Source organism: Phoxinus phoxinus, assembly GCF_949152265.1.
Source record: "Phoxinus phoxinus genome assembly, chromosome: 1".
Lineage (NCBI taxonomy): Eukaryota > Metazoa > Chordata > Actinopteri > Cypriniformes > Leuciscidae > Phoxinus > Phoxinus phoxinus.
Window position 1 is genome coordinate 37,439,863 of NC_136876.1, and position 72,089 is coordinate 37,511,951.

Sequence of the window (72,089 nt, forward strand, 5' to 3'; positions counted from 1 at the left end):
AAAATATAAATAATTATATTTTTAAATGTGTACATTTTAATAAACTCAAACTTATATAACTTTTTTTCTGTTTCACTTTCAGGCTATTTTTTCACTTCAACAAAAATCAGGCAAATGTCTTCTTTAAAACAAGACCAAAACAAGTTGACTATTTAAAACACTCGACTTACGTTATAAAGTAGTTTGAAGCAAAAACATGGTTTTAATCTCACAAAGTGTCATGTATTGATGGTGTGCTAAGCTAACATGCTACCTAGCCTGGATGCTTAAAATATGACAATAATCAGTTTGCATTTTAGAGTCTAATCAAAATAATTATAATCTTCTAAAACGTTTAATTAAATACAGAGTTTTAGACTTATCATCTTCAAATTCTATAGGCTACATAAAATGGATTTCTTTAGCTAGTGCATTGATGCAATGCCAACTTAAATATATTTCATAAAAATCAATTTCTAATAACTTTACAAAACTTTGAAGCTATTTATAACAAAAAATGTTTCATTATGACACTAACTCTAAATTAAAAATAAACTGCCATTTACTTTCAAATGAGACCACTTCTGCTTTTAGTGCAAAGGGTTAATGAACTGTATCTGTTTTCGTTTGGGTATGCCATATCTGGGGATTTTTCAAAAGTGGGGGTGCAGCCTATGGTTAAAAGTTGTCCATTTATGTTCGCGATTGTGCTGTAGTCACTCACAAAAAATATATATATTTTTATATATATACGGTTGTAAATTTACAAAATATATTCACGGAACATGATCTTTACTTAATAGCCTAATGATTTTTAGCATAAAAGAAAAATCGGTCAAAATGATCGAGCAATAGCCAAAAATAAACCCGTCCGACTCGTGACTGGTTTTGAACCAGGGTTATAGATTGGCGTATGCAATAAAACAAAACCTTTTTTAGGCCAATGACCCCTTGGAAAATGTTTTTAGAGAAAATTTGTTGTTTTTGTATAATGTTACATTTCTTTGAAAGCCTCAAATTATGAACCAAAGAAGGAATTCATCTTCCAAACAATATGCAGTCTCTACAGATGTCCTTGTTATTTGGTTAGGGGAAACCTCATATTCAAGTTATTTTCAAGTATTCAAGTTAATTTAGTTTCATTTCTGCTTCTGTCATGCAGTCATCCATTAATTAACTTGTACTCAAAAAACATTTGGGGTGGGGTTAGTTCTTTTTTATTATCAGTATGCATGCTTGAGGTCTTCAGTCACAGACTATACTGAGTTGCATTGATAAAGTTGGGTCTTATTTACAGTGTTTACGGATCAATTAATTTTCAATATGCTTCAACATTATTTTGGACTTGTTTATCTCTTGGCAGTTTCGCAACTTTTGAGTTTCACAGGTTAGTTGTCTTATTTCTGTCTTTTATTCTTCTGATGCATCTAATGAGACTATGTTGTAAATGATCATGACTTTGTCTCGGTCTTAAGACCATTATAGGGAGTGTTAAATTCATTTCTGTTCAGTTAAAATGTTTGAGTTTGGACTAGCCCAGCCAAATGTTGCCTTTCTACTGTACTGTATTAGTAAAGCTTTTTAGTTGCATATGACAATAGATGGGCTTTTACAAACCCATTAAATTTTTCGCTAGTTATAAAGATGTCATGCTCACAACTCTATCAAATACAAAACTTTAGAGGCCATGGACCAGTGGTCAGTTCCAACTCTTAGAAAGTTATTTCTGTGTCTGCTTGTAATCCAATACTTAAGTGCTGCTATTTTGTGCTGAATCTTCATCAGTTATAAATCGCATCCTTCTCATTGTGTTTAACAGGTTCACATGCTGCTGATGAATGTCCTCTTCAGCTCAACCCACAGAGAGTTGTTGTGAAGTACGGCGGTTCTGTCTCAGCCGACTGCAACACTTCTATCCAGCATAAAGGAATGGGATGGGAAGCGATTGAGGGAGCAGTGCCCTTGAGCAAAGACAGTCTGATCACATGGAGAGTGTCAGAACTGACAGAATGGGACATAAAGCCATACTGCTTCATAAACTATATGGAACAGTGTATAGTGACTCTCCCAGTGACTATTTACAGTGAGTTTCCCTGTTATTGATATTTTTATATTTTCATTCTCAGAAATATCTACTGTACATTCATGACATTCAATCTTCCTCCACAGAGACTCCAGACAGTGTGTCCATCAGCACTGTGAATCACACTGGACCAATGTTGAAGGGAAACCAGTATGAGCTCCAGTGTGATGTTCTCAATGTGGCTCCTGCTCAGAATCTCACTGTCAACTGGTACAAAGGACAGACTCTGGTGAATCAATCCATCTTCACTGACACCATCAATACTCCAGTCAATAAAACATCTAAACTCCTGATCCGTCCAGACAGAGCTGATGATGGAGCTCAGTACAAGTGTGAAGCAAAGCTGGAACTGGGAGAAGAAGGACCTCAACCTCCTCCAACAGCCCCATCAGAAACACTCAACATTACTGTATATTGTAAGATCCGTCAGTTTCTATGATTAATCTTTTAAGAACATCTGTTGTCCAAATCAAGCAGATTTTAGCACTTACCATGTGACACGTTGTCAGGTTGTGCGATGATATTGATAAGATGCAATGTAACTTTTTCTAGTAAATTTTCTAAATGTTATCAATTTAGCTGAAAACTATACAAAAATTAATATGAATGTAGATTAACATAAGAAATGTATGATGCCATATATGCAATGCAAAACCTCATTAATTGTTTTTCTTTCACTCCTTCATGCAGTTGGACCGATCATCAGTGAGACCAAACTACCCTCCATAGTGCCTGTGTTTCATGGAGAGGTGATTGTTTGTGAAGCCGAGGGAAACCCAAAACCAACAATCAGCTGGAATTTCAGCAATATTGTTGTAGTTAGTGAAACTCTTACTATAACAGTATTAACACCTGAGGATCTGCTCTGCATTGCGAGCAATTCAGTTGGCAGCACCATCAGACGTGTAAAAGTGTCCATACAAGGTAACCATACATTTTTGTAACATGTTCCATTGTAAGTGACTCAGTTTAAAGGTGCACTATGCAGGATTAAAAAAAAAAAAAAGTATTTTTAAAGACTCTAAAAATAATGCCTCTTTGCCATTACTAATGGTCCACTAGAAGTCAGGTGTGTTCAAGTCACTTTCATCAGAGTAAGATAAAGTTAAAATACAGCAAGGTTTGTATACTCTACTTCCAGAAAATGAAGAACAAAGGCTTTAGGTGTGTTTTGTTTCATAATTATTTTATGAAGCCACTGTAAACTTTATCAGTACATACTATTGTATTGTTATATTACAATGCTATTATATGTGCAGGCATTTAGCTTATTATGCTATAAATTAAAAAGTCGGGAAATGTCACTGCTAAACACCTATGGTATTCTGACACGTTTCTCACTTATGCCCCCAACTCGTAAAATAGGGGTTTAACGCTCTGCACTTTCTTTTCTCTCGAGGCATCGACAACACAGCTGACACAGGTAAACACACAACACAGCTGACACAGCTAAATACACATACTAGAAGAGTTTTTGCTTGAAGACATTCTGGTCCCGCTTCGGATGCCACGATACCATCAACGGTATCTCTGGTCATAACCAGTCCTTCACTGACCAATCAGCGTTCATTAGCAGAATCAACTCAACCTGTAAGAAATCGAAAGGACATAAGTACTCGTTCATTCAACTTTCGACCTATAACCCATGTTGAACTTGCAAAACCTACAATCAAATATGAGATTTCTCAACGGCAATCGGGTGAAAGAGACAAATTTAGCCGTCTAGCCCCATAGACTCCCATTCATTTTGCACTCATGACGATCGCCCCCAGTGGAACTCTGGTGGAACTACAACCAAAACTCGGTACAATAGGACTTAATAGGGAGTGGGCAGGCTCTCCGTAGACGGGCTCTGGTTGGAACTAAACTTTGCAGGAAAGAGGATCTTGAGGGCCACAGTTGCCCATCCCTGCTTTGACTATAAATGACTGCCATAGGAAATTAATGGAAAATGTGAAAATACAGAACATTTGTTGGGTACAATCTACTAATCCCACATGATTAAACCATGGTTAAAATAATTAAACTGTCTTAAGTAGAAAACCTGTCTTAGGTAGTTTCTGATACTGTCAAATGTACGCAAATACAAACTGTAATAAAAAAGTAAGTAATATTGTCTGAAAATACTCTCGAAATATGCTGCATAGCCTAGGCATACAGGCATTTAGTACCATGGTATCTGCCTTCACATTGGATATTAAATACATTTGCTCTATTTTTAACTTAGTATTGTATTCACTGAAAATGAAAGAAAATATGATGATATTCTCCATTAGCTCTTAGAACAACCTTTTAATTATGTGATATATTACTGTTCAGTCATTTAACCACTAAATTAATGTTGTGCTAATGATATTGAGTTTTATATTAGCCTACTTATTCATTACCTGAACTTATTTTTCCTTTTTCCTTTCTAGACAAACCTCTACAATCTACAATCTACAATCTGATTGTAGCAGCGGCGGCTTTTGCACTGCTTATAATCATCGCATTACTTATCTACGTGTGGAAAAAGAAATCAACTGGACGTTATCCCAGTCAGTAAAGCAGTATGTGTCTCTTCAGCAATGGATGCAAATGCTAAGATTGAACAAAGATGATATATTGAACATAATTCAGATCACAATGAATAAACACGTTCGTTAAAAAAAAGGAAAAAAAAGAAGCTGGTATAATATGTAAAAGCTCATAGCATGCAAAGTTGCCTATGTGACAAGAAAAAGATCTGTGTGGTAAATAACTTAATACCGTTTTTAGAAATGTTTATGCATAAATACAGATACTGAAAAACATCACCCCAGATTCATGCTTTAAAAACTGCTCAGGCGATGGACAATCTTCAAAGCCAGAAATTTGCTTTCCATGTTAGACGAATTTGACTGCACTTTTCATTTATGTACTTCTTTAAACCTATTATTTTGTGATTTAGTCTTGACAGATAATAATATGCCTGTTTTGTTCTTTTAATAACAATAGGAGAAAAATGCTTTACAAAAGATTTATTTCCTTTTCGAGCCTTTTAATGAGACTTAAAATATAACATGAACTGTAAACTTCTCTTAATTCAGAAAGTTTTTGATTAATTCATTGTTTTAATGCATTTCTGAATTGCTTAACAAGTCAGGCCTGCCAAACTGACCGTCGTATGCAGCTTATAAAACAGCAAAATGCTTATTTTTATTAATAAAAATAGAAAATGCTTTCAGGACTATCACATTGTGGGTTTTGTTTCTTGTTCTATGGGTGCTTCTCAGTATCCCTCCTCGGCCCTGTCCCAAATGGGGACTTTCGGTCTCGTGGACTTAAATTGCGCATGCTCGCCGAGTCTACGAGTCCGTCCCATTCATCATTTTAACGTTCTGAAGTGTGGTCAGCAGCGCCCCCTTTGGGCCCTTGAAGCGGTCTTCCGCGAAGCCCGCATAGATGCAGGCTTCACGCACTTTAACTAGCCAGGAATCCTTGCAATTTTGCGAAAGGCCAATCAGACAACGAATGGGAGGAGCTTTCGCTCACATTAACATGGATGAGAAGAAAATATTTAAGTGTAAATATCATTATGACATTATGACCTAGGTGTACATTTTACCAGTTGTTACCTACAGTTTATACAAACAGTATGGTCATCAACCAGTGGTTGATGTCTCAAACGTAAATATATATTTATATTTAATATAAACATAAATAGCGCGCTGAATAATAGGCTACGATTGCATTATGATTCATTAAATAAATATAACCGAATGTCAGGGCTTTACTGAGTCATAAGTAAATGTAGAAATATAATATTTAAACAACAACCGGACCGTCTTCCTATTTCCGGTGTGGCAATCGAGTCTGTCCCAAAAATACCTCTCAATACGCTCTCGTGGACTCGTGCCAAGGGCCCTATAAGTCTGACCAGGGTTGTGCCAGTTCATACTTAAAAAGAACTATAGCTCAAAGTTCAGTTCACATATCTAAAAATGAACTAGTTCACGTTCATTTGTTAAATTCTTTTTAAGATAGGCCACTATCTTACTCAATAGAACCTCTTTACCATCCATTACCAATTGATTGATGAAAAATTGATTAAAATTAAGATACAATTTATACAAAACAAAATTCACTTTAAAGAAAGGCTTTCTATAGCCTACTTCAACTTCAACGGTCAAAATCATGTCTGACCCGCTCCAGATATAATACCAACTTAATAAATCCAACATGTCTCATATTGCGCATCCTATCTTACTCGGTCGTGCTGTTCACTTTTCATAAATCAACATAAATGGAAAAAAAAAATAACATTATATTATTTTAACAAATATGAAATGCGCTTTTGGTCCCACTTTATATTAAGTGGCTTTAAGTACTATGTACTTACATTGAAATTAATAATTTGATACAATGGACTTATTGTGTACATACATGTTTTTACATTGTACTTATATTTTTTAAATACCTGCATGTAATTACAGGTGTAATTAATGTAGGCTATGTAATTACATTTGTAATTACACTGTTGACCCTTCCCTTATACCTTAACCCACCCTTAAACTTGACCATACCACCACACCAGTCCCTAACCTTACCCGTATGACACTGCAATAGCAGCAACAGTGTTTTACAATAAAACATGAACACAAAAAATACATTGTACTTATTTTTCGATGTAAGTAGCCTACATAGTACATACAGTGGGTATAGAAAATAATCACCCCCCTTTAAAATAATCACATTTTGTTGCTTTGCAGCCTTAAATGAAAACGGACAAAAACAATTTTTGTGTTATTGAGCTGTATTTACAACTTATAACATCCACGAGAAAGATATAATACCAACTTGTCCGATTTTTTTTTTTACAAATTTAAAAACAGAATCACTGAGTTGGAAAAAGAATCACCCCCCTCCTAAAAATTACTTGTAAACCCAACCAGGTGTAGTTAATCACCTTCTCAATAGCACACAAAGCCAATTGACTTTCAACTGTAATCAGTTGTGGTCATTTTGATTAGCTCAGCATGAAAAAAAGCTTTTCCTGAAGCATTTCAGTCCTTGGTAATGCAACTGAAGAAGACAATAAACTATGGGTGGCAAGGCATTGTCAAAAGATCTCCGGGATAAAGTTGTGGACAGGCACAAGTCAGGAGATGGATACACAAAAATTTCAAAGGCTTTATCAGTGCCTAGAAGCACAGTGAAGTCTATTATTAAGAAGTGGAAGGTATTTGGTACAACACAGACCCTCCCTGGGTCAGGACGTCGCTCCAAACTGGATGAAAGAGCCAGGAGGAAACTGGTCAGAGAGGCTACCAAGAGGCCTACAGCAACTCTGAAGCAGTTGCAGGAATTCATGACAAAGAGTGGTCATTGTGTGCATGTGACAACAATATCACACATTCTCCACAAATGTGGCTTGTATGGGAGGGTTGCAAGAAAAAAGCCACTCCTCAAGAAAGGCCACATGCAGGCACGACTGAACTTTGCCAAAACGCACCTTGAAGATTCTAAGGCCACGTGGAAAAAAGGTCTTATGGTCAGATGAGACTAAAATTGAATTATTTGGCCTCAACGCCAAACGATATGTCTGGCGAAAATCCAATACAGCTCACCATCCAAATAATACAATTCCTACAGTAAAGCATGGAGGTGGTAATATCATGTTATGGGGTTGTTTCTCTGCAGCAGGGACTGGAGCACTTGTCCGGATAGAAGGAAAAATGGATGGGGCAAAATACTGTCAAATTCTTGAGGAAAATCTGCAGCTCTCTGCCAGAAAGTTGTCAATGGGAAGAAGATTTACCTTCCAACATGACAATGACCCAAAGCACACAGCAAAACGGACCACACAGTGGTTGAAGGAGAAAAAGGTGAATGTCCTTGCATGGCCTAGTCAGAGCCCAGACTTAAACCCCATTGAAAATCTGTGGAATGACTTGAAGACAGCAGTCCACAAACGGTCACCATCAAATTTAACTGAACTTGAGCAGTACTGCAAAGAAGAGTGGTCAAATATTGCAACGTCTAGATGTGCAAAGTTAGTAGAGACATATCCCAACAGACTAAAGGCTGTAATTAAAGCAAAAGGTGGTTCAACAAAATATTGAAAGAAGGGGGTGATCCTTTTTCCAACTCAGTGATTATGTTTTTTTATTTTTTTTATTTTTTATGACATGTTGGTGTTATATCTTTTACTTGGATGTTATAAGTTGCACTGAGTAAATACAGCTGAATGAAACAAAAACTGTGTCTGTCTTCATTTAAGGCTGCAAAGCAACAAAATGTGATTATTTTAAAGGGGGGTGATTATTTTCTATACCCACTGTAGTACATAGCCACTTAATATAAAGTGGGACCCATTAATTTAATTCTGAATTTTGCACACACAAGTTGAAAGGCATTTGTTCAAATCAAGTTCACGGATAATTGTGCGGGCATTTATTAGCCTAATCATTATGATACTAAAATATAGGCTATGCTATGTACAAAAAATCAGATGAGCCCATAAATCAGATGAGCCCACGGTTAAGCATTTTCCTCCCATAGAAAACCATTAGGCTATAAGAACGCTTAATGTGGCTTAATGCAGATTAGAATGTCCCCTTATTATGTCGAAATAACGAGATATCGATACTAGGCTACTGTGTCCACCGTGGTCTCCTTTTTGATCAGCGGAAACGATTATTGCTTGTTTGGGATCTGACTGTCCAGATTTGAAAAAGTTAAGCAAACTTTCGTGTCTTTTTGACATTTTTCCCCTGAGTGAAACGATCGAGGCTAACAGCAATCTCAACTCATCCAACAAGTGCGCAAGTCATGCGTCACAAACATTGAACACTACACAAACAGTAATTTTTTTTTTTTCATTTAGGCCATATCACCCTGTAGCCCAAGACTGGTTTCCCACTGAAGCTAAGCGGGGCTGAGTCTGGTTAGTACTTGGATGGGAGACCTCCTGAGAAAACCAGGTTGCTGCTGGAAGAGGTGTTAGTGTGGCCAGCAGGGGGCGCTCACCCGGTGGTCTGTGTGGGTCCTAACGCCCCAGTGTAGTGATGGGGACACTATACTGACAAAAGAGCGCCGTCCTTCGGATGAGACATTAAACCAAGGTCCTGACTCTCTGTGGTCACTAAAAATCCCAGGATGTCTTTCGAAAGAGTAGGGGTGTAACCCCGGCATCCTGGCCAAATTTGCCCAGTGGCCTCTGTCCATCATGGTCTCCTAATCATCCTCCTATATATACTAATTGGCTTCATCACTCTGTCTCCTCTCCACCAGTAAGCTGGTGTGTGGTGGGCGTTCTGGCGCAATATGGCTGCCGTCGCATCATCCAGGTGGATGCTGCACATTGGTGGTGGTTGAGGAGATTCCCCCCTTCTATGTAAAGCGCTTTGGGTGTCCAGAAAAAGCGCTATATAAATGTAATTAATTATTATTATTATTATTATAGGCAATTAATTTTAGTGACACAGGAGTTGCCGGATCCAATAAAAAAGGTTCCGGATCCAATGTCAGAGGTGACGGAACATGTTCCGGCGTGTTCCTAAGCCCTGGTAAAACCTGACTTTTCAAATGAGCGTGAACGTGAACTGTGCGTGCTGCTCATTCCTGCCAGAGTGAGCGCCGCTCTCGTTCACGTTCATTGTATGAAAAGTGATTCGTTTAGTTCAGCGTTCAGCGAAAATATGAACGCGTTCAGTTAACGCGTTCATGCACAACACTGGTCTGCACTACATGACGTCACCAAAGTGTGGACTCTGAAGAAGTCCACAAGTCCGGAGTGTGCCATTTGGGACAGGGCCATAGTTTCCCCGTGAAAAGAGGGATGCATAAACGGATCCTTGCAGCCTGATCATACCCCATAAACCATCGCGCACCGGTGACGATAGCATTTTTATTTTATTTTAAAATGACGCTGAGAGTTTGATGGTGGACGCAAATTCACATTTAAATGTAAGTATTATGTTTTCATTTACTCAAATAGCTAGTGAAACCTGAGTTAAAAGCCACAAGTTTTTCTTTCTTATAAACTTAGGCTAATCTTAACACCTTCGTCACATAGCGTGGCTTCATTTGTAAGGTGGTCTACAAAATTGCATCAAGGTAAGATATAAATGAACATTTGAATCTTCTGCTAAGCCGAAAGTACATGAACCTGAAATATCCTCACCATGTCCTCCAGTAAAATATAAAACATAAAAATGTCAATAACCAATTCTGGCTCATAGCTGTTTACTCAATTATATCAAATGAATTATCAGGATGGCTGCTCTCACACCGTTGCTTGGCACCAGGAGCGGTAATCGGGAACACCTGGTTGCGCAATTATGAAATCATAGGAAGGCGCAAGGCTGCATAATTTGAAGTACGCAGCCTTCGAATGATTCAGTCTCCACATTGGGACACAGGGATAGATTACCGGTATCATAGGTTTAGATTTAGATGTCAGATTTCAATAGAGAGGAATAATATGTATTGCCTATACCCAAATGTGCCCATGTAATCATTATTAGCGCTATGATGTAGGCCTACTGTGTTTTCAATACACACTGGCAGCCTGAACGCACTTGCGAACTTCCCTAAGCACTTCCCCTCGGGAGAATCCCTGCCGCCATTTTTAAGTGCGTTCCGCTCAAAGGGGAAATCCATCCGCCGGAAACGGAAGCTTCCCCGGGAGCCGCCATTGTAGCAGAACATCACCTTCTGTTAGCATTCCATTGACTCCCATTCATTTTGGCGTCACTTTGACAGTGAATAACTTTACATCTGAGGCGTTTAAAGATTCCATTTGTCCATTATTTATTTCTAAAGAAACACGACAATGTATAAAAGGCTCCATTACTTTGTATCTTACATTATGGCCGCGTAGAAGCCGTTTTTGTAAAAATAGGCTAACGATTGCGTTATAATCACAAGACTCTTTGTCGCGCAAATGAGAAATTACCATGTAGACAGGCGGAGAAGCTCGCAAGCAATCGGGGGGACGTGGAGACATAAAGTCCGATAAAGTCTAGGGAGTAGCCTATAGAGAGTCATAAAGTTGCTCCTGCTACAGTAGCTCATGGACAGCTAATACTCACGCTCTCCGTCTCTGCGAGAATCGGAAGGGAATGATTCAGATTTCAAATACGTTGCCCACGTCTCATCTACGTCATCAAGCTCAGTTTGAGCCTGCGCAGTACGCCTGGCGATCAGGAAGTGAGTGCTTCAAATGGGCTTCACTTTTCTGCGTTGGAATCTATGGGGTCGCTGTGTCCACACTGTCTGCGTGCATGGCAGCCAATTCAAATAAGTCAAAAAATACGTATACGGGGAATCAAGGAAATCGAACTGGGAATGGATCAGAGACTCTAAGAATGGAAGATACAGGGGAAGAGGAAGATGATATGGAGGTATTATGGATAAAGGTTAGAACAGAAAAGAAGGTTAACAAAAAGAGGAAAAAGGGTAAGGAGGAAAGATCAGAAAGCAGTTCAATAGCTAGTGAGGAAGATGGGGATGAACTAAGTAATATCATGAGTGAATTTAGGATAATATTGAAGTTTAAAAGAGATGTAGGAGTTTCAGGAGTTAATCCATTGACGTTGACATATGAACTGAAAAAGCTGGTAGGAGAGATAGCTTTCGCAAAAGTGCTACAAGATGGAGCTTTAATGATAGCATGGAATGAAGAGCCATACAAATAAAGACAATTGGGAAACAGATGGTAATGAATTGTAGGAACGTAGGACAGGAGTCACGGGTGTATGGAGTAATAAATGGAATTCCGTTAGGAGTTACTATGGAGGAATTAAAAAATAATCTAGAGGGGACAAACGTGATGCACTCCGCTTACAAATGAACAGAGACGGTAGAAGAATGGATAGCTTGTCAGTACGTCTAACATTGGAGGGAAAAGAAGTGCCAGATCGGATTAAGATGGGGTATATTAGTTACCCGATTAGGAAGTATATAGCACCTCCTTTGAGGTGTTATAATTGTCAGAGGTATGGGCATACTGCGTCAGTGTGTAAGTCTAAAATGGTGTGCGCGTTGTGGAGGGAAGCACGAATTTGGGAAGTGCGGAGAAGGAGTAGGATTGAAGTGTTGCAACTGTGAAGGTAGTCACAATGCGGCATATGGAGGTTGTGAGGTGAGGAAAAAGGCTGTGGAAGTACAACAGAAAAAGTTTTTTTTTTTTAAATATCGAACCTATGCTGAAGCTGTGAAAGTAGTAAATGATAGAAATAGGCAAAGTGGGACTGAGAGAATGGAAAAAAATGAAGGTACAGGAAGATTTGATGAAGGTAGAGTACCAGAAGATGCAATGATAGTAAGTAAGAGAAATGTTGTGCTCTTCATGTGTGACGTAGAGTCGGAGACGGTCGAATCCATTTGCAGATATTTATTAAAGGTGATGACAAACAGAGCATAATCAGACAGGAACTCAAAAGATGACAAAGGTAATCCAGAATCGAAGTCAAAAAGGCAAAGTTCAGAGGCAGGTATAGATCAGTCCAGATAAAGGGTAGCTGAGGGTGCACAGGTGAGACTGATGAAAGCATAATTAGGTGATTAGGGAATAACGAGCATGAAGGATAATGGGAAATTAAGTCCTAGTATGCAGGAGAGAGGGATCTAGTGAAACCAGGAGGAGGCGTTGTCGTCCGTTCCGTGACATCATGGTAAAGCTAATTAATTGTACAGCACAAACAGAAAGGAGAACAGAAAAGTTACAAATAATAGTAAAGGCTGCAGAAAGATTTCTGGATATAAAGGGATTGAAATGCGAAGATATGCGAAGTCCCTTGCGATAAATGAGCTTGAGGGGTTCCTCCGTCCATCCAGTTTGGGCAGCCAGGGTACGGAAAGAGAGCGTGTAGTCCGCTGCGGTCGAATTTACCTGGCATAACGTGAGCAGCAGTTCACCTGGATCCTTTCCTCCCACTGAGTGCTCGAACACCTCTCTAAATTGAGTCAGAAATTCGTTATAAGATGGGAAAGAGAGCTGACTGCCATACCAGAGTGCAGTGGCCCATTCCAGAGCTCGACCCATGAGTAGGGAACATATGAAGGACACGCGGCTTCCATCAGTGGAGTAGGACTGTGGCTGCTGGTCAAAATACAAACTGCACTGCAACAGGAATCCCTTACAAGCAGAGGGTGAGCCATCACATTTCTCTGGGAACGATAATTTGGGTTGAAAGGAGTTGTTACTCACGACAGGTGGTGCAGTTGGATTAGAAGGTTGATCCAGTCGCGTCTGGCTGCGATAGGGATTGAACAGTTCTTGCGAGCTTCTCTGTGAGATCGGTTAATTTTACCAGCGCTTGCTGATGAGCAGTGAGAACATTAGCTTGATTAGATACCTTGGAGGTCAGTCAACTGAGATCTGCTGGATCCTAATGTGGTGAAGTATTCTGTGACGTAGAGGCGGAGACGGTCGAATCCATTTGCAGATATTTATTAAAGGTGATGACAAACAGAGAATAATCAGACAGGAACTCAAAAGATGACAAAGGTAATCCAGAATCGAAGTCAAAAAGGCAAAGTTCAGAGGCAGGCAGCAAAGGTTCACAAAACGAGTTCAGAGTCCAAGTTCAAACACACTAGATCAAATCCAAGCACAGAGAAAACAACGGTTACACACTGAGACAGAGGTTGGGTAAAACAATACTTCACAAATGACACAGAACAGTCCAGATAAAGGGTAGCTGAGGGTGCACAGGTGAGACTGATGAAAGCATAATTAGGTGATTAGGGAATAACGAGCATGAAGGATAATGGGAAATGAAGTCCTAGTATGCAGGAGAGAGGGATCTAGTGAAACCAGGAGGAGGCGTTGTCGTGCGTTCCGTGACATCATGGTAAAGCAAATTAATTGTACAGCACAAACAGAAAGGAGAACAGAAAAGTTACAAATAATAGTAAAGGCAGCAGAAAGATTTCTGGATATAAAGGGATTGAAATGCGAAGATATAATGAAACACCTTAATACAGAATCTCAGTCAAGTCAGGAGATAGGGGTTGGCTAGTATTATTATGTTAAAGGATAATTCCGGTATTTAACACCTTGAGTCTATATTGTAGTTTGTTTTGTATGAACAAGAGTGGTGGACAAAAATTTTTTGACAATGGTTCCTCTCTCGAGCTTTTGACTATAAAAGAATTGGCCATGGACCCATTTAACATTGGAGTCAATGGTCATGTCCGAAAATGTCATTAAAGTCCCTGTAAAGGCAATTCTAAAAAAAAAAATCTACACATACATGTGAAATGTATTGCTAAAACATATTACAAAGACTGTGAACTGCGAAGTACTGAATTGTGGAGTTAGACCGTTAAACAGTTTTTCACCATTGCTATTTTCCGGATTTTTTGGGCGGGGCTAAAACGGGGGCTCGATGACGCACTGGAGCCCCTGAGCTGCTGGACACGCCCCTACTTGATGACGCACTGGAGCCCCTGAGGCTGGCCGCTCTCTAACAATATAAATAGAGCACATTCGCATCAGTTTGGCGCTCAATCGCGAGTTACTGTCAGTACTATTATTACTACAGCCTAGTTTGCTAGTTAGCTATGCCTTCGTCACGGAAATGCGTACTACCTGGATGCGATCATGTACGAAACAGATCGGTGTCCTCATTTAAATTTCCTAAAAACGATCACATCAAGAAGAGGTGGATTAATTTTGTGAAGAACCACCTTGATGGAGAGCTGAGGAGGATCACCACCAAAACCCGCCTCTGTAGTGATCATTTTACACGGGATAGTTTTATAAACTTTCGTCGGAGACAACTGGGATGCTCTGATAATCCGCTGTTACTGTTGAATGGGGCCGAACAGACTATCTCCCGCCTCGGCCTTCATCCTCCCGTCGCGCCGACAACTGTGCCATCATCGGCAGTGCGTGCCCACCAATGAGGGTAGGCTGCCTTGTGTGCTTATGTTATAATTATAGTAGGTAGTCCACAGTATAGAGCTGGTAAGTCCCGCCCCCTCCGTAAAACCCCGCTGGACCTCAAAGTTGAAAAAGCGTCAATGCAAGTGAATGGGAGAAAATAATTATTTTCTGGTCCCGTTTGAATTGTGCCATGAATGTGAACATATGTTGTCTGTGAATTTTTTATATAATCTTTCATGTTACAAGTTTGACAGTATATGGTATGATTCGTCGGCTAGCAGTTGTGGAAAAGACATAACGAGAAAGACTACATGTCGCCTATGTGACGTCACCCCATAAAGTTGACTTACCCGTGGTTTTCGCCAACCTCAACGATTTTGTCCTCTCCCTGAAAGAAGGCGGTGAAGTGCACCAAAGACACAGCCATGTCTAGCGGGATCCGTGAGCTAGAGCCGTGTTCTAGTGGTGTTGATGTTTCAAACGCGTCGAAAGCAGCGAAGAGTTGTAGTCCACAAACTGCTCTCACACAAAGTCTACCCGTATCAAACTTCTACCCGCTAAACTGTAGCATTCTTCACACGAAAGATTATATAAAAAATTCACAGACAACATATGTTCACATTCATGGCACAATTCGAACGGGACCAGAAAATAATTATTTTCTCCCATTCACTTGCATTGACGCTTTTTCAACTTTGAGGTCCAGCGGGGTTTTACGGAGGGGGCGGGACTTACCAGCTCTATAGGGATGTTCGCCGTGACGTCACGACGCGCTCTGGTTGGCAGAAGAAAAGTAATGACCGCTTAAAGCGCAGCGCAAACACAGAAGAAAATGGTTGTATCGTGCTTTGTGATCGGCTGTGTTAACAGGTTCGATAAGAGTAATAACCCCAAGAGCTTCTATCGTGTACCTAAACAGCCTGAATCAAGAAAGAAAGCTTTGAATTTCTGCAATTAGGCGTCTATACCCAGCGGAAAACAATGGGAGCCAGCGGACCACGATCGCGTCTGCTACCTACATTTTGCGTTAAAAATTAAAACTAATTTTGTAAATAAATGTTACTAGTAGGTTCTATCGCATTGATGGGTTAATTAATGAATGAATAACTGTACAAAATACCGCGGAAGACGTGTCAAAGTGTTTGTTTACATAACTTTTTGTGCATGCTGTGACTGAGCAATGGAAGTATAATAACACTGACATACCCTTATAAATTAATGGCAAATTATTGTATTTTCATTCATACATTTTACGTAGCCTATATGTTAATTGTTAACCAATGTTATATATCAGAGGTAAGATAATTTTGAAAATAGCCCATGGATAAATTACACCTGTATTTTTACTCTTGTAACATATTTACCAGTTATCCTTAGTTACAACAAGTAATATTCGTAATTATTACTTAATTTATAGGCATCTAAAGATTTGTACGCCTTCATCGACTCTCTGGTAAACATAGATGGTGTCGATAAGATACAGATAGATGTCGCCGAATGTCAAATCTGGCCATGTGTCCGGGCTTTGCTCCAATTCTCACTCAGGTGATATTGATCAGGCAGAGAACATGAACCCTGGTTATATAAAAGCTTAACCTTATATCTCTTTTTTGGTTCTTCGGACAAATAATTAGCATATGCTGACAAAACACAGGTAGACTGCTGCGAGTCTGCGACATGTTTTGGTTCTTTCTGCCAACCAGTTCGAGACCACGCCCATATCGTGACGTCACATTTGACTCCGGCGAACATCCCTATAGGCTACGTACTAAATTCTGCAACCCTCTAACGTGATTTTTTTTGTTTATTTATATGATCAATATGATTGCTTAGCCAAGTAATTTAAACTATTATCTGTTCACAAAGCAGTCCCTTCCGACCAGAAAAAGAGACCGAGTCTTTCATGCATAAAGTCACTCGAGAAGTTGGATGTCAGTCAGACAGGTTTCAGCGCAGCCGGCGGACACGCCCCCAGCGTTTGAGAGCAGAGACCACTGCTCATTTTTTCAAGAATTTGATAGCTTATTTTATGTACTTGCTGGCTTTTTTTATCATTCAAATTTGGCTGGGTGGCTAGTAACACATTTTTCTGTGATATGACAAACTCAGAACACATACTTAATTTTGACTTTACAGGGACTTGAAAACAACTTTAGTTTTAAACTCACCGAGTGATTAGTGATGTTAGTAGATGTCCCAGAAACAAAAAGTGTTGCGAAAAACAGTTTCTGTCGTGTTTTATTCGTCATTTTGTAAAATCCCATTGAATTCTGTTGAAGGACTGAGTGCTCGTTAATATAAATGCGCTACCGGAAACGGAAAGGGGTCAGTTTACATTTGGTCACACACAGAGAGAGAGAGAGAGAGAGAGAGAGAGAGAGAGAGAGAGAGAGAGAGAGAGAGAGAGAGAGAGAGTAGGCCTACATTAGATCTTATTGAATCATAAGCTCATTTTATATTTTATTGTCACACTTTAATGGGTAAAATAATTTATTTAATGGACAAACACAAATGTGTAAGGCTTTTATTTGTACACATAACATTGAAATTATGGAGTGTGTTGTGGTTGCTTCATCTGGCATCTGACAGAGCATCTTACAAAGGCTTCTGGCTGCTTTGTTTTAAATAAGCACCAGGTGGCGCTGTTCTCGACACTCTCGAAGCTTTGAATCTTTTCCCGGAACAATCAGGGGAAAGCATCATTGCTTCATGAGGCTTCATTTCCCCATCTCTAAGTAGGGTGTGGAGCTGAGACGCGAGGAAAGGAAGCGAGGGAACACAGTTGATGTTAGTCAGCTGTTTCTGGGTTTTGTCTTGTCTATCCTTTGTTTTTCAGGCCAAGGACCCCATGGAAAATGTTTTTCAGATTAATTTAAGATTTGTTTTTTTGTTGTTGTTTCTGTATGATGTTAAATTACTGTGAGAGCATCAAATTATGAACCAAAAATAACTCGAGCTATATCAGTGGCTCATCTACGTATTTCCTTGTTAGGGTAATAGGCTACTATCATTGCAAGGATTCAGGATATTTCTAGACTTTAAATGTCCTCTCAAAATATTTATGGGTGGGGTTAGTTCTTTTTTTGTTTCACTATTGCGTGTTGCTCGAGCTACAGCTATTCAGTCACAGATCTGAGTTGCAGTGATAAAGTTGGGTCTTATTTACAGTATTTTCTGATCAGTTGTTTTTCAATATGCTTCAACATTTCTTTGGACTTTTTTATCTCTTGGCAGTTTCACACCTTTTGAGTTTCACAGGTTTGTATAGTGACTTAATTCTGTTTTTTATTATATGCATCTGGAACGAGTATATTTTAAACTTTAGCTTTTACTTTATTGTAGGCTAAATTAAAAGAAAATATGGAGATTATATGACAAAATAATTTTAATTGTGTAATTTTGAATTCTTGACTTGTGTTCTAACAAATTTGAATAATATGTGGAATTTGAAATAGTTCTGAATTAGATATTTTTTAACGAATATTGAACATTTAAAATGTAATGGATTGAAAAGTTTTTATGGCTGAATTTTATAGACATTTATTTTCAAACAGCTGTTTTTTTCTGAATTATTATACTGAATTCAGAATTCAAAAATTCAGTTTGAAGAAAAAAATACAGATTCAAGTTTTCAAGATGAAGAAGAAATTCGGAACTTCAAATTCAGTTTTCTAACATTCAAACTGCGGAAAATTCAGATGTATAGAAGTAGGTCACAGGTCATCCACAGGGAAAAGAGAATCTCAGAAAGTCGAATGGGACATTTTGGCCAATTACAGAGCTGCACTGGAGTAGTTTTCTGCCGCAAGAAAAGCTGTGTATTCAGTTGTTTTTTGATTTAATATTAAGAGTAGAAAAGTTAGAAAACAGCTAGAATAGCCTATATGATTTCTAATAGCCTAGTCTAATAATAGTCCGCGGATGCTGCAGTTGGATGGATTCTTAACGAGTTTATTCCAACTACATTTTCTCTTTTTTTCTCATCAAACAACCCGTAATGGGGAAGAGTAGACAGGGCTTTCTTCTGTGCAGACCAGCAATTCTCAAGTGCCTGGGGAGTCAGTGAAATAATTTGCTATATAAACCTACTGTATTTTCCAGACTACAAGTCATGTTTGTTATCATGAAACACGCTGTGATTTATTCCAAAGTGATTTAGGCATATAATGCATTTAACCTCAAATAATCTAAATGTTGACTTTCAAAAGTAGGTGTGCCAAGAAGGCTATTTGTTAGGTATAAGCCTATATTTGGCGTCAGAAAGATGCGTCAACAAGACGCAGCGCATCATGTTGTTTTATTTATTTTTCCAAGGCATGATATTTTGAAGTCATTTTGAATGTACAGAAATAAAAATATAGTACATTTTACTGTTTTGAATGATTATCTGTATGACTATAAATGACAGAGTATTAGGCTAAGTTATTTCCCCATTAATTGGAACAAATCCAAGTGATGGCGCCGCATCGATTAAACAACTCCACAAACAGCATTACCAGCTTCACTTATTAATAACCAGTTTGACTTTATTACTGCCATTCGTCTACTGTAGTTCTTATTAGAATTAGCAGAGGTTTAGATGTTGATGATTTGAGTTTCGTTTAAGGGCACCATGATGGAGATCAACGTTTGCTTTAGTTGGGCTCTTGACCCTTGACTTTTACACCTAAGGTTTTCTTTGGCTGCTATATTGTGGGTTTATAAAACACATTTGTTATGGCACAAAAGTCAAGGAAAATGTTGATTGTGTGTAGATGGTTGAGGATTGATGATGACAATCAATCATTTTGTGACTTGATTCACTGATCTCATTAGGCTATTATAGTTTGCATTACTTTTTATAATATCCCACGAGTCCTAACTGAATTGCTTCTTTTGTAAGGAACAGCGCTTTCTCACATAATGCAGTGAATTAGCCCCTGCACGATAATAATTGATACTCGAGCCATCGATATCAACAAATTCAGAATTCAAATTCACCATAACCACGGACAGCGCCAGGTAACGTCGCACGTAAGAAGGTAGCCTATATCTTGCGGCTTCCTACGGCGGATTATCAGTGAATCCCAGTTGTCTCCGACGAAAGTTAATAAAAATATGTGTAAAACGATCACTACAGAGGCTGGTGTTGGTGGTGATCCTCAGCTCTCCAACAAGTTGGCTCTTCACAAAATGAAGAGAGGGGGTAAAATCTTTGCGTGGCAGGGGGAGCTGCCACTCGACCAGTCACGAATATATGCGCCTGCCACTGAGTTATATGCGCCGGCCACTCGACCAGTCACGGATATATGCGCCGGCCACTCGACCAGTCACGGTCATGCGCCTGCCACCCGAACTTACACAATATGTAAGGTTTTTTTTTAACCAAATGCAGCGCGCGTCTCGTGGCTCTATTAAGCGTCAGCCACTGTCAGCCACTACCAGCCACACGATCTCTCACCGTTTACATCTTTCAGACTCTCCTATTGATACACGAGAGCACACAGACAGTGCAATACAGATCTTATTTACCTATTTCTCATATTATCTGATTTTTTTATTCGCTCTTTTTACCCGTATGGGAGCGCGCTCGTGTATAAGCGTCGCCAGCCACTACCAGCCACACGATCTCTGACCGTTTACATCTTTCAGACTCCTATTTGTAGCGTGGTGGTGGGGGTAAACGGTTGAAAACGACCAATTTGTATAGTGGTAATTCAATATGACAAGCTGACTACGCCACCCCTTTTCAGAGAAAGGGGAAATAACTACCCAATGGAAATAGGGCACACAAGTTTGTTATCATGGAGGGAAAAGAGATGTGGATATCAGTACAAAAATGGTTTATTGAATTCACATAAATAGATAAAACTCAGGTTACTGCAAGGCAGATTTTTACTCAACTAACTAGTACAGCACCGTTCATCAACACACAAAATAAAGAAAATGAAATTACTAAAGTGGCTGAGGCTTACCCGTAGCAGGTTAGGCTAGCTAGGTATCTTATCCAAAAAACCACACGCACCCACACACGCCCAGTGAGGTGTAAGCGGTAAACCACACTCAGTGCTTAAAATACCACCACCAGAAGGCAAGAAAAGCTAGCCTCCCAACCCGGGGTCCATCAGCCTAAAATAAACACACAAAAAGACAATAAATACACTGAACAAATAATAAAATCACAGAATTCTTAGTTGTTGGTGATGCAAAACATTCACCATAAATGAGCACTGAGTTGATGACAAAAGAAATAAATCACAGAGCAACAAGGTTGCAACCAAATAAATGTCCAGATAGTCAACAAACTAAAACAAGACACGTAAAGAAAAAAACATGTAAAAAGGTAAATAAGATCTGTACTGCACTGTCTGTGTGCTCTCGCGTGTATCAATAGGAGTGTCTGAAAGATGTAAACGGTCAGAGATCGTGTGGCTGGTAGTGGCTGGCGACGCTTATACACGAGCGCGCTCCCATACGGGTAAAAAAAGCGAATAAAAAAATCAGATAAGATGAGAAATAGGTAAATAAGATCTATATTGCACTGTCTGTGTGCTCTCGTGTATCAATAAGAGAGTCTGAAAGATGTAAACGGTCAGAGATCGTGTGGCTGCAGTGGCTGGCGACACTTATACACGAGCGCGCACCCATACGGGTAAAAAAAGCAAATAAAAAAAGCAGATAAGATGAGAAATAGGTAAATAAGATCTGTATTGCACTGTCTGTGTGCTCTCGTGTATCAATAGGAGAGTCTGAAAGATGTAAACGGTCAGAGATCGTGTGGCTGCAGTGGCTGGCGACACTTATACACGAGCGCGCACCCATACGGGTAAAAAAAGCAAATAAAAAAAGCAGATAAGATGAGAAATAGGTAAATAAGATCTGTATTGCACTGTCTGTGTGCTCTCGTGTATCAATAAGAGAGTCTGAAAGATGTAAACGGTCAGAGATCGTGTGGCTGCAGTGGCTGGCGACACTTATACACGAGCGCGCACCCATACGGGTAAAAAAAGCAAATAAAAAAAGCAGATAAGATGAGAAATAGGTAAATAAGATCTGTATTGCACTGTCTGTGTGCTCTCGTGTATCAATAGGAGAGTCTGAAAGATGTAAACGGTGAGAGATTGTGTGGCTGGTAGTGGCTGGCGACGTTTATACACGAGCGCGCTCCCATACGGGTAAAAAGAGCGAATAAAAAAAGCAGATAAGATGAGAAATAGGTAAATAAGATCTGTATTGCACTGTCTGTGTGCTCTCGTGTATCAATAGGAGAGTCTGAAAGATGTAAACGGTGAGAGATCGTGTGGCTGGTAGTGGCTGGCGACACGAGCGCGAATAAAAAAATCAAATAAGATGAGAAATAGGTCAATAAGATCTATATTGGACTGTCTGTGTGCTCTCCTGTATCAATAGGAGAGTCTGAAAGATGTAAACGGTGAGAGATCGTGTGGCTGGTAGTGGCTGACGCTTAGAGCCACGAGACGCGCGCTGCGCATTTGGTAAAAAAAAACCTTACATATTGTGTAAGTTCGGGTGGCAGGCGCATGACCGTGACTGGTCGAGTGGCCGGCGCATATATCCGTGACTGGTCGAGTGGCCGGCGCATATATCCGTGACTGGTCGAGTGGCCGGCGCATATAACGCAGTGGCAGGCGTGGCTGGTCGAATGGCAGCTCCCCCTGCCACGCAAAGATTTTACCTCTACACGAAATGAATCCACCTCTTCTTGATATGGTCGTTTTTCGGAAATTTAAAGGACACAGATATGTTTTGTAAGTGATGATTTCCAGGTAATACGCATTTCAGCTTGTTAGGAAACTGTAGGCTGTAGTAACATAGATATAATAAAGCCTTAATTATTATGTATATGGTGGTAACTAATAGTAGGCCTACTGACAGTAACTCGCGATTGAGCGGCGAACTGATGTGAATTGTTAGGGGCGGGGCCAGGAGCTCAGTGGCTCCAGTGCGTCATCGAGCCACCGTTTTAGCCCCGCCCAAAAAAATCCTGAACACAGCCACGGTGAAAAACTGTTAAACGGTCTAACTCCACAATTCAGTAGCCTACTTCATAGTTCACAGTCTTTGTAATGTGTTTTAGCAATACATTTCTAACTTTTAGAATGTGTTCAGAATTTTCTTTTTAGAATTGCCTTTACAGGGACTTTAATTTTTATTTTATTTTTTATTAAAGTGTCTTGCACTTACATGCTCAGCCCAAATAGGCTTAAAAGACACTAATGACACAAAACAAACATAATACACAAAGATGACCATCATACAAAGAACATTGTTCATACAAAGAACAACAACCATTAAATCACACAAAACACATAATATGTCCTCTTCTGGGACACCTTTGTATCGCCCCACCTCGATCTGCAAGGGCAACACCCCAGCTCTGAGCTGGGCACACAAAGACCTCTGTAATCTAGTTAACCAACATTTGACATAAGGCTCTGTGGAGTAATCGTTTTTTAAAGTGAACATAACTTCTCAATTTGGGCTTATTTAACACCTGCCATTGCCATTGCTCTTTATAAGAATTAAACAAAAGCTGCCTGACCTGAGATATATCACCTTGTAAAGTATTTGTAAATATATACTGTGCTTTTACTGATGAAAGTATTCCAAGGACCTCCATTGACCAAGGATAATTGTGAGCTTTATCCCAATCAGAAACTTTCCGAGTAAGTCTATCTTCAGGTAATTTTATAAACCGATTCCATAATCTTATTTGTTTCACCATACAAGGCTCCCAAGGCATTGATAGATGGATCAATAGTTAGCATCCAAATGTTACATTGCAAATATGGAAACTTTGGACCGAATGAGAGATGCGCAAACGCAACGTCGGTAGAGTTTCAGTTTCGATTCAAATAAATTTGTTTGGGCTTGCCGTTTAAAATAGGCTAAATGTTGTTTGTAATAAAGAGCACAATAGGCTATCCATCCATCCATCCATCCATTCATCCATCCATCTATCTATCTTCTTCCGCTTATCCGGGGCCGGGTCGCGGGGGCAGCAGTCTAAGCAGAGATGCCCAGACTTCCCTTTCCCTAGCCACTTCCTCTAGCTCTTCCGGGGGGACACCGAGGCGTTCCCAGGCCAGCCGGGAGACATAGTCCCTCCAGCGTGTCCAAGGTCTTCCTCGGGGTCTCCTCCCGGTGGGACGTGCCCGGAACACCTTCCCAGGAAGGCGTCCAGGAGGCATCCGGAACAGATGCCCGAGCCACCTCAGCTGACCCCTCTCGATGTGGAGAAGCAGCGGCTCTACTCTGAGCTCCTCCCGAGTGACTGAGCTTCTCACCCTATCTCTAAGGGATCGCCCAGCCACCCTGCGGAGAAAGCTCATTTCGGCCGCCTGTATCCGGGATCTTGTCCTTTCGGTCATGACCCAAAGCTCATGACCATAGGTGAGAGTAGGAACTCTTCGCCTTGTGGCTCAGCTCTTTCTTCACCACGAAAGAACCGGTACATCGACCGCATTACTGCAGAAGCTGCACCGATCCGTCTGTCAATCTCCCGTTCCATCCTTCCCTCACTTGTGAACAAAACCCCAAGATACTTGAACTCCTCCACTTGAGGCAGGAACTCTCCACCAACCTGAAGAAGGCAAGCCACCCTTTTCCGACTGAGGACCATGGCCTCGGATTTGGAGGTGCTGATTCTCATCCCAGCCGCTTCACACTCGGCTGCAAACCGTCCCAGTGCATGCTGAAGTTCCTGGTCTGATGGGGCCAACACGACAACATCATCTGCAAAGAGCAGAGAAGAAATTGTGTTGTCCCCAAACCCGACACCCTCCGGCCCCTGGCTGCGCCTAGAAATTCTGTCCATAAAAATTATGAACAGAACCGGCGACAAAGGGCAGCCCTGCCGGAGTCCAACATGCACCGGGAAGAAGTCTGACTTACTGCCGGCAATGCGAACCAAGCTCCTGCTTCGGTCGTACAGGGACTTGACAGCCCTTAGCAAAAGACCCCAGACCCCATACTCCCGGAGCACCCTCCACAGGCCGCCCCGAGGGACACAGTCGAATGCCTTCTCCAAATCCACAAAGCACAATAGGCTATTTTGAGGCAAATTTATTATAGCCTACATGCTACTTATTTTTCATTCTTGTTGTTTTCTGAATGGCTACCATACATTTAAGGATTTGTCATAGTCCTACTGTAAGGGGAAGTAAAATATGCATAGCCTACATGTTAATAGTGTTTATAATGTTAATGTTGTATTTACCAGTATTTTACACTAGTTTTTCTGAATTAATAAAATGTGTTTTTTACAACGGTGTGACGCACGCACGTGTCTCTCTCTAAACATGATCCGGTGTGACTTGCACGCAGGTGCATGTGTAACGGAGGCCAGTAGTAGTTGCTGTGCGAGTAAACTCAGAAGGGTATGTATTTGAATATCTGATAGTAAGTCTGAATGACAGTTAATGAACATTTGGCCTATTAAGTCTATTAAGTTTGGCCTATTTTTTTTTAAATTCTTTTTTATTAGTGTATTATTTTTTTTTTTTACTATTAATATTTAATATGATCAAATATAAATCAAAAAGCTACTGAACCAATGATTCTCTTGAACCACCACGTGTGCGGCAGAAAACTACTCCAGTGCAGCTCTGTAATTGGTCAAAATGTTCCATTCGACTTTTCTGAGATCCTCTCTTCCCTGTGGATGGCTTGTGACCTACTTCTATACGATCTACTTCCGCATTTTGAATTTTAGAAAACTGAATTTGAAGTTCCGAATTTCTTCTTCATCTTGAAAACTTGAATCTGTACTTTTTAAAACGAGATATTTGCAGTCTAAGAATTCAGAACAAACAAACAAACAAACAAACAAAAAACAGCTGTTTGAAAATATGTCTATAAAATTTAGCCATAAAAACATTTCAATTTGTTAAATTTCAAATGTTTAATATTCGTTTAAAGAAATAAAATTCAGAACTATTTAAAAATATACATAATATCCACATAATATTAAATTTTGTTAGATTACACTTGTCAATAATTCAAATTTACACAATCCAAAATTCAACAACTCCATAATTTGAGGGAGTGTTACATTCATTTCTGTTCAGTTGACATGTTTGAGTTTGGACTATCCCTGCCAAATATTGTCTCTCTACTGTATTAGTAAAGCTTTTTTTATTTCATATGACAATAGATGGGCTTTTACAGAAACCATTACCCTTTTCACTAGTTATAAAGATGTCATGCTCACAACTCTATCAAATACAAAACTCTAGAGGCCTGTCATGGGCCAGTGGTCAGTTTGCAGGTCTTAATGACTCATAGAAAGTTATTTCTGTGTCTGCTTGTAATCCAATACTTAAGTGCTGCTATTTTGTGCTGAATCTTCATTAGTTTTAAATCGCATCCTTCTCATTGTGTTTAACAGGTTCACATGCTGATGATGAATGTCCTCTTCAGCTCAACCCACAGAGAGTTGTTGTGAAGTACGACGGTTCTGTCTCAGCCGACTGCAGCACTTCTGTCACGCATAAAGGAATGGGATGGGAAGCCAGTGAGGGAGCAGTGCCCTTGAGCACAGACAGTCTGATCACATGGAGAGTGTCAGAACTGACAGAATGGGACATAACGCCATACTGCTACATAAACTATATTAATAAGGAACAGTGTAACTTGACTCTCCCAGTGACTATTTACAGTGAGTTTCCCTGTTATTGATATTTTTATATTTTCTTTCTCAGAAATATCTACTGTACTGTACATTGATGACTGCAGATATCAGAGAGTGTAATTCTTCCTCCACAGAGACTCCAGACAGTGTGTCCATCAGCACTGTGAATCACACTGGACCAATGATAGAGGGAAACCAGTATGAGCTCCAGTGTGATGTTCTCAATGTGGCTCCTGCTCAGAATCTCACTGTCAACTGGTACAAAGGACAGACTCTGGTGAATCAATCCATCTTCACTGACACCATCAATACTCCAGTCAATAAAACATCTAAACTCCTGATCCGTCCAGACAGAGCTGATGATGGAGCTCAGTACTGGTGTGAAGCAGAGCTGGAACTGGGAGAAGAAGGACCTCAACCTCCTCCAACAGCCCCATCAGAAAAACTCAATGTTGAAGTCTACTGTAGGTTTACTTATTGCTAGGCTTGCAAATTTGATTCAATTTAATTCAGTTTATATTTTCTGAAGGGTCTTCTAGCATGAAGGATGTGCAACTGTCATATTTCATCATATGCAGAGTTTTGCATATTAACTGAGATCATTTGATAAATATTGCATATTATTAATTAAATGAACACAAATATGTTTCAGTTGTGAAAATATGTTGCTCTGTCCTCCTCAGATAAACCAAAACACTCCAGTTCAAATGAGACCATCAGTAAAACCAACGACCTCACTCTAAACTGTACAGTGAAGGCAAACCCGGCTCCTACGTACTCATGGGACTCAAAACATCTGAAAGATACGATCAGCTCCTCAGTGCTTCAGTCCTCCACGCTCAGTTCAGGAAAATACACGTGCATCGCCACAAACTCTCTGGGACAAGATAGAAAAGTGTTCATCCTCACATCTACAGGTTGGTTATAAATCAAAAGAAAAATTAACTAGATATCCTCTCTGTTCGATAAAATGTATCATTTTCAGTAAATCTTTTTTTGCTTATAATTGAATACGAAATGTTCATTAAGACATTTTGCATCGAATTTCTTTTTTATTTATTTAGCTTAGTCATTTTGCTCTCATTGAAAATGAGGAAGAAATTTGATTTGTGAAATATCTGATGACTTTCTTGAGTCATGCGTACTGATGTATGACAAAACTTCTGAATGTCGGGTCGGGTGTTTCTTCAGTAGCTCCAGCACTGCTCTTCTCTCTTCTGTAACTGTAGACAGGGATTGAGCTTTGAAAACATTGTGTGTGTGTGTGTGTGTGTGTTTCTGTTTGTACCATCATTCACACAGCTCTTCTTTTACAGGCAGTCGTCCCACATTCTGGACTGTTCTTTTCTTCTCCCAGTTTCTGGTTGCATCGATAATGGTCACATAAGAGAGAAATAACTGCAGAATTGTTTTGTTTTTTTCCTCCAAAATGGGACTCATCTGCATCCATAAAAATGATGTTGACTTGTAGCGCTTCACCAATAATGCATATGAAGTCAATGTAAATTAATGATTTGATGCATGATCAGGGAAACTGCTATTACACATCCATTTTATTCATAAATAAAACTCCTGCCTTTAAATGTTAGCATGGAATTTAACATCTGATAGTCACTGAAAAGTAAATGTTTTGGATTTTTTATTTTCTTATTTTAATTATTGGACAACATAAATTACCACTTTGAAATCTCACCACATAAAATTATGGTAAATATTATTGCCTTAACCAAATGTTTTGTATGTTAATATATTATTTGTTTTAATTTTTGATACCTGTCAAAATACATGCGACACATACCATTTAATAACTGTTTTTTAAAGTAATATTAAGATTTTAGTTTTAAATGTATGCATATCATAAGTTCGTTAACTATTTACTTTGAAGTTTAGAACTGTTTTCCTACCAGTCTGTCATTTGTATTAATAAACGATATTTACTTTAATATGATTAACAATTATAGCAGTGTTTATGTCTAGTGTAAAATCTAGATCTGGAAATGTGAAAACAAAACAAAAAACAGAACTACTGATGACCACAAGTTTTCAATGATGACCATAATTTTAAAAGAAAACTAAGTACATGATAAAATTTAATTTTTTTGACGTTATTGTTTGTAGCGGCAGTATTCTAGTATATTTGATTGTTTGTCATCTAGAACCTCAATTAAAGGTACTGAGCATTAATCATTCATTGCTCAGGTCATCTTTTAAATTTCTTCTCTGTGAATGTGAGCTGAGCATAAGTTCAGTAGTGCCACTTCCTAAGCGCGGAAAACGTACTCGGTTACTAACGTAACCTCGGTTCTCTCTAGGAGAGGGAACGAGTACTGCGTCGAAAGAACGCTACGGGAAAGATATTTCTTTGTCGAGATTGAAGCCTAAAAATTAATCCTTAATTTTGTAAATATTGTAAAACGCTTTTCTGTAGCATACAACCCTAGGCGGAGCAATATCGCTCACCCATTGGCTGCTCCGCCAGAAAAGCACAGCCTATGCGAGGCCAGAGACGCTGACCAATGAGGGTGCTTCGCGCCCTTCTGCGTCATCTCCCGCCGAAACAGGCGTGGCCTAGGCCTATAAATACGAGCATAGCTGTCTAACACACTGATTTTCGTCACGAAAGCGACGCAGCGTGGGCACGCACGGCATGAGACGCAGTACTCGTTCCCTCTCCTAGAGAGAACCGAGGTTACGTTAGTAACCGAGTACATTCTCTTACGTAGAGTTCTCTCGTACTGCGTCGAAAAGAACGCTACGGGAACCCCATGTAACCCGCCGTGCGTGCTCTTGGACCGACACAGACACCTAAGGGCGCACACGCCCTGGCATACAAGTGCCTACCCCAAGAAGTATAGGGAGAGCGGCTAAAATTAGCATCATCCCTTTATAGTAGTGCCTCTAAGGGCATAATAACATATATATGAAATATTATATATATATGAGGGGTAATAGCATGCTCATGGGACACATTGTCAGTGAGTGATGCTTAAACATTGAAGTGACCTGGGCCGCAACGCGGGGCAGGAACACTAAACATAGTCTTCTAGACCGAGAGCAGTTTAGCCTGCAACGCAGGAACCTCTAGGTTATAGAACCGTATAAATGTAGACGGGGAGGCCCAGCCTGCCGCCATACAGATATCTTGTAACGAGATTCCGCTATACCAAGCTCACGAAGAGGCCATGCCTCTCGTAGAATGCGCTCTGATGCCCAGGGGGCATTCCAAACCTCTAGATGCGTAGGCTAGCGCAATGGCATCCACTACCCATCGAGATAGACTCTGTTTCGTCGCGGCTCGCCCTTTAGAGCGCCCACTGAACGAAACAAAGAGCTGCTCCGTCTGTCGAAAAACAGCGGAGCGGGACACATATGCTCTTAATGCCCTGACCGGGCAAAGGGAGCTATTTCCGTCCTCCGAGGCCGGCAGGGCCGACAGGGAGATGACCTGAGCCCTGAACGGTGTGTTGAGGGACTTAGGTACGTACCCATGCTTCGGTTTCAACACGACTACAGAGTCGTTTGGCCCGAACTCCATACAAGAAGCTCTAACTGAGAGCGCTTGCAAATCCCCCACACGCTTCACTGAAGCGAGAGCCAAAAGAAACACGGTCTTGAAAGACAGGTGTTTCATGTCAACTGAGTGAATAGGCTCGAAAGGGGCCCCTTTCATAGCGTTCAACACTGTAGAAAGGTCCCAAACGGGGACTGAAGGAGGCCTTGGAGGGTTTAACCTCCTGGCTCCTCTAAGGAAACGGACCACCAGGTCGTTTCTGCCCAGTGAATGGCCAAGCGTTGGATTAACGAACGCTGATATGGCAGCCACATAGACTTTGAGCGTGGATGGGGTTCTTCCCTTATCCAATAGTTCTTGGAGGAAGGAGAGAATCTCCGTTTCCCCGCACTGAAGTGGTGACAGACCTTGGTCTGAACACCAACCAGAGAACACCGACCATTTGGAAGCGTAGAGCCGTCTAGTAGACGGAGCCCTAGCCTGTTCGATCGTGTCTAACACTCCCTTTGGGAGGTTAGCGGGTACCCGTTTATGGCCCATACGTGTAGGGACCAGAGCTCCGGGCGAGGATGCAAAATCGAGCCCTTGGCCTGCGAGAGGAGGTCTCTCCTCACTGGAATCGGCCACGGGGCAGTACTCTTCAGTCGCATCAAAACTGGGAACCAGGGTTGATTCGTCCAGTATGGAGCGACTAGTAGCACCGAGCATCCGCTTTCCTCGATACGCTCCAGCACTTGAGGCAGGAGTGAGACAGGAGGAAAGGCATAGAGCGGACGGCGGGGCCAGACACTGGCCAGCGCGTTCGTGCTCTTCGAAAAGAATTCTGGGCAGTGAGCGTTTTCCTGGTTTGCAAAAAGGTCTATTTCCGCTCTGCCGAACGTTTTCCACAGCAGACGCACTGTCTGCGTGTGTAGAGACCACTCTCCTGTAGGAACGTTGTTCCGTGAGAGTCTGTCTGGGCCTACGTTCGAATGGCCTTGCACATGCATTGCTCTCAGCGAGCGCAGGTTGTGCTGGGCCCATACCAGTATGCGTTCCGCTAACCTGAATAGGTTTCGGGATCTCACGCCACCCTGGCGGTTTATGTAGGCTTCTACCGCCATGTTGTCCGAACGGACCAGGACGTGGTGCCCTTTTATCCGGGGACAAAAGCGCCTCAGCGCAAAGTCCACCGCCATCATTTCCAGGCAGTTTATGTGCGGTAGTTTGACTCGTTCTGTCCACTGACCAAAGAACGGTCTGCCGTCGAGCAGTGCTCCCCAGCCTGAGGTGGACGCGTCCGTGGACACCACCTTCAGGCTCGAGGAAGTCCCCAGGCTTACACCTGACCGGTACCAGTCTGACGCTCTCCATGGTGTCAGGGCTGCAATGCATTCCTGATTGACCTTGAGGCGAAAGCGACCGTGAGCCCATGCTCGGCGCGGTACGCGCGCTTTCAGCCAGAACTGCAGTGGGCGCATGCGCAGCAGGCCCAACTGCAGTACTGTTGAGGCTGAGGCCATGAGGCCTAGCATTTTCTGAAATCTCTTGAGCGGCACTATATGACCGCTGCTGAAGGATTTCGCCATCTGCAGGGTGTTTCGCCTGCGCTGTAATGACAGTCGTGCTGTCATAGACAGCGAGTTCAGTTCCAGTCCCAAAAAGGAGATCCTTTGACTGGGAAAACAGTGAACTTTTCTCCCAATTGACTCTCAGACCTAAGTGCTCGAGGTGATCGAGTATTATGGTCTTGTGGCGAATGAGTTCTGAAGATGATTGAGCTAGAATCAGCCAATCGTCCAAATAATTCAAAATTCGAATGCCTTGGAGTCTCAGGGGTGCCAGCGCCGCGTCCATGCACACTGTAAATGTACGAGGTGCTAGGGACAGGCCGAATGGCAGGACTGTGTACTGATATGCCCGGCCCTCAAAGGCGAATCTCAAAAATCGCCTGTGACGTGACGCAATCTGTATGTGAAAATACGCGTCTTTCAGATCTATTGCCATAAACCAGTCTCCTCGGCAAATCTGCGCGAGGATTTTTTTTGGCCGTGAGCATTCTGAACTTTCGCTTTATCAGCGCTTTGTTCAGATGCCTCAGATCTAAAATGGGTCTGAGACCCCCGTCTTTTTTCGGTACCAGGAAATATCTGCTGTACAGACCCCCTTCGCTCTGAGATAAAGGCTCTATGGCCCCTTTGCTCAATAGCTTCGCTATTTCGGCTCGAAGTAGATGTGCTACTTCTGTTTTTACCGTGGTTTCGACTCTCGCCGTGTAACGGGGAGGGCGTCGATAAAACTGTAGCGAATAGCCTCTTTTTATAGTCTCTAGCACCCATTCTGAGACCCCGGGAAGTCTTTCCCATGCATGTGCACGCGTGACAAGGGGTTGAATGTAATCTGGGCCCTGGTCGCGAAATGGCGGCGACACGAGAGCAACCGTGTGCTGTAACATGGACGCCGTGGCGTCTGAGGCGGGGGGTATGTTTAACACAGTGTGCATCCCGCGCGCGCGCTCGACTCTCTGAGTTGAGAGAGAGAGCGCGTTATATTTATGTGGGCGCGTGGAAGCGGGCACATTTATAACACCGGGAATACTGTGTTTGTGAACTGACTGACCGTTCGTTAGTTTCGTTTTTACAGAAAACGCGGAATGTGCAGTGTGTAGTGGTTGTGGGCACTGGACAGTGGGCACGCTCACTACATGTAAAGCACAATCGACATGAGTCGATTTTATGCAGACCCTGTGTTGTACGGGGCTGTGCTTGCACGGGTTTAAAAACCGGGCTCTGGTCGCGAAATGGCGGCGACACGAGAGCAGTCGTGTGCTGTAACATGCGTATGATGCGGGGGCGCGCTTAATCGAGCCGGAAGCCCGTGCGCGCTCAGCTCTCTCAGCTGAGAGAGAGAGCGCGCGGTGCGAGCCCCGTACGGCTCGGCATGTTTGAGAATAAATGTGGGTGCGTGAATGCGGGTACATTTATAGCACTGGGAGTACTGTCTATTAGAACTGACTGACCGTGCATCGGTTTCGTTTCATAGAAACCGTGTGACATGTAGCTTGTAGTGATTGTGGGCACTTGAAAGCGGGCACGCTGACTACATATGTTGGACAATCGCCATGAGACGATTTCATGTGTGCAAGCCCTGTATTGTGTGGGGCTGTGCTTGTGTGTACGAATGGGCACTGGATCGTGGGCATACAGTTACACACATTACATCATCGGCTGTGGCCGGGACACCGTGTAGCACAGAGAGTACTGTCTATCAGAACCGACTGACTGTGCATTCGTTTCGTTTTTACAGAAACCACGGGACATGCAGTGTGTAGTGATTGTGGGCACTGAAAAGCGAGCACGTTCACTAACTTACATGTTATGCACAATCGACACGGGTCGATTTTATGTGTGCAAGCCCTGTATTGTGTAGGGCTGTGCTTGTGTGTACGAATGGGCACTGGGTCGTGGGCATTACGGATACACACATTACACCTTCGGCCGTGGCCGGGACACCAGAAAATACATTTCAGATTTACCTGGGGCGTCGTGAAAACGGCGTTGTGTGCAGGCAAACGGGCATTGATGCCGGTTTGGTGACTGCAAAAAACACTGGCACGGTCGCGTATGTTGGGACTGTGCGAGCGAGACATTTTAGTGAAATCCGGCCGCGGCGGGATTTTAACACTGTAGCTTTCCTCGAAGCAGAAGTGCGCATCCTGGCTGAAAACGGGGCTTTCCGGGACTCCGCGATTTCTTCGTGAATTCAGGAAGAAAAAGGCGCGGGTCGTGAGGACGGTAACGTACGTTCCTCTGCAGAAAAGCAGCCATCCAGCCGGTAAGCGCATCGATGCTGGTCTTTCTCCGTCGACGCTCACGAGCGGCGGGGGAGGGGAGATCCTCGGAGTTCGCCCATCCCTCGCTACCCGAAGCGAGGAGAGAACAGCAGTCGTCCTCCACAGACGCGGCTTCACCTTCCTCGTTCATGACGGACGCGGCGGCACACAGCGGCCCTTGTCCGTCGGTCATAGAGTCCAGCGAAGCGGGCGGAGAAACTGGCGGCAGCAGCGGCGAGCACCTCGTGGTGGAGGGAGGTTCCGGGCTCCGCTGAGCACGGCGCTTTTCACGGCGCGGCACTGCAGCGGGCGGAAAGATGCAGCTTCAGTAAATGAACGCCAGGCGAGTCCGCAGAGTCACCGTAGGCATCAAATCACAGTGATGGCAGCCGCCATCGACGAGAGCTGAAGCTGCGTGATCCTCAGGCAGGAAACACAAGCACGTGGTCCCCGTCGCTGAGCGGGGCTCTACACGAGCCACAGGAGGTGCGAGGCATCTTGAAAAAGACGCTCGGCTCTTTTAGTGGTGGGAAAAACTGTGTGACGCGACGGCGAACACACACACAAAACACACACACATAATGTAAAGGATATTCCACGCCGGAGAAGCGCAGCAGGGAACGGCGGCTGAAGGCGGCGAAGGCGGCGGCCTCAGAGAAGGGCTCGTCCTGCTGAAGTGCTTGTTCCAAACGGCTGTGGCGGCTCGAATCCAATCCAACGATGCGTGCAGCTTCGTGAATTTTAGAAAATCAGTGTGTTAGACAGCTATGCTCGTATTTTTAGGCCTAGGCCACGCCTGTTTCGGCGGGAGATGACGCAGAAGGGCGCGAAGCACCCTCATTGGTCAGCGTCTCTGGCCTTGCATAGGCTGTGCTTTTCTGGCGGAGCAGCCAATGGGTGAGCGATATTGCTCCGCCTAGGGTTGTATGCTACAGAAAAGCGTTTTACAATATTTACAAAATTAAGGATTAATTTTTAGGCTTCAATCTCGACAAAGAAATATCTTTCCCGTAGCGTTCTTTCGACGCAGTACGAGAGAACTCTACGTAAGAGAACAAAGATTGTGAAAGCCATTTCAACTGCTACAAAATATATTTTGTTGTTTTGTTTGATATTATTTTTATATCACAAGATTTTTTTTTTTTTTTTAAACTGAATTAGCATGAATTGCTAAGACTAAGACATCAATACGCAGACTAAGTAAACAGATCACTTGGACGTTGTTGTGTAAAAGAGATAAAAACGATATAAATACTGTTCGTTTTATCACACAAACCGCTTGTTTCGTGTCTTATGGTGCGTTCACACCGGACGCGAATAGCGCGTCAGGCGCGAGTGATTTCAATGTTAAGTCAATGCAAAGACGCGTTACCCCTCATTTACACTGCATACGTGTGCGGCGCATTACGGCTGCGACACGGCTACCGGAGCTGATCGCGCCCATTCTAGTCAATACTTGTGTTTACACCGGCCGCGACGCGGCGCGTTTCAGAAGCTTCCCAGAAGCGGCTCGCCGCGCCCCTTCGCTAAATATAGGTGCCTAGTCTATTTTTGACGGACGCACGTCCAAGTCGCACCGGAAATACAAAATAATAGTAAAACAACCCTTTCAATTTCAAAATAAACACCATTTGCAGACTCCCAATTGTATTGCACACCAATATATTTTTGGTAGAAACCATTGATTGTAAGCTAGAAACCCAAAAATCAAGAAAAAACACGTCGGACAGGCAAATCACGTGGTCTCGCGCATCCAGTCGCTTCGCTTCTGAAATGCTCCTGGTGTGAGTTGTCACCCAACCCGATCTCACCAAATGCGTCTATATAGCACGCAGTGTGTTTATCGTGTAATATATACGCGAAAATGAGTTTTTACGTGCATAGTATACGCATGGATAGCACATGGTTGGGTTTAGGGTGGGGTAGGGTGCGTGTGTATTATACGCTTGGGTAGGATTAGTGGTGTGGGGTGCGTGTGTATATCACGCAATTAAGTGCGTATCATATGCACGCGCAAAACTGCGTATCATATCCACGTAAAAACTCATTTTCGCGTATATATTGCACGATAAACACACTGCGTGCTATAGAGACGCATTTGCGTGAGAACACCGCGTGGAGGACGGAATAAAACCATGTCGGAGCCGTAATGCGCCGCACAGGTATGCAGTGTAAATGAGGGGTTACACACGTTTTACGCGTGTAACGCGTCTTTGCATTGACTTAACATTGAAATCACTCGCCCCTGACGCGCGTCCGGTGTGAACGCACCATTAGGCCATCAATGCAAGTAGAGGTAACTGCAGGCTGGAGCAATGGGCGTGCCATGAGGTCGGTAAGGAATGAGGCGTGCCGTGAGGAATGGGCGTGCCGTAAGGTATTTTCAATTGGACGCGAAAAGCTTCCTGATCCTCATAAAAGCGAGCCATAAACTTAATCACTATAATTACACACATAATGATACAAGACCAAATACATTTCTTTCACTGTAAAAATAGCAATAATGATATTAAGAAACATTCAAAAGTAGGCTACTTTAAGAAACCTTCTGTATGGCACGGGTTACATGACGTCATCACCACCGCGACTTTTTATAGGATCAATCATTAAAAAACATTACTGTTTGTGATAAATGCACTTTTTGTAACCTATGTTTGTGACACATCACTTGAAGATATTGAACATTTATTTTGTATTGCCATTTTTCTATTTCTTTTTGGACTGACTTTAAAATAGATATGAGAAACATATTTGTCTTAATTTAGAACCTCATGACATTTTACTTTGTTTCCAAAACCCATATTTTTCTGAAAAACTAAATTATATAATTCAATTATTTTGGCGAAGTTTTATATTCATAAGACAAAAATAAAAGAAACCCTCATATATTACCTTTTATAACACTGATCTCACAGTATACTTTGAAAGCCTTTCAAACATGAGATCACAAAGTTTTTGAAAATATCTATAACTACCTTGATATTATAAACTTTTATTTTTGCATTTATTTATATTATGTGGATTTTATACTTACTGTTATTCTCTGGTTTACACATTTTGAGCTGTATTTACAATGCCTTGTATTAATCTTTTTGTTTTTTTTGCATTATACTTGAAGTCTGTACTTGAACTAAATAATTAAATAAAAATATAATTAAAAAACGAATTAAATTATTATTTTAAAGATAAACATATCTCCTGACACTATTAAAGTCATACTAGTTTTGAACTTTCATTTAAAGTACATACAAACTAAAAGTAATGTTATTTTTTATAATAATGGTACAGCAAATGTTTTTGCTGTATAAAGGCATATATACTGTAGGCCTACATGTTTGATCAAACACTCACCATATAATTATAAAATGAAGTAAAAACAGTTTAATAAACATTAAACAATTACAAAGTGACATTAAACAATTAAGCGAAACAAACACCATTTTATACAAAATACATTTATTCAGTTGTCATTTTTACAATTCATTTTTTGAAACGTCAATAGAATGTCATCAAAGGCTTGTGTTCTAAGTCAAAACTCATTCCTAAGTCAAAACTCATTCCTTCACTGATTCATACTGTAGTAGCAGTCAATAGAACAGAAGCCATCAAACTCTTTGTCTGAATAGAACATAGAACGCAGTGAAGACCCCCCTTTTTTAGCTAAAGGGAATGACGTATAACTATGGTTACTGCTGATTGGCCAACGCAGTTGCCAGGAGGAAACTCCTTTGACCAATGAGAAACCTCTTACTACGCCCCTACCTCTTGCCATGCCCATTACTCCAAGCTGCAGCTACCCCTGTCTCCATCAATGTGCACTTACGATGGGGAATTTTTTTAATTTGGACTTTTCTCTGCATGCTTTTGGAGACCTATATACCTGCATTATATGACTGACAGACAAGAACTGTTTGAACTAAAAATATAAAAATTGAAACTACTGCGGAGACAAAGACACCTACATCTTGGATGCACTTCAGGTAAGCTAAAACATACCAAAATTTTATTTCAAAGTGAACTATCCCTTTAAAACTTACTTTTGGTCACCAAAATGTTATATTTTAAAAAAAAATTGCTTGAAAAAAATGATTAATGCCTTTAAAATAGCTTGAATGTAACTCTACACCCTTGCCTCATTTAGTATATGCGGTTATATGAATATTCAAATTAGCCCTGCCTCCACTCACTCACACCAGCTCAAAGATCCACTCGTTTACCTGATTGGTTACAAGGTAATTTGTGAAGTCAGAAACAGCGATATCAAACTGCGTTTTTGAGTCTTTGGTTGACTGCAGTTTTAAGGAGAACATACTCAGCAATGGTACTGACTTATGAATTTACACATGGTTTGTCTTAAAGCATATTAAAACATAGACATATAAACAACATTAAAAGCTTGATTTTCACCACAGGGGGACTTTAACACCACACCTCTTGTTATCTGATTATTGGTTTATTTGCCCTGCCTGTCCTCATTACCCTCCTAATTTGCTCTTCTACTTATTCTCTGTGTTTTCTGTCCTGTGCCAGTTCGTACTGTCCGTCTCCTGTCCTGCCTGCTACTGTGAACTGTGTCCAGTCCTGCTTTGTACAGATGTCGGTCTTGTTTTCATTTTATTTTATTAATAATAAAAACCCATCACTGAGTCATTGCCTCATCCCTCAACCCCTACCCTGACAAAAAGAGGAGCCATCTAGTGACCATAATATCATATAGAGACTTGTTTCCTGGCCACCCACAACCAACCATTTTTTGATGTTTGATGTGAACACTTTATGAACAAAAACGAATTAGGCTACTAGCGGCTATGTGATTGTTATGAATCTTTCTAAATCACTGTGGAGTCATTTCACACTCAAGGAAGTAATTATTTTAGAGAAACATAAATTCTAAACCTTGTACTTTTTAAATGAAGACTTCTTTGTGTCTCTTTTGTGTAATGTATAACACAGTGACCTGAGCGACTTCAGTCTGCCAAAACTTCCTGTGAGTGAGTGTCGGCATAGCAACCTGCCTGCAGTGAAGCATTTTAAGACAGCTAGTCGGAACTCAGTAGCTTTTAAACCAACATAAATGCATAAACGGTGACATCTCTGTGAGGCATTGAAATAATGACAGTTCACTGTGAGTAATCTTCAAATTCAATATAGTCTGTGGATGATATATGTCGTGATCCATTGAAACAATAAACATGACTCAAAACTAGTTAGTGTAATTGGCAACTTTTAGTTGAAAGACAAATTAGTTGCTAACCCGATTATAAAATTATAGACATTCCAATTTAAGGATTCATTAATAATGAATCTCATTTCAGCCTTCAGTACACTACTCTCAGATGTGATAAATAAAGACTGACACTTTACAAGAAACATGGGGGAGAATGTGAAATATTAAAGTGTGAGCAGAGGGAGAGCTGATTCTAATGAGGCCCACTGCTTCAATTCCCCCTTCAGGCCTTTCAGGACAAGGGAAGGCTTTTGTTGGCTCTCACAGTTCACTGTTTCTAGTTGCCAAGCAAGACCGAGCCGGAATTCTTCTCGCCTCTGTGTCCGGAATATAGCAGATTTCAACCAAATTCATCAAAATGAAAAACAATCTCTTATGCTTTCTTGGTCTGTCCATTATCGGAATAGGTAAGATGTTGCAGTGTGCAATTAACGCTAGTTTTTTTTATAGTATTTCATAGTAAACAATTATGCAGTGTATATCTGTTCAAGTACTAGTTGCTAAATTCCTATGAAAACCTACAGAATTTTTCTGTACCGTTTTTGGCGGTGTGTAAAGTTAGCTCGAGAAATATTTTACATTACATTTTATAAACTGTGGTTTCTGAATTTAATGTGTTAGTAGAAAGATAATGAGTTATAGTTACATCTACATTCTGTTGGATAGCATTCTGGTTGGCTGCACAATAATTGATTTTTAATATGCAAGAAAATGTTTAAATCTTCTCCATATATTGCATTCATCTGATATGTGTGATTTTGATGATATTCTGATGCACGCCTCTTTCAGTGTCAGGTGACAGTTGCTCCCTAGAGATCTCTCCCTCCAGAGTAGTGGTGAAATTTGGGGATGCGGTGTCGGTCAGCTGTGTGGCCTCTCGTCCAGTACGCGTGCTGGGATGGGAATCGGTCATTGCCGCATCACACACTCAGCGTGACCTCAGCGTTCAGTGGCGGGTGGACAGTTTGACTGACTGGATTGAGGAGCCAATCTGCTATGGTGTTTTTTTCACTGCACCCAGGCAGTGTGAGGAAAAGCTTAACCTAGTTCTATACAGTAAGTACAGTATTTAAAATCACATTCTGAAAAAAAGTCAGTTTTTTAAATGCTAATTAATAAATATGACAACATGTTTTTAAAGCCCCCAAAAAGCACCATAAACACAGTGACATTTAAAAGCATTTTGAAATGTGAGTAATTGTTTTTTAATTACATTAAATCTAGCACATGTATATGCAACCTCAATGGATAAACATGCCTGTACAATATTGCAAAACTCCAAAAACATAAATATACTTACAATTTGCTGCCGTTTAAAGCTGAAAATAACATATTAATGCTGAGCAGACTCAGAAAGGGGAGAGCTGGATCCAAATACAGTGTGTTATTTATTTACAGAAATAAGGCACAGGCTCAAACTATTAGTGCAACTCAGAACATCAGGAGCAGAACTGAAATCTCAGAGCAACAATGAACAAAACTGAGCACAACAACAAAACAGCCAACACTGGACAAGACCTGACAAAGAACACGGAAACCACTTTAAATACACGTGATAATGAGGGGCTGACAAGGGACAGGTGAAGGTGATGAGTTGTCATGGAAAAATAACTAAGTGGCAGTCAAAAAAACAACAACAACCTTTTCACACAAATTTTGATTGTGTGCCAGATTATGTAATTGACGATGGGCAGTTGAATTATTAGAAAAATAATGCACACCTGAGGTGGTAATCCGGCCACAACACAAAGCAGATTATTTTTCAATAATTTAATGGCCCGGAGTCAATTATTCTGTTTATACTAGTTACCTAACCTCCAAACAATGTTCAGATGATGTATTTCAAGCCTCCATTGCTAATTTCAAAACGTAATTTTAGAGCTATGAGCCATTGATAGCCGACTAATGCAGTTAGAGAGAGAGAGAGAGAGAGAGAGAGAGAGAGAGAGAGAGAGAGAGACTTTCAATGAGTCTTTCAACTTTCAATGGAAAAAAACTTAAAATGTAGTTTAAAAAAAAAAAAAAAAAAAAAAAAAACATAAGGTATCACAGCCATCCACTGTCACAAAGAGGTAAACAGACTCGTGGCACATCACACTATCTGGCTAGATGGCTTGCTGTGGTTAACATGTTCTTTGTGTGAAAACTATTTGTGAAACCTTGCAAGCTATAATTGCTGCTGATTCCGTTTTTCAAAACAATTCTCTTGTGTTCTCCAAAATATCTTGTGCAGGAGCTGAAATGGCTTTCACAACCTTTCTATTCTGCTTATAGGAAGTGGCAATACTGAATCTTTTATCTTACATTTGTTAACACTATCGATTAGGTTTAGGTGTAACGTGTAAGTTAATTTCAAACGCGATAGAGCATTAGCACCACCCACCATTAATTTCTGAACTGCCTTGAAACGTACAACCACCAACGTAATAAAAAGTTGGCACATTCACATCATGAAACATGCAAAAAAACAAAGTAGTATCATTTTGCAGAAATGTTGCTACAGGCACGTTTTCCATTGAGCCGTTCCATTAACATGAACAGAACTGAGATTTCGAGAGCTCTGGTGGAGAAAAAGATTATCAGTCAATAATGAGGGAGAGTAAATGATGACACAGTTTTCATTTTGGAGTGAACTATTCTTTTACTTTTGGTTACTAAGTGGTTTTTAACATGGTTACACTGGTCATCCCGGGAGAATAACAGCTTGTGCCAGAAACAGACCAGCATCCAAACCAAAATTAAACTTGTCTATACTTGTTTTAATCCTCATTAAATATCATTGATCAAATTATCGATTGTCTTCTCACAGAGAAACCAGACAGCGTGTCCATAAGTTTAGTGAATCACAGCAGTCCAGTGGTGGTGGGAAAAGAGTACGAGCTACAGTGTGAGGTGCAGAACGTCGCACCAGTTCAGTACCTTGTTTTAAGATGGTACAGAGGACAAACCGAGGTTTACAACCAATCGTTCTCAGAGTTATCCCCTGCGACGCCAGTCCAGGTGTCCTCCACCTTGCTGATTGTCCCAAACAGAGCTGATGATGGAGCTCAGTACAGGTGTGAAGCAGAGCTGGAACTGGGAGCAGAAGGCCCTCGACCTCTTCCAACAGTTCAGTCTGAAGTTCTCCACCTTGCTGTTCAATGTAAGTGAATAAAGGAACCAACTCCCAATAGTTCAAACATTTTATTTTATTTCAATGTTAATAGCTATCAATGTGAGCATGCTTTTTTTGAATGTGTTACGGTTTGGGTTTTTGTTTCTTGGTTTTGTCATTGTCATGTTTCTGTGTCTTGTCATATGATTCCCTGTTTGTCATGTGATCCTGCCATGTGATTCCCTGTTTGTCATGTGATCCTGCCATGTGATTCCCTGTTTGTCATGTGATCCTGCCATGTGTCTTGTCACTTGATAAAAACATAAAAAGGTGTTCATTGTCTTGTAATTAGTTTGTGTATTTAAACCCTAATGTTTGCCCTGTGTCTTGGTCTAGTATTCAATGTTTCATGTCGTTGTCCGGGTTCGAGTTCTGAGTTTTCATGCCTTGCCATTGTTTTGTGTTTGATTACGTTTGACAAGTAAAGTTGTATTTGGGTTCTCAACCCATGCTGAAGAGCTACTTTTTTTTTATTCTTTTTTTTATCAGACCCGCCTGACTTCCGCAGTCCAGAGGAACAGATACTTGACATCAGTGAAGATAGTGAAATGGTACTGGATTGTACTGCGGAGGGTAACCCGCCTCCTGTGTATATCTGGACTTCCTCAAACCTTCAGGAAATGGTTGATAACCAGCCTGTTTTAACAGCTGCTTCTTTGGGCCCAGGGGTGTATACATGCACTGCGTCTAATATCCTGGGGAAAAAGAGCAAACAGTTTCTCATCAAACACAAATCCAAAGGTGAGAGCAATCAAACCTCATCGGAAACGTACTGTAAATGTCTTGAGTCTGAGAAGAAAGCATCTTGCAAAGCAAATATATATGCAGGAGCTTTACATAGATGAACACTGACCTTAACAGTGGGAATAAACAAACATGCTGCAATGCATGCTGGTCTAAATAAGGTGCAAAAAACCATTGAATACTCCCCTAAGCTTCTGGAGCCCTGAATAAAAAATGTTGCACATTTTTTTGTTCTGAATGTAGCATCGCAGTACCATTCACTGAGTTCATCCCCTAACTAACTATTGCACTAACAGATGATCCTAATACAACATTCCACACATTTTTGTTTTGATAGCACACAACCCTTGTGTAAAAAGAGCACTTATTATAGAAATCATTTAATTTAAAAGCATATACTTATGTGCAAACTGAATGTTTGAGGACACATAAATGAATAGTTTAAACATCAGCTGAACTTTAGAGTGCTTTTTTTGACCCACTTAAGAACTGAAGTATATCTTTATATCTAATATCATAAGCTATTGTCACTTTAATATGATTAAAGTGTACTGCCGTATGCACTGACAAGCATTTATGGTAGCCTAAGTCAAACAAGTTTAAACTTATTTTAAACTTTAAGTGAGTAAATATACATTTTCATTGCATGAACTGTTCTTTAACCTTGTAAAGCCTGATATTCACTATATTGTCAAAAGTATTGGGACACCCCTCCAAATAATTGAATGCAGGTGTTCCAATCACTTACATGGCCACAGTTGTATAAAATCAACTACTTCTACAAACATTTGTGAAAGAATGGGCCGCTCTCATGAGCTCAGTGAATTCAAGTGTGGTACCGTGATAGATTGCCTCCTGTGCAAGTCTTTTCTTGACATGTTCTCACTATTCCACAGTCAACTGTTAGTGGTAGCCTATTATAACAAAGTGGAAGCAATTGGGAACAACAGCAACAGCAAATTTTACAGGCCACGTAAAATTGCAGAGCTGTCAATAGAGAGTCAATAGCTACAGACCTCCAAACTTCGTGTGGTCTTCATATTAGCTCAAGAACAGTGCGTAGAGAGCTCCATGGAATGGGTTTCCATGGCCGAGCGGCTGCATACAAGCCTTACATCACCAAGTGCAATGCAAAGCGTGGGATGCAGTGGTGTAAAGTACACCGCCACTGGACTCTAGAGCAGTGGAGACGTGTTCTCTGCACTGTAAAACCCAAAAAGTTAACACAACTCAAACCGATTGAGGAAACTGATTGCCGCAAACCATTTAAGTTTCAAAATAAATACATATGAGTATTGTAAACTTATATATATTGAGTCATATTGACTCATAATTTAGTGTTGGTTTAGTCAATCATTTTGAGTAAATGTGACTTGAATATTTTAAGTTCATTCCATTAATTTTGAGTTACCTAATAAATCTAAACAAGTCTAAACAACTATATAGCTACTCAAACGGTTTTAGGAAACCGATTGCCGTAAAGGATTTAAGTTGATTTAACTCAAATTAATAAAGTTATATAAGATAATACAATTAAACTTAAATGTTTAGAGCTAAAATAACACATAGGTTATTCACAACTTATTCGGTTTAAGTTCTGCTTAATGCATTGCAGTTTTTGAGTTAATATCACATATTTTATTAAGTTAATTTAACTTTTAAAAAATAAATAAGTTAAATGTACTCATTTCGATTAGTGACTTTCACTGTTAGGTTTTACAGTGTGACGAATCACGCTTCTCTGTCTGGCAATCTGATGGACGAGTCTGTGTTTGGCGGTTGCTAGGAGAACGGTACTGGCCTGTGCCAAGTGTAAAGTTTGGTGGAGGAGGGATTATGGTGTTGGGTTGTTTTTCAGGGGTTGGGCTTGGCCCCTTAGTTCCATTGAAAGGAACTCTTAATGCTTCAGCATACCAAGACATTTTGGACAATTTCATGCTCCCACCTTTGTTGGAACAGTTTGCCCCTTCCTGTTCCAGCATGACTGCGCACCAGTGCACAACGCAAGGTCCATAAATTAATGGATGAGCGAGTTAAGTGGAGGAACTTGACTGGCCTTCACAGAGACTGACCTCAACCCGATACAACACCTTTGGGATGAATTAGAGCGGAGACTGCGAGACAGGCCTTCTCGTCCAACATCAGTGCTTGACCTCTCAAATCCAGTGAATTCATAACAGCATGCTACTTGTTTTTTGTTTTTGTTTTTTATCAGACCCGCCCGACTTCCGCAGTCCAGATGAACAGATACTGGACATCAGTGAAGATAGTGAAACACAGTGCTTGACCTCACAAATTGTCATATCATATAATTCTTGCTTCCAGAAGCATGGTTAAAAATTCCCATAAACACATTAAGTAGGGTTAAATATGGATCTAGCCCACCCTTCATAGCTATAACATGAATGGGATGTCGTTAAAGTTCATGTGCACGTAAAGACAGATGTCCCAAAACTTTTGGAAATAGAGTGTATAAAAGAAAATACATGAAACAGTTATATTACAAAATAAAAAAACATGTATGACAATCCAGCAAAAAGTTGCTTTATTCCAGTAGATCTAACAGTTTAGACATATATTTTAATGTACTTTAATGTACTGGCATTGTGTGCAACAGGTTTTTCAGCAAAGTTTTGATCACGTTAATAATTTAGAAGCTGTATGTGCATATCAAATATGACACAGTAGGCTTTATAGGGTCATGCAATTGTTTGTATCACATACATGATAGCAGCGAGAGAACTTTGTGCCGACGTGAGATCTCGTAAATCTAACCACAACAGGAAGCAAAGCTAGAACAGGAATTCCTGTCATTTCAGAGCCTCTCTCTGTTGCAAGAGAAAAAAGTCATGATCACTCTTTATTGCAATGAGGTTATCAGTCCTGAATGACTTATTTACATTTTTATTCTGCTAACCTGTTATTCACCTTTGTTGTGTGTGTTTTACAGGTGTTTAAGCCCAGAGACCTTGAGAACGAACCGAAGACATCTAGATGGTACGCTCAGGACTTTCTGAACGTGGCAGAATCAAAATATAGCTCTAGCTCTGGTACATTTTTAGATCTACTGTATATGTTACCTTTTAGGGGACTCTCATTTCAGGGGTTATGATTTGCTAAATATGAGAGTCAAACCTACATACAGCATGTGTAAAATCTATTCTAGGTAGCATTATTAATATTTTGTGTAAGCTAATTTTAACAGAGCATTTGTATGTTCCATGACACATTGTGATGGCTCTGACATTTTAATGTTTTTGCAAACATTTACTCACCCAATAATAAAATATAAAAAAAAACTGTGAATACAATACTAAAGAGTATATTCATTACATTTACAAGAATGTTTCATTGAATGATCTTTAACACATGGCTGCATGTTTATATATATATATATATATATATATATATATATATATATATATATATAAATTTGGCTCATTGAACTTGTATCTATGTATCATGCCAGGTGCAGAGGAGTTGATATTTAGACTTTTACTTAATTACTACTTTCAAAGTCACATATGAAACCTTAGATTAAAAATGTAAGGGGGGAAATCTAAGGAAACTAAAATGTTACATTATTTTGAATATATTATAATCGAATATCTGTCATTACGATGTTATTAATTACTCATTACCCTCATGTTGTTTCGGATCACAAATGAATATATTTTTTAATGAAATCTGAGAGATTTCATTAAAAAGATCTTCATTTGTGTTCCGAAGACGAATAAAAGTCTTACGGGTTTGGAACGACATGATGATGATGAGTAATTATTGACAGAATTTTCATTTTTGTGTGAACTAACCCTTTAAGGATCAGGTGCTTAATATGGTTAGTCTCATTTTAGTTCATATACATAGCTCTTAGCTAATCATCTTGGACAGTTGCGACATGGAGATGGTAGTTATATTAACATGATTTTAGAGACTTGCAAACATTTCTAGTCTAGTTGTGTAAACATGGTGTTTGCATCAGCCATTTGAAATCATCCACCACATGGGAATTGGGTAAGCTAAAACCAATGGAACCGCATGACTATTAAAAGCAAATACAAATGATTAAATTAGTAAAAAACTGCCAGCATATTAAAAAATGCCAGTGATTTAGCATAAACCAGATTTAGACACTGATTCAAACACCTTCTATTTTCAATATAAAATTGTACTCTGACTCTTCATTTTCTCTGAACAAAAATGATTGTGAAAAGTGATAGGCCTACCTGTTAATTGGTGGTTTTATTATGGGAAGTTTTTGCAACCAAATGCAGGAAAAACAAATGCATGTCTTGATTGAGAAGTGAGGTCTACAAGACTAAAGTACGGTGGATGAAGTGGATTAAAACCTTTCATCAAAGTTATACGTGAATTTTGAACAATACCCGTTCTTGTCTTAGGACAACTTTGATTAACTTTTTTGATGCACTTCAAATGTTGACTAGGCTACTATAGGCTACTTATAATAATACGAGGAAGTACCAGGAAAGAGAAGCATTGTGCTTTCGAGGAAAAGGATGGGCGGTTTCTGCATGGGCGATGGGGCGACGCACCACCAAAGTGATCAAAGTTTTCCAATCATATTCGCATTCAACCACAGTTACGCCAGCCGCCACTGTTCTGCCTCTGGATATAGTTAAATAAAAGCTAAAACAGACATATTAGCTCTATAACTGCCTTGTCCTTAAAAAATCTCTACTATTCATGATCTAGAAAATATAGCCTACAGCATATTATTTACCGTTTGAGTTCGAGTTATCTTCTTGCTGTAGCAGATGACTTAAGCTAAGTAGGCCTAATCTAAAATTGTTTTAGCCAAATAACAGGTCTGGATCTGTGAGTCCATCTTTTCCTTACATTACGACAACAAAAGCACTTGAACACACTGGTAAACACCAGTTCACAAGTGGAAAATAGCATATTTTCCATAGCACGTGAAGGCACCAAAGCCTCTTTTTGGGCGATTTCACAAAGAAGAAGAAAATCAGAAAACAAAGATTTCACAAAGATTTTTTTTTTTCGAACTGCAGGCACTGCAATGCATTCTCTATCAACACTAACGTGCTTTCGTCATCATATAACCTTAACTTGTGCAGCGATTGGTGGAAACAAATATACCTCTATAATAGGCCTAATCTTTTAGCTGAAGTGACATCCAATAATTTCCTCAGTGCATAACTGGCATTTAACGGACATATTCTCCTTCTGTAAATGTTATAAAGTCAAGAAAATATGTATCTGTCAGGAGTGGACGAGCCTTCAGCAAGCTAAACTTCTGTGAACGAGCGCCGCCGCGTGCATGCTTGCTGAACAGACGGAGCGCAATAATTCTGACTAAAACATAACACACCCTAAATTATAAATTTATTTTGCTAAAATATTGTTGGTGGTGAACATAAATCTCCTACAAATTAATTTTTATGATATCAGTTTTGTTTTAATTTATTTTCATTTTAAGTTTATGTTTTAGAATTTAACTACTTCTTTATTAAAATATCATTAATTTGTTTTGTAATGTTGCAATGTTTGAATGTAATGTGATGTGACCCCTTTTTTGAAAAGACTGCAAGGTAGATAGACTGCAAGGTTACATTTACTATGTTTGTTTTTATAGCCTTCAATATTAACATTATTTACAATATTGATCAGGATATTACTTTTTTTTTTTATTAAATTCAGATTTTTTAAAATTCAAATAGAATTCTTTTTTTTAATACTGAGATTATACATCGCCATTTGATTTTCTGATTCAAAAATTCAGATTTTTTTTTGGCAATTGGTTATTGCCCAACCATACTTTACGGCATGCTTTAAATGCTGAATTTTCCATTTTTAGCTATGCAGTAATGATACATTATCATGTTAAATAGTTATTTAACAATTAGCCTACATTCAGTCCTGCATTAATAATTCAGTTTGTTTGTGCCCCCCAATTATTATTTTTTAGCATTTTAGCACCAACCGCCACTGGACCTCCAACCGGGAGATACATTTAAAAAGACATACCTCAAGCATGAACTTTGAAGCAGCTGTGTTTTCAAAGCATATAACAAGACAAGTAGGCTACAATTTCTCAGTGAGAGAAAGTCTGTGAGATAGTAGGAATATTTTATGAGTGGTCAAAATTAACTTGCAGTTATTGCTCATGTTTAGAATGGTTGAACTGTGTATCAACCCAACACCTGTTTACTTTGAGTGAGTGAGTGAGTGAGTGTTTGTCGAATTGCTCCCTCTAGTGGTTTTCATCATCCTTTTACTAAAGTATATCAAATGTAGGCTATTGAATGCGGTCAAAATAAGCCCTTTTCTTTCTTTTTTTGTAAAAAAAACAAAAAACCTTGTGTTTTCAAGAAAGAAGAAAAATGTAGAAGAAGCATTACATGTGAAACATTACATGTGAAACTTTACATGAATAAATATGATTAAAATAAATAAATAAGATAATGAATAAATAAGAAATAAAATAAATAAATAAGAAATATTATTTTAATAATTTATATATAAATTAAAAAAATAATAATATAGTGACTTAACAGAAAGATCATAAAGAGAATAAATGATCAATTACCTGTGATACATTAAAATATCATGTTAATTCACATTTATTTGAACTGTCTTGTTGCCATTTTTTATTAAATGTATTGCTTACTCTACAACTGAATTGGGTGGAGTTGTTGTGATATAGCCTACTTACTTGATCTAACATCATGGAGTACAAACAGATAGTATTTCACAACAATCGTGGATTAGGCTATTTATTGATTTGAATAAACCTTTAAATTAGGGCTGTCAAAAGATTAATCACGATTAATCGCATCCAAAATAAAAGTTTGTGTTTACATAATATATGTGTGTGTAGCCTACTGTGTATATATATATATATATATATATATATATATATATATATATATATATATATATATATATATATATATATATATTATATATATATATATATATATATAAAAACACACACAATCATGTATATATTTAAGAAAAATTGGTATTGATATATAAATATATATACAGTATATAAATGCAATTATTCCTTAAATATATACATGAATGTGTGTGTATTTATACATAATAATTATACACAGTATACACACATATATTATGTAAACACAAACTTTTATTTTGGATGTGATTAATCACGATTAATCTTTTGACAGCCCTACTTTAAATATATAAAAATATTCTGATATACACGTGTGTGTGTGTGTGTGTGTGTGTGTGTGTGCACGCGCGCGCGTGCGTCCGTGCGTGTGTGTGTAGAGTAAAATAGACATTCTAGGATTTATCAGAACTCTTAATTTGAAAAGCTGAAGGACGCAAACAGAATGTGTCTCAATACCTTACGACCTGCCTACACGGTAAGCATATGTTTCGCGTTTGACACGCCCCTGTCGTTTGCCCGTCGTTTCTAAGTAGGCAGCTCCCTAGAATTCGAAGCGCGGGCTTGCTAGTATCTGACGCCGATCTACTTGTAAAGTTCACGTAGTGAGACTGAAAAATACGCAATATGTCTGTTGTGCGCGTCAGTGGCTGAAGATGTGAATCCTGTAATAGGAGGACAACTAAACTGACATAAACACCGTCATTCATCTGCCTGTAAGTAAATGCTACCTCATAATCAGTTTTCAATACTTTTTACCAATTATTTATGTATTATTTTTTAATATTTAAATGAGATAAAGTAGTTGCCCATCAGGGTTGTATCTGACACAGGAAGTAACGTTAGCTTATATGTTATTTTTTTAAAGAAGGTTGTTTGTCGCCACTTTGCGCCTACACACTATGACAGTAAACACATTCGTGCGTTTAGTATTAGTAACATGTGGCATTTGTCGACAATTTTTTTTAAATCTAAGAGCACAATGTTCCGAGAACTGCCAACCCCGGCCATTACATCAGTAAAGCATGCCATATTAATAGTAATGATGGGCTACTGATATCAGACTTTTTGATGGACCCCCAAATACGGTAATCTCCTTGTGAGGACACCTTCTCCTAAAATATAAAAGACAGCTATGTGTTTTATAATATAAAATATAAAGTCCCATTTTATACTCTACGAAAGAAAAATAGTAGCCTATAAATATAAAGACGTAAAAAATAAATAATGAGCTCTTATTATATTGTCACTGAGTGTATCTTAGCTCAGCCAGATATTAATGTTTGGCTACATTTACATTAAATTTACATTACAAATGCAGTCTTTTATCCACAGTGACTTACATTGATTTCAAGGTACACATTTTTACTAAAGTTTTTAAAATTTAAAATTTGTTGTTAGACCTTTATTTTATATTTATATTATATTATAATTTTATATCGTCACAATAAATGTGTTATATTTTTAAATATTTGATAGTTTTTTATGGTGAATATTACAGAAAAACTCTTCCTGAGTGTGTTTACATCACCGGTAAGGAGAGATGAACACTAAAATGCTTTTACACAATATATATATATTTTTTTCATCATAAGCAGATTTGGTTTGTATCTTTTAGATATTCTCAAGGGCAAGGCTGTCAAAAGAATAAATAATTAATATTAATGAAAAATAAATAACTCATCTCATGATTTCGACCAGTTTTATTAAAAGTAATACTATCAAGTAAACATGTGCACCGAAATGAAAATTGTGGGCCGAACCCGAAAATTCAGGATGCACTTGGTCGAAAACAAATAATCAATTAGTAATCAATTAATGAATCAAACTTATATAACTCAGTAAAAGTGAGCTGTACAAACATTTAAATAGCATATAAGGCATTTTTATATAAATTTTATATCAACAGAATTGTTTCTCCAGTTTGTTGGTAAAATATTGAAAACTTTTAAACGACAATAAACTGTAATAACTTGTTCTCAAGACAGATTTATCCAAACATGAGTTAAATAATGAAGACATCACTTGCAGGTTAAGTAAAAATATAATGTAAATATAATTTCACATATTTACCAAAATGCTCTTTTCTAGAGTTTTTTTTTTTTTTAGCTAACGAAGGAGTTTATGGACATTGAATAGCTTTCCTGAGTTAACTGTACTTTAAAGTTCGCGTGAACCGGAAGTTGCAAACGACTTTTCTCAAGTGTTGTGACGCATTTCCAAGTGCAACGGAATATTGAACAGAGGGCAGGGTTTTACTTCAGCGCTCCTCCTCTCCATCTCTCGCCCATAGCAGAGTAACGGTTTGAGGGGAGTGGTTAAGCGATTAACCAACCCAAGCCGTCAAGCCTACGTCATCAGAAAAATAACCATTCCAGACCCGGAAGTAACTTTTCAGACTTTGATTAAAGATAACTTCGGCAAACAAATTTTTTCCGTGTATTAACTTGCACGGATTAATTGTTCACCACAAGACTAGTAATATCCGCTAACAAAGTAAATAGGGTCAATTTTGATTTCATGCCGACTTTAAGTGACATTATCCTACAAGCTGATTTATTGACGTCTTTCCTCAGTTGAAACACTGATTGAGCAATTAAATGAGACAGGATTAATTTGAGTAAGTTGTAATATACCTTTCAACATACCTTCTGCTGTTCTCCCATGTTTGTTTCTTGCTGCAACTACTAGTAGTAAAGAGGAAGAGATGATCAGGCAACGTGAGCAATATCGTCTGTTTTTGCTCTATTTTGCCAACGCAAACGAAAATAGCCTTAAAAAGCCACAACAGAACCGTTGCGCAACTCTGAGCTAAATGCAGTGGTCTTTTGTAACTGCTGTGGTTTTCAATCCTGGTCCTGGGACCCACTGCTCTGCATATTTTGTCAGTCTATCTTATCTGACAGACTCGGTTCAGTCAGTGGGGAATTAGCAAAGGGTACATGAGATGGTAGTACCTTCAAGGAAGTCATTTTATTGTTTATGGTCATGTGATCCAGGGTTTTCAAAACCTCGCAATTAATTTTAAAGCTGGATGACAGGAGAGTTCGAGTTAGCGTATAAACAGAATACGTCGAGTTGTTTTGATTGTGATGTGTTACACACATATTTGTCATACATTTCATTGCTCTCTCATTTCTCCCTTCTTCAAGTGCATTCCAAATGGCTACGTTACGACACACAAGTGCCATGTTAACTGCAAAGTCCCCACTTCTAGGGCCTCATTTATAACCGTTGCGTACGCACAAAACAGGACCTGAAAGAGGCGTACGCCACTTCTGACGCATAAGTTGTGATTTATAAAAAAAACCTTCACGGTAAAATTTGCGCACCTGCACACAAACTCTGACCCATGCGTACGAACATTTTGGAGATGAAGTAGTTTGGCGACCGACTGATGGTGAGCTGGAGTTATGTCTTTTTGGTCACTTTTAGACAAAAAATCTAAAGAAAATTAAAAATACTATTTGGATAGGTGGAAAAGATTTAGAAAAACTTTCTCTGAAATGTATTTTACACTATTTTATTTATTAATTAAAAAACAAGGCAAGGATATTTTTATTAATGTAATTTGACGGCACATCCGTATTTCATATTTTTCGAATGTCTTTTACCGTTAAACATGTTATCACGTGGATGAATAATCACATGCAAATGATATGCAGATGAGGATTTGAATAGTAAAACTAGGCGTTGTAAGCTCCATATATGGTTATTTCGGGGAGGAGACGCATGTGCACACAATCTTCCGCTGACTGGGATTTATAAAGTGAATCCTGCGCAGGTTCTGGCGTACGCACGGTTTTATAAGTCTGAATATTTTTTTGCATAAGCCATTTTTGGCTTTCGGGCGCACGTACACTTTTAGTAAGGAGGATCCTACGCACAGTTTTATAAATGAGGCCCCTGGCCTTCAGAGTGAGTAGGGCATAGGGATGCGTACTTGCTCTGATTGGAATTCACCCCAGTTCATGGAGCTCTCACCTAACGAGTCAGGTCAGGTGTGTTAAAGTCCCCGTGTAGTCAATAATTGTATCCCTTAAAACTCATATTTGATCACCAAAATTACATATTTTGTTTTTTCTAGGATGTTTTTTCCTAGAAAAAAACGCCTCCATGCCTCAAAATAGCTTGAATGTAACTCCTTGCCTCATTTAGTATACTCGAGTCTATGAATATGCCCGAATGAATATGAATATGAATACATACCGGTAAATTATCCCCGCCTCTACTCACTCACACCAGCTCAGAGATTGCATCATTGACGATCACACATTGACCTGATTGGTTACAGAGAGCTGTCTTTGTCTTTGGTTCACTGCAGTTTTAAGGAGAAAATGCTCAGCAATAATTTTATGAATTTGCACATGGTTTGTCTTAAAGGTCCCATATTGTGTACACCTTTCCGAAGTTTTTATTTTAGGGTTTCATGTCCTTAAGAATATATATTTGCGGTATAAGTACCAAAAAACATCTCAATATATTTTTACAGCTCCTTTCTCAGGAGCTCTGCCAAGAACAGGTCAATTTTGGCCTGTCTACTTAATATTCATGAGCCTCTCTTCTGATTGGCCTGTTGTTTTCTGAGTGACCCACCATTGGTGGGGGTGGTGACTGAAGGCGGTGACTGAGTAATTCTGACATCACAAAAATGCGGAAGTCACAACGGCTCATGAAAAGGCACAGCTACTTTATGCAGGCTGTAGCGTTTGTCTGGATCGACTGTTTTGAAACTTAAATGGTAGTTTCATAGCCCCTAGACCTCTGTTATCATGAAAAAAGCCAGGATATTTCTGTTTTGACAATATGGGACCTTTAAAGCGTATCGTAGACACTTGATTTTCATCACATGGGGACTTTAAATAAGGGGGACATACAAAATGCGCTGAGCGGGGGTCCCCAGGACCAGGATTAAAAACCACTGTGTTGCTGAATTAATTCACATTTCTTGAATAAATTGGTTGAGTTAGTGATTCAATGATTCATTTATAAAGATAGTAGGTGTTGGCTTGAAGTGGTGCTGCGGAGACCGATCAGCTATGGCATCAACATACCGTATGTCATATAATGTACATGTTTTACATGTTAATGTACACATATAACGTAATGTTGATGTCATAGACTGATCAATCTGCACACACAGTGCCGCATCAAGCAGAACACATTTAGTAACTTGCATCATTCCTGAATTAATCAGCCGTTTGTATTAAGTTGTTTGTGTTTGTACATGGAACAGATGTGTATATGTGTTAATGTTTGTACAGGGAGCAGGTGTGTGTGTGTGTGTGTGTGTGTAGATGTTTTTCTATCCCGATGGGGACTTGAATGTACACAGACTCATTACAGACTCAATTATGTCTATGGAGTCCCCACAAAGATAGTAAACCAGACGTGTGTGTGTTTGCGCGTGTGTTTATGTTTTTACAGGGAACAGGTGTGTGTGTTTGGCTTAGGAATCACTGAAGATATCTACCCAGTACAGTGGAATACTGCAATAGGGTTAAATCTCTACTATGTAAACAAAATATTAAATAAATATTTTTTTTTATCATATACTCATTGGCAGCTGAGCTCTCATATGGTGAAAATAAATATTTCGCAAAACTGCAATGGAAACAGTTTTTGCACATTTACAGTCACCTGACCTAGATGATGCGGTGTGTTTGGACAGAATACGAGACAGAGTTCTTTATTAAATTCATTAAAGACAAAAAAATTACAGGAATACTGGATTTTAAACCTCAAAGCAATGCCACGATCAAAACCTCGAAGCAGATACGAGGGAGGAACACCCAGAAACAAAACCCAAGTATAAAGGTCTTTCCTTGCCATGATTGATAACACAATTGATAACACACATACGTCTCCTTCGATTAATAATAATGGCCAGTGCAGTGGCTGGGATATACATAAACCAATGTCCGTTGCCATGATTTTTGGAATGACTTATCGCGAGAAGAAAAAATTAAGTTATAGTCGCATAACATCGGTTAATGGAAACCCCGTCATTTCGCAATAATTTTTTGTCGACATTTAGAAAAAATCGCAAACGTTTTGCGCAAATCTGTAATGGAAATGCGCCTACTCAATTGAGATTGCAGTAATGATCCAACAATCAAATCCCAAAATCAAGACCGTCCTACTTTTTTTCTCATTCGAGAAGTTGTCAGTTTTCACAATAGAGAAGAAAAGACTCTGTGAAAAGATCACAATTTCGGTTTCATGCGAACTTTGATCTAATATTTTTTTTCTGTACTTTAGTGAGTCACTCTTTGATATTTGTATTACTGTAAACTGTACAGTACTAAAAAAAAAGGTTAACAGTACCAGCATTTTGGTACTACCAAATATCGGTATATCCTGTATCCTGTTTCAAACGCTCTCGTTCGTGTTTGTTTGAGAACTCTATGATCGTCAAAGCTTTCAATTTAGAGTGAGTTTTTACAAGCGTTGAGCATTGTAGCCAATCACAGTCATATCTGTTGAGCGTGTGAACGCAGTGGTCTATCAGATGTGCTAGTTAGTCAGTTTGCACAATATAGTAAGAGATTCATTGTACAATTAAGACAACTTTTTTTATTAGCATAACAGTTTTTGCGAGAGTGCAGAATTCAGGGAGCTTGCTCTTCTCTTGCTTTCTGTTTATTACCACAATCTGAATACCAGTTTAGTTTTTCATGCTGATAAGTACACTGCAAAAGTGTATGGATTGACACCCGTATTTAAATGCACCATTGAATGTGAAACTACAATGATTGATGATACAGTGATACCCAACGGACGTGACAAAATGGGTACTTAATTCAACAGTTTTTGCTCTGGTTCAGAGAACTGCAAAATTGTACTGGTATTGTGCCTAATATGTGCTGTCACACCCACTGGAGCCTCATCAAAATGCCATGCATGTGCTGAATACCTCCGGAGCAAGTCATGTTCAGAGAATAAGTTGCCATGCCTACTCTTACATACTCTGAAAATGTACAACATTTTTGGAACCGAAAGATTAGTTGTTTACTCTGAGTAAACTTACCGGGGTTGCTTATACAAGTTCTTTAACCTTGTCTCAAAACATATCTCTATTTATAGGCTATTGTGATTTTCTGCTCGACCGGCACTCACAACAACACAACCTTGTTTCTGCAGCGACTGTCAGCATGCTCCCAATAACAACGTCTGACATGTTTACATTTTACGTGGCGTTAGAAAATTACATGCAAAATCAGATTAGAGCAGTCAGACTGAAACAGAGTATCCGATTTGAATAGGATTTCAAACCACATATGAATGTAGCTTTTTTGCCGTTAACACTTGAAAAATATAATCTGATTCAAATGGGATATGCACATGAATCAGATTTGAACTGACAGTATGCACAAGGCTTATGTGAGTCACGTATGTTGATGGTTACAAAATATGCTATTTTTAGAGTAATTAAAGGGGTCATCGAATGCCCATTTTCCACAAGTTGGTATGATTCTTTAGGGTCTTCATATAAAGTTTGTAACATACTTTGGTTAAAATTCCTCTATGGTTGTGTAAAACAACACTTTTACCTCCTCAAAAACAGCTCTGTTCACAGCGATCCGCTTCGTTGCATGTCTCTTTAAATAATAATGAGCAACTGCTCACACCACCCCTCACTTCCGTGGAGGATGTCGACGCAAGACACATAAAGTGCTGCCTTGGTGGACAGTATACATATGGCTGAGGGCGGAAATATGCTAATACAGGACAGTCCGTCAGTGGTCGTGGGCGGAGCATGAGCAATATGACACCCTATTGCTAAGAAAATCCAAACGGCTTGATTATTGAGAGTGATTAGGCTTTTTGAGGATTATAAAAAAGGAGTGAATGTATTTCTTTCATTGTATGGTGGTTGTGTCCACACACTGCAAAGACACATTTATATGCAAACACCATATAAAAGTGAACTTTGCATCCGATGACCCCTTTAAATATAAACGTGTTGAAACTGGAATAAACGTTTCGAAAACATATGGATACAAAGAATGTCTAAAAATTAGGCACATGTGTTAGCGTTTTAAACTGAAAGATTTTTCCTCGTTTTTATCACCTACAATTGCATGTCTTTGAAGCAGGTGTTGGACTCAGTGTATAATGTCTAGACGAGGACGTCCTAGACCTAGAAGATCCAGAGCAGGGACGTCCACAGGACAGTGTGAGGGTCCTGGGGTCCATGTGTTTCTCTTCTGGACCAAAGAGGGAGAGCGCTGCCTGTCTTACAAGGAGGGTGAGGTGACGGCTGAAGATCTCACCATCGATGCAGCAAAGGCTGTGGGTAGGTGTGGGTGTGGGTGTGGGTGCCAGTAAGTGCTTGAGTTTCCTTTTCTTGTTTTTGGTCTTGGCTATCTAAAATATTTTCTTTCTCCCTCAGGGATCACTCCTGTCTGTCATGCCTTGTTTGCTCTCTATGAACCTGCATCCTCGTGTTGGTACAGTCCAAATCACAATTTTAATGCGGAAAACCAGTCTGGCCTGTTGGTGCATTTCCGAATGAGGTGAATATGAGACTGTGTGTGCATGTGTAGAGATTAATGCAATGGTATGCGAACAAATATGCATGATGTAATGGTGTAAATCAGTGGTTCCCAAACGTTTTAGAGCGGCGTACTCCCTGGGGCATTTAACATCTTCTGTGTACCCCCTTCCACTTAAGCCGCGGTTCCACCGCAGGAACTTTCCCCAAAACCTAGGGACTTTAGGGGTGGTACTCAGTGTGTTTTGACTGCAGGGACGAGGGTCTAAATGAAGTTACGGGTAAAAATTTCCCCCTCAGAAAGTCCCTGCTCACGTTTTCAAAGTTCAGGAACTTTCGAGGAACTTTTGTAAGCTTTAACAAGTGCATGTCCATCAACAAACCGATTATTTTACTTGTACTAATTTATTAACTGAGTATTTTTCTAATATATTGCGGTGAATACGTGAAAACTGTATCAATAACAGTGCATGTATGCAATGTATTAGCCGAACTCCAGAGTGAATGATCTGATGTAACATTAACGTTGGAAAAAACAAATCTTTCCTCAAAGTAGTGAGAACGACAGACAATCTGCATTAATAGACACAGTTTTATGTAATAGTGGCCCACAGCTGATTAGCAGAAGTATTTCAGTAAGACAGTGATAATGTGAGTTATCCCCCCCCCCCCCCCCCCCCCCTCGTCTGTTTAAGAACAACTGGTGTAAATCATCAATTAATGTTATTGCTTTGTAGATTTTACTTCCGTAACTGGCATGGATTAGCTGAAAAGGAACCGGTAGTGACTCGTCATGCGTTACGAATTGGATCTGGAGCAGAGCAGGTGACGTCTCCTTTGCTGGAGATGACCTCCTTGGACTACCTCTTTGCTCAGGTGATTTTTACAGTCACTCAAAATAACTGAAAGAGATTTACTGAAACACTGTAACTTCATTGCCTTTGAGATAATTCTTTCAAGTTTGAACAGAAGAGATGACGAAACATAACACAAAATTTAAATGATATATTTTTTTGTATTTTAAATTGTGTTTTACTGGGGGTTTCGTCTAACCAATGTCCAAAAATGCTTCATATATTGTCCATATTTATGCTTCATATATTGTCCATATTATGCCATTCTTTCAAAGTCTTTTAAATTGTATGTTTTGGTTCTCTTACCAGGCGAAATATGATTTTGTGAATGACTTGACATGTTTGGATGCAGTGAAGGGGGAGGAAGAGATCATTCGCTTTAAGAATGAGTGTCTGGGTATGGCTGTGCTCCACCTCTCTTACACGGCCCTGCAGACTGACTCTTCTCTACAGGATGTGGCCAAGCAGACCAGGTGTGGGCTTCAGTTTTCTTTACTGTTCAGTGGAAGATCTGAAAGCTGTTTTAAAGAGGAAGTTAAATAAAAAACAAGACATTGAATAATGTTACAATATATCAAACAGCAGATAGTCTTTAAAGGGGTCCTATCTTACATAATTCAACTTTTTTCACTCTTGTCGTGTCCATGCATAATGTTAGTAAAGGGTTTTTTTCACCACCCTCTCATTTTTCCTACTGTGCCTTGGGGACTTCTAAGTGAATGCCCTCATTGCATATGCATTGAAATACAGCGCTTTCCTGCAGTCACTCACAAGCTACAAGTTTGCTATCAAATACAGTTTTTAAACTGCCCAATCCTTTAAATTTCCTACAAACCACGATGGTAGTAGAAAAAAATGACCAGTCACCTTGTTAAAAACTAATTTTTGTTTATTTTTAAATGAAATTCAATTCTGAACAATGAATAGCCATTGCTGATGGGTAAAAGTGGACGGTCATCTATCATCTAATGTCAGAAAGTTGCAGAAATACGGAATGAGACATTTTTACAGCATAGTTTCAATAAGTAGTCTTTTATTCACTGGGGAGGACATTACAATGTTTTAGTACATCAGTGAAAAAAACTCTTATCTGAAAAGATCGAGGAAAATGTCCTTGATTCCTCATGATATGAATTTCTTTAAATCTGTTTTTCAATTAAATAAAACTCCCCAATATATAATTGAATGACATTAATTGAAGCACTTTCAAATGTGCATTTCTAAATCATTTAATAATGCTAATAGCCATTACAACATAGACAATTACTCAAACATGTTGACATGTTTATGCTCCATTCTTCAGCTTTCTCCGATGCATCCCTCAATCTTTTTCCCGACACATTGCCCGGAACAACTTCCTGACAAGGTTCCGTATTCGCCGTGTGTTTGAGAAGTTCGTGAGCAGGTTCCAGCAGCACACAGTGGGCATGGGGAAGCTTGGATCGCAAGAGGTCATGTACAAGTATCTGTCTACGCTGGAGCGCCTGGCTCCTCATTTTGGCGTCGAGACCTTCCCTGTGTTTCATCTTGACCTGAGACCTGATGGAGATGGCAGTGGGTCGTGCCTCATTGCCTCCCGAACACAAACACCCTCTAGTGAAACCGTAAACGCTGAACCTACTTATGAGATCAAGGTGTCTGGATCAACTGGCATATGGTGGAGGAAGTTATCAGCACAAAGGGTAAGTTGATACAGCTGACATTTGACCTTCTTTTCTACTATGGCTGTACTTTTAAATTAGTCACATTTTCCAGGTTAATGACTACATTCATAATCAGAGCGAAGAGATACAGTCATGTGATGAACAGGAAATGGACAACTGGAACACCTTCTGTGACTTCCCTGAGATCTCTCTGATAGCCATTCGGGGCGTAAACGTCAGCATCAGTCGACAAGACAACATGTCAATGGTAAACAGTTTGGTAAAGCTATATTTAGTTTCTATATTTTGTGTTTTGTGTCCCACCTACATCTATTTGTGTTCCAGGAAATGCATTTGGGCTCCAGTCTTCAGGCTCGCTCTCTGGTTTCACTGCTTGATGGGTATTTCCGCCTTACAACCGATGCACATCATTATCTTTGTCACGAAGTGGCTCCGCCCAGAGTGGTTCTCAGTGAGACCAATGACCTGCACGGTCCCATACTGTACGTCACTCGCATTTTCACATGCAGTCAGTGCGGCCATGTGGTCTTCTTCCATTTTATTGACGTGTTCACTCTTTTCCCCAATGCTAGGGATGAGTTTGTGCTCCAAAAACTAAAGAAAGAACCAGAGGAGGGAGCGTTTATCGTGCGCTGGAGTGTTTTGGATTACCATCGAATAATCCTGGCATCTCTGAGTCGGACAAAGGTAATTCTTTAGATGGGGGGGATCAATTGTCAACTCTGACAACAGTTTTATTGTAAGTAGTGGTGATTAATAAGGCAAGAATTAAGCTTTGTCATGTAAAGGGAACTTGTCTTGGCTTGACTTAACTAGGTGGCAACTGCGAGTTTCTTATTAATTTTAAATGGGAGTGGACACATATTGTTAAGGTTGTTCACGAGAATCGTGACACTTTGTTGTGTATAATTGCTTGTGGCGCACACCCATAAGCATAGAAAGATTTTAGCAGCTGGAGCTTACATTTTATGTGGTGAAAGAACAATATAGTACTACCTGTTTTATACCACTTTTTGTGTGTTTGGAAAGATAAACGGTTGCTGCCTATTGCACAAAATGCTTCTCTCTGGTGACGTATGCAGGACTTCTCCAGTCTTTTAGTTCGATAAACTCCACCCCTGCAAGGTCACGTTCATCTGCCTCCACTTTTAAGAGCAACTGCAACATCTCAAAATACAGTGCATAGAACCAAGTCTCTGCCCCACTTTTTTCTTTAAATAATCTGTTTCACTTGGATGCACGTCACAATACAGAAGAGAACATCTGTCGCTACTTCCGTTTCATCGTTACTTCTTAATAATTTCTGCTTGACTTTAATTCTGGCAGGAAGGAGAAAATCCAATATACAAACAGTTCCGAATTACACACAAGGGCTCCTTGTTCAAACTGGAAGGCTTGGATCAAGAGTTCTTCAGCATAAAGGAGCTTGCCATTAGTTTAAAGACCTCCGTGCTGAAGTCTGGAGAAGACAGTTTCACTTTGAAGAAGTGCTGCCTGCCCAGACCAGGAGGTGAGTGTGTGTGTGTGTGTGTGTGTGTGTGTGTCTTGGCAGACTTTACAGTCAAACCTCTGAGTCATCCTGGAGTGAATTTCTGATTAGGAAAAATTCCACAGAGGTACACGATTCTTATCACTTGGTGAGTCATCCTGTTAATGTTTTTATTGTTGTATTGCAGAGTTATCAAACCTTCTCGTAATGAGAAAGGGTGCAAACAGTAGCATTAAAACTGTCTCTGATTCCCTCAACCTGAGCCAACTGAGGTTCCATCAAATTAAGGACAAGGAGATTACAAAGGTACGTGATTGTGCAGAATCAGTCGCCTACTTATCCTCAAGAGATGAGCTCGACAACACCAAACCTTTGATTAGGACATTTTCATGCGTTCCACTTGGGCAGATTGTACTGATTGCACTGATAAATTGAAAGCTTTCCTATATATCAGACAGTAGCGTACCGTAGGGTTTCAGTCAGGGCCCTCAGTAACGATCAACACTATTCGATATTCGATATTGAACGATATTCACTCAGATACGTGCTTCAATCTATCGCTGTTGCTGAGACTTTCTATTCATTGAAATCTTACAAAACAAAATGCACACTAACGCCCTGCTTGATATACAACCACTGATGGACATATTCGGTTTTGATGAAAAAATAAAAAATAAATAAATATATATATATGAGTGTGGATTAGAACCCAGAACCTCTGGTAAAAGTTCTACCACTAGACCATTATAATGCAACATTTTTGGATTAAGTATCACGCATTTAATCACGTAGAAATTCTCAAATGTACCCAAAATGACCCAATGTACTATTGATATTGATTTCTGGATGTTATTTTTCCTGAAAATGGTTATTGTACACATGTATTCTACCGTATCTGATTTAACATTATATAGCAACCTCCCCCCACACATGTTGATGACAGCAGCGCGGGATAGCCGTCGACACATCGCTGGGCATCTGGGGCGTTCTTTCACTACGCATCACAATTTGATTGGCTGATAACACACGTCAGTCAAAGTTATGATCAAATGGAAAATGGCAGCTTCAACGGAAGGCTAGCTATACTACTAGTGCTGGTCCATGGAGCTGCGTTTAGATGACATATGGAAAATCCAGCTCAAACTCATAAAAAATAACCTTGATAGACTTGAATTTAGACATGTTCAGACACACATTCATTTAATTTAATTATGAAAAAATATATATTTTTGATTTTGACAGGGCCAGCAGAGAAGGCCCTGCTGGCTCTGACGGCACACCACTGAATCAGACATGTAGTTTGTCAACTATGTGCACTTTTGACCTGGAGGATCTTTACGAAATAAACCTCCAACAGTGAATAAACATGCATCACAGGAAAATTCTGATATTTGACAGGCCCCCTGAAATCAAAATTTAAGTTTTTTAGCTTTTAGTGTGAATATGTTAGCCTTAAGGTTATTAATAAGCTGGTGTGTTCCAAAACAATGACACAATTCACATTTAGGAGATATAAGCATTCAAAACTTACAGTCTCTCACTTCTGCTAAAATGGATCACGGATTTTTATGACATCACCGCGGACTCATTACTTCTCATCACATCTTCTGTCCAATCAAATGCTCTCTAGAATCAAAAGCTCCGCCCCCTGTGCTATAAATACCACCTGGCCAAAGCAACCGTTGACACGTCACGGAGCAATATGGGTTGGAGATGTGTTCGGTTGCTCAAACGCTCAAATTTTATTCCGTTTTCGAAACTGTACGTTGGTTAAGAATGAAATTGCTAGAATTGATTCACACGTCTACTATTGAATCCAACGTATCCTCAGCGCTCGTATTCGCTTCCATGGTGCTGTCAAGTACCATGACTTGCAGTTTGTGAGGTAAACTAAATGCTATTAGTTTCAATATGCCATTCAATATGTCCCGCCTTAGCTTCCTGTTACAGTGGAAAATATGTCAACGCATCATACAAAGCTGCGCGTTCCAAGGCACTTCAGTGGAAAGTTAATGAACGGCCTTTACAACATATTTTTTGCATATAGTAAATAACAAAACTACAGTTTAATTGGAAACTATGCACAAACAAATATTGTATAATACACAATAACAAAAAATTTAATTAACGTTCTAAATTATTCTTCACTGGCATTGTTTTCAAGTACAGTAATTTTATTAGTGCAGAATATTTAGTTGTGTTAGAAATTACATCATGATTGAGGGATAGTTTTTTGTATTTTAGTATTTTGTTCTCAAATTTATGCAAATAGTTTTTTTTTTAAACTACAAAACCTTAATGTAAGAAAAAAAGTCATGAAATACCCATAATTGACGAAACACCTGTTGACCTTTTTTAATGGATACAGGAGCAGCATCTGGGACGAGGCACCAGGACTAACATTTACTCAGGCTGGCTGAAGATACACGGCTCACTAGAGGATGACGCCAATGAATTCAATAACAATCACCGCAACGCAAAAGGCATCCGGGTCGTCCTTAAATTTCTGGACCAGAGCCACAAGGACATAGCGCTAGTAAGAGTCGTCTGGTTAGGAATTGTACGATATAAACAATGGCAAAAGCATGATGTTGTCTCATTTTTGTCTAGGCATTCTTTGAGACAGCTAGTCTCATGAGTCAGGTGTCACACTGTCATCTGGTCTTTGTGCATGGCGTTTCAGTCAAGGGATCTGAGAGTGAGTGTTGTGCCCTTTTGACTTCCTCTTTAAAGGGCGCATGTGTCGTCATATCTGTTTGTGACTGTTTTTTGTTGAGCTCCTTTTTTATGCACAATACTTTTTTACCATCCGCCAGACACATTATGTATCTGTTGACTGTACTTTTTGTATTTGAACAGACATCATGGTGGAGGAGTTTGTGGAGTTCGGCCCATTAGATGTGTTCCTGCACAGAGAGAAGGGCCGTGTCACTCCTCAGTGGAAGTTTACTGTTGCTAAACAGCTTGCCAGCGCTCTTTGCTATCTTGTGAGTGTTGAATTCAATATGGTACTTTTAAAATAGAATAATGATGATTAATTGTCATGAAATTGTAATGTATGATTGGCTGGAAGGTGTGCATTAAAACCCTTTATACTACAGGGCCGTTGAATGCTTGAATCTGATTGGTTGACGAACATTCTGAGGTGTGCAATTATTTTCAGGGAACCGCACGGCTAAAGTAGTTCCGGCAGGTCTTGACCTCATTACAGTTCCATATCACTTCGCGTAGTCAACTGTAATAACGGACAATACGATACAATTCATAACAAGAAAAAGCTGCAGCCCCATGCGCTTGATCTGCAATTTTCAATGTCTAACTTCACAATCAATGAAAACATGCAGTTTAATTTTAATAAATAAAGTAAACAGTCCTATTCATAATCAATAGAAAATTAAACTGAATATTTAAATAAATTGATAGTCCTGTTGCACGGGTTTTCGTAATTATTGAAGATAATATAACAAATAAATAAAATTGATAGGCCTATACTTGTTAAAAGGGCTTTGTGTTTCATTTATTAGTCTAGTCTACTGTCACTAATAGAAAAAAAGAATGAACGAATTAATTAAAACGAATTGAATTAATAAATAAATAATAATATTGACGCACATGCTTCTCTCTAAGGCCGGTTATTAATGTAATTTGATACTTATGTTATGACTGATCATGCACGCGTTTTCAGCGCGTTTAGTCTGTGTTCACAGTGGTGTTTAAAATCTGCTGCATTCACAGTCAGAGAATGTTTCTAGTCGTTACGTGTGTGTCCAGCATTAGTCTGCTATCAGCGGCTCAAACCTCCGTTACTAACTCTAAAATGACGTTTTGGAATTAGCAACGGAGCATGGGTTTAGATGCGCAAGGAATTAGTCCTACATACAAGAGCGTTTTAATGACAAAAACTTCACAAACGTCTTGAAATACATAATCTGAACAATATTTCGAGGTGTGGTAACTGTAGTATAAGCGGAATAATTGACTCCAGGCCGTTGAATTATTATAAAAATAATGCACACCCGAGGTGTAATGGCCACTCCGCTTCGCGTCGTGACCGCATTACCACCTCGGGTGTGCATTATTTTTATAATAATTCAACGGCCTGTCGTCAATTATTCCTTACTTAATGCACAGGTAGCTTCAAGTCAGTTTATTCACCGTTCTAAATGAATGGGCTTTTTTTTGAAGTGCACACACACACAGGTCACTCACACACAGAGATCGGAGATCGTGCTACACACACACACACAAACATTCAAGATACTTATCAACGCGGCCCGCGACTTTTATTAATAAAATAGCTTCGTAAATAAATGACTACATTATATTTCTCAGCAATGAGGGGGTAACAGTGCTGTTTTGTAGTAATTAAACTCACAGCTTCATTATTAGTAGAGAGAGATGCTGAACAGATGCAGGTAATTCACACACTCATCTCTCAATCTCTATCTCTCTCTCTCGATAATTAATTCAAATAAATGCTATAATTCATTCATTCAAATAAATGTAATCTTACGGTCTACTTTATCTCTGTGTCTTATTTAAAGCTAACGAGCCGTAACTGACAAAAATAATTGTCACTTTTACCCTTCTGACCAAATATTGCGTTGGAAAAACATCAATGACCGCTTAAAAGGAACACGCCGACTTTTTAGGACTTTAGCTTATTCACCGTATCCCCCAGAGTTAGATGATTCCATACATACCCTTTTCATCTCTGTGCGTGCCGTAACTCTGTCTGACGCACCCACCGCTAGCCTAGCTTAGCACAAAGACTGGAGGTAAACGGCTCCAGCTAGCATACTGCTCCCAATAAGAGACAAAATTATGCCAACATTTTCCTATTTACATGTTTGTATAGTCACAGCATGTACATATGACAAGGTCAAATGAGACACAGCCATCTTCTAACCGTATACATACTGGGAACTATATTCTCAGAAGGTGAAGCACTTAGATCACATCATGTAAATAGGAAAATGTTGGCGTTATTTTGTCACTTATTGGGAGCAGTATGCTAGCTGGAGCCGTTTACCTCCAGTCTTTGTGCTAAGCTAGGCCATCGGTGGGTGTGTAAGACAGAGTTACGATATGCACGGAGATGAAAAGGGTATGTATGGACTTATCTAACTCTGGGGGATACGGTGAATAAGGAAAAGTCCCAAAAAGTCGGCGTGTTTCTTTAAGTTATCAATGTTGGCAAGTGACCATGGTATAAGTGGGATAATCCATTGCCGGGTGTTTTTTTTGCCTCCACGTTGCACAATAAAATCGTTAATGCACAGCTAGCCTTGGATTATCCCTTTTTTTTTTTTGTGAGATTGACCCATCACATTGTTCTTCACAGGAGACAAAGCGCTTGGTCCATGGAAATGTCTGTGGCAAGAATATTCTGGTGGTCAGGAAGGGTTTGGAGGAGGGCTCATCCCCTTTTGTGAAGCTCAGTGACCCAGGCATTTCTCTCTCGGCTCTGTCTCGTGGAGGTAACCAAGAACTGTGTTGTTATTCACAGATTATGTACATCGAGTTGAGTACATCCTGTCCTTCTCTATCTGTGTCATTTTTCTAGTTACTTCACTCCGCTTGTCACTACTGTTTACTTCATCAGATTCTCTCATGGTTATAGAACAGGAAGCTACAAACCAACCACTTCCTAATGGTGATGCTCACTTCCTTTAGTCTAGCACGTTTTTTAATGTCAAGGATGATCACATTAACAGCACTGAAGCAGCTGTCCAGAGTAAACAGTGACAGAAACCCTAAGTATTAAACCGTTTATGATGCACCCTAGCAATGAAAGAGCAACACACTAAAACTAATCAGCTCGTAATAAGATCATAATGGTGGGGTTTGCAGAGGAAAGAACCGCTCACGTTTACTCCAGAAAATGTAAAAGTCTGTGTTTGATATGTTTGTGTGCAGAGCGTGTGGAGAGAATCCCGTGGATCGCCCCGGAGTGTATCGCCGACGGGGCCCGTATGGGAAGCGCTGCCGACCAGTGGAGCTTTGGAGCAACTCTGTTGGAGATCTGCAACAACGGAGATCTTCCTATGAGTGGCAGCACACTGCCTGAGGTATGGCTTCCTCTTGCTGTTTACCTGACAACCCACACCCTCAACGTTTGCTCACAAGCTCTCCTCTGTCTACAGAAAGAGCGATTCTATGAGACGCAGAGTCGCCTGCCGGTGCCGTCATCTCAAGAGCTGGCCAGCTTTATCAGCAATTGTCTGACCTACGACTCTGCCGCGCGGCCGTCATTCCGGACCATTCTGAGAGAGCTAACTGAGATTCAGATTAAAAGTGAGCTTTTAACGCAGGGAAATCATGCATGCTGTGGGGTTTTCTATTTATTGTATTAACATTAAAGCCAGTTTTCCACTGTCGGGCCAAACTGTTCTCGCTGCTTAACTGTTCCATTCCGTGCCAAACCGGTCCAGCCTGTACGGATATGGATTCAAGCTCTTTTTGATGTTTTAATTCAAATGCGTCAGTCGTTGCCTTGGTAGTGCAAGAGTTTACAGATGGTATGCGATGTAAATAGTGAGCACGTTATGGATGATAATCGGATATTTCTATATTTTTCACTCAAATAGCGTTCTTGGCCATCTACAGAGAAACTGGTAGCCATGCACTGGACATGTCACTTCTGAGTGGCGACGTCACTACACGCATTCGACTAGCCAACCGTGCAAAGATCAGTTTGTAATATTGCTGTGCCAAACCAAGCTCAAGTGGTAATGTAACTGGAACCGTTCGCCACGGCGGAGAAAAAAGCTGCTAAATATGGTGTTGGATAGTCCACCCCAAAATGAAAATTCTGTCATCATTTACTCTTCCGAAACACAAAAGAAGATATTTTGGAAAAATAGTTCATACAATGAAAGTCAATGGGGTCCAATGTTCTTCTTGTGTTTCACAGAATAAAGAAAGTCATACAGGTTTGACATGAGGGTGAGCAAACATGACATTTTTGGGGGTAATACAAGGGACACAAGATTAACCGTATCTGTCAAACTCGCCTAAGACTATGAAATTCAAGTATAGTATTAAAAAAAAAAAAAAAGCAGCTTTACAGTGATAATAGGAAATTAAAGTAACAGAGATTGTTTTGGCCAAACAAAACAGTTATTCCGAACAAAAGATCAGTTAAAATGAGCATTTCTGGTTTTCGACCCAGTGTGTCCAAAAAAAGTTTTCATTTCAGTGCATCACTGTATTAGTATCAGCTGATATCACTTTTTTTTCTGATTACAACTTTTTTTTCTATCCCACGTTACAAGTCTAATCTGGAACTGCTTTTTTATTTGTTTCATAAAGAATATTGATTCTACGTATATAGATTTACATTGTCAGCCATAATATTGTTTATCAAGCATAACAAATATCATTATTAGTATCGACCAACATTAAGATGTTGATGCATCCCTAGCTAGGTAATACCATGGTACTGAATTCATATTATATTCATGTTTTATAGTATTTGCATCGTAAAATTCCATGTTAAAAAAAAAAAACATTTTGTTTGTGACTTCAGAAATTGTTATGCTATTCTCTTCCTCAAAAGATCCAGACATTTCATCCGAATGTGAGTCACTTCCAGACAGAGACCCCAGCATCTTTTACAAACGTTACCTAAAGAAGATCAGGGATCTGGGAGAGGTCAGTTTACGGTTTCTGTGTTCAGACTGTGTTCAGATCTTACCGTCATATGGCGGTTTCATATAATACTGTGTGACCTGCTTACAGGGACATTTTGGAAAAGTGATGCTGTTCGTCTATGACCCTAACAATGATGGAACAGGAGAATATGTGGCAGTGAAGGCCTTGAAACAAGAGAGCGGAAGTAACCTTCACGATTCCTGGATGAAGGAGATCAAAATACTCAAATCACTTTACCACGTCAACATTGTCAGATACAAGGGGTGTTCTACTGAACAGGGTGAGCAAAACTACTAATATGCATGCTTCAAATTCTAGGAAAATGGACTCAAATTTAAATATTGAAAACCTCAGTTTTTTTTTTGTCTAATAAAACATTTCTTGAATAACAACTCCACTGACTATAGCAAGCAGCAAATCAGCGATTCAATAGGAAATATTTCATCTACTCATGCAAAATGTGATGCCACACTCATTGTGTAGCATGCGGTCATTTGTTTTAGGCGGACAGGTGGTACAATTAATCATGGAGTATCTTCCACTGGGAAGCCTCAGAGAGTACCTGCCTAAACATCGGTTGGGAATCGCACAAAGTCTCCTGTTTGCACACCAGATCTGTTTGGTGAGGAATTCAGACCCATTAAAGTCATACTAATGCTAACTGATAGTCCTCTCTCTTCTAATGTGTCCCATGTTGTCCAATCTGTACTGCTGCACCTATAGGGGATGGAATATCTGCACTCCCAGCGGTACGTCCACCGGGATTTGGCCGCACGGAATGTTTTGGTGGAGAATGAAGGTGTGGTTAAGATTGGTGACTTTGGCTTGACAAAGTACATTCCCGAAGGAGAGATCTACTATCGTGTTCGTGAGGACGGAGACAGTCCTGTGTTCTGGTAAGCTGTGATGGCTGGAGGCTTGGGGAGATGGATAATGTTCTCTAATGGTGATAACATCTTGGAGAATGTTTTTATCAATAAAACATGGTCTGTTAATGGATTTATGGACGTTATTAGACATAATGTGGTGTCCCTCAGTGAAAGCACAAGTATGCTTGATATCGATCGACACAGAGAATGTTAGAGTAATCGAATGATTCCACAGAAAATAAAATAATTGAATAAGAAAAAAAATGTTTTGGCACCCTTAGGTTTATCTCCGGACTTTGAAATGTTAAAGTCTTCCTGTTGTCAATCATTTTATCCCTTAAAACTCATCTTTGATCACCAAACGGACATATTTAAACCTCCAATTCATTATTGTAATGCCTTAAAATAGCTTGAATGTAACTCTACACCCTTGCCTCATTAAGTACACACGGTTCTATGAATATGCAAATTAGCCCCGCCTCCACTCACTCACACCAGCTCAGAGATCCACTCGTTGACGTGATTGGTTACAAGGTAGTTTGTGACGTCAGGAACACCAGCGATTTCAAACTGCGTTTTTGAGGCTGTCTTTGATTCACTGCAGTTTTAAGGAGAAAATACTCTGCAATGCTGTTGACTTATGAATTTACACAGGTTTTGTCTTAAAGCATATTAAAAACACCCCATAGACACATAAACAACATTAAAAACTTGATTTTTTTACCACAGGGGGACTTTAAATTCATCTCTGGGCTTAAAAGAAACAGAGCAGTTATTCCAAAACATGTTATTTCTTGGCTTTTTAGGTATGCCATAGAGTGCCTGAAGGAGAGCAAGTTTTCCTTTGCCTCTGATGTTTGGTCTTTTGCTGTGACCCTCTATGAGATTTTGACCAACTGCAATCATCGACAAAGCCCTCCTTCGGTATGTCTCGGTTTTATGTCATTTTTTGTATTGGCTTCTTGTGTTTATGCTAAAAGTGCAATCAGTAATGGTCGATAGAATTTTTTTAATGTTTTTGTAAAAAGTTTCTTCTGCTCACCAAGCCTGCATTTATTTGATCAAAAATACAATAAAAACAGTAATTTTGTGAACTATTATTACAATTTAGAATAATTGTTTTCTATTTTAATATATTTTGAAATGTAATTTATTCCTGTGATCA

The 72,089-nt window shown here is 39.7% G+C and overlaps 3 protein-coding genes across 4 annotated transcripts in view; all 3 read left to right on the forward strand.

Annotated features, from left to right (window-relative positions):
• The first annotated feature begins 1,204 nt into the window (after positions 1–1,204).
• On the forward strand, positions 1,205–5,277 carry LOC306997341 (vascular cell adhesion protein 1-like). The gene is made up of 5 exons (XM_079610629.1): positions 1,205–1,366; positions 1,799–2,062; positions 2,149–2,478; positions 2,753–2,986; positions 4,480–5,277. The coding sequence occupies exons 1-5, from the start codon at positions 1,303–1,305 to the stop codon at positions 4,605–4,607; spliced, it is 1,020 nt and encodes a 339-aa protein (XP_079466755.1). The 5' UTR covers positions 1,205–1,302; the 3' UTR covers positions 4,608–5,277.
• Positions 5,278–17,994: 12,717 nt separating this feature from the next.
• Positions 17,995–46,309, forward strand: LOC307010157 (vascular cell adhesion protein 1). Its single transcript, XM_079634594.1, has 10 exons — positions 17,995–18,179; positions 26,311–26,580; positions 26,688–27,017; positions 27,237–27,470; positions 27,870–27,931; positions 38,406–38,463; positions 39,892–40,158; positions 41,912–42,244; positions 42,746–42,997; positions 45,951–46,309. Exons 1-10 carry the CDS (start codon positions 18,116–18,118, stop codon positions 45,956–45,958), a joined length of 1,878 nt encoding a protein of 625 aa, XP_079490720.1. The 5' UTR covers positions 17,995–18,115; the 3' UTR covers positions 45,959–46,309.
• A 4,070-nt stretch (positions 46,310–50,379) lies between these two features.
• tyk2 (tyrosine kinase 2) overlaps positions 50,380–72,089 on the forward strand; it is a 24,197-nt gene continuing 2,487 nt past the window's right edge. Inside the window, exons 1-22 of one of the 2 annotated variants that reach the window (XM_079610435.1) lie at positions 50,380–50,611; positions 57,995–58,194; positions 58,291–58,414; positions 59,130–59,268; positions 59,556–59,719; positions 60,550–60,928; positions 61,002–61,157; positions 61,235–61,392; positions 61,483–61,597; positions 62,237–62,420; positions 62,587–62,705; positions 64,768–64,935; positions 65,010–65,097; positions 65,259–65,386; positions 67,744–67,879; positions 68,319–68,470; positions 68,546–68,696; positions 69,961–70,055; positions 70,143–70,335; positions 70,559–70,677; positions 70,779–70,951; positions 71,731–71,848. In XM_079610435.1, coding sequence (XP_079466561.1) covers positions 58,014–58,194; positions 58,291–58,414; positions 59,130–59,268; positions 59,556–59,719; positions 60,550–60,928; positions 61,002–61,157; positions 61,235–61,392; positions 61,483–61,597; positions 62,237–62,420; positions 62,587–62,705; positions 64,768–64,935; positions 65,010–65,097; positions 65,259–65,386; positions 67,744–67,879; positions 68,319–68,470; positions 68,546–68,696; positions 69,961–70,055; positions 70,143–70,335; positions 70,559–70,677; positions 70,779–70,951; positions 71,731–71,848 — 3,240 coding nt within the window. In that variant the 5' untranslated portion in view covers positions 50,380–50,611; positions 57,995–58,013. Of the gene's footprint in view, positions 50,612–57,991; positions 58,195–58,290; positions 58,415–59,129; positions 59,269–59,555; positions 59,720–60,549; positions 60,929–61,001; positions 61,158–61,234; positions 61,393–61,482; positions 61,598–62,236; positions 62,421–62,586; positions 62,706–64,767; positions 64,936–65,009; positions 65,098–65,258; positions 65,387–67,743; positions 67,880–68,318; positions 68,471–68,545; positions 68,697–69,960; positions 70,056–70,142; positions 70,336–70,558; positions 70,678–70,778; positions 70,952–71,730; positions 71,849–72,089 lie in introns of both variants that reach the window. The other variant, XM_079610436.1, reaches the window with a different exon arrangement.

What these genes read in the sequence shown, in the direction of transcription:
- LOC307010157 (XM_079634594.1), top strand. Translation starts at nt 18,116, where the DNA reads ATGCTTCAACATTTCTTTGGACTTTTTTATCTCTTGGCAGTTTCACAC. An exon ending in ACACCTTTTGAGTTTCACAG is followed by an intron (nt 18,180 to 26,310) that starts GTTTGTATAGTG and finishes TGTGTTTAACAG; the next exon opens with GTTCACATGCTGATGATGAA. An exon ending in GTTCATCCTCACATCTACAG is followed by an intron (nt 27,471 to 27,869) that starts GTTGGTTATAAA and finishes CTTCTTTTACAG; the next exon opens with GCAGTCGTCCCACATTCTGG.
- LOC306997341 (XM_079610629.1), top strand. Translation starts at nt 1,303, where the DNA reads ATGCTTCAACATTATTTTGGACTTGTTTATCTCTTGGCAGTTTCGCAA. An exon ending in TCTCCCAGTGACTATTTACA is followed by an intron (nt 2,063 to 2,148) that starts GTGAGTTTCCCT and finishes CTTCCTCCACAG; the next exon opens with AGACTCCAGACAGTGTGTCC. An exon ending in ACTCAACATTACTGTATATT is followed by an intron (nt 2,479 to 2,752) that starts GTAAGATCCGTC and finishes TCCTTCATGCAG; the next exon opens with TTGGACCGATCATCAGTGAG.